General features: G+C 41.9%; 1 protein-coding gene across 1 annotated transcript; it reads left to right on the plus strand.

Moving 5' to 3' along the window:
* The first annotated feature begins 33,706 nt into the window (after nucleotides 1–33,706).
* LOC117605618 (uncharacterized) lies at nucleotides 33,707–60,369 on the plus strand. The gene is made up of 11 exons (XM_034327147.2): nucleotides 33,707–33,852; nucleotides 52,781–52,953; nucleotides 53,238–53,533; nucleotides 53,748–53,858; nucleotides 54,202–54,393; nucleotides 55,019–55,253; nucleotides 55,329–55,488; nucleotides 56,142–56,382; nucleotides 56,518–56,767; nucleotides 56,890–57,096; nucleotides 58,473–60,369. The coding sequence occupies exons 2-11, from the start codon at nucleotides 52,899–52,901 to the stop codon at nucleotides 58,583–58,585; spliced, it is 1,860 nt and encodes a 619-aa protein (XP_034183038.2). The 5' UTR covers nucleotides 33,707–33,852; nucleotides 52,781–52,898; the 3' UTR covers nucleotides 58,586–60,369.
* Nucleotides 60,370–72,089: the final 11,720 nt, after the last annotated feature.

Consider the following 72,089-nt stretch of genomic DNA (forward strand, 5'->3'; position numbering starts at 1 on the left):
CCCATCGCCTTTCTATCCCTTTGAATCGCCCTACCACGCCGCTTCCTACACACCGGCTACCGAACCTGCTGCCTGTAACGAAGATGTTCCGCTGTTACATAGACGGCTTGTATGTGCTACCCCTTGGGCGGTTCGCGACCGAGATATCATGTCCGTTTCGGAGCTCCCTATTCGAAAGAGGTAGAACGATATTGTACCATAATATATGGGCTTCAATAGATTTCGTGAAATCATTAAATCGCGGGGTCATTGGAAAAGGGTCAGGTCATTGTCTTGCATTCCCACCCTCCGACACAATATATTATTGATGGTGATAAATAACGATTCGTTTCTATAGGCGCCGAGATTCTGAAATCTTAAGTGTAACAAAGGTGTCCTCCACGGGCCAAAGAGAGGAAGAACTCAAAAGTTGTAGCTTTGGTACCGAGTCGTCGCTCGCACCACGCTCCTTTATAGATTCCACGGATCAATCCGAAGAGTCGGCGACGCAAGGGACTTATTGTTAGTACCATGGCTTTCTGTTATGTATCTTATATATTTGAAGCGTCGACGATACATAGCCTCCAGTACTGCTTCTTTGCCGGCAGTTCTTTGTGTTTATATACTGTCTGCGGCAATCCACGTAGAACTTTTTGGAAAAATACGTGTCTCAGAAATTCAGTTAACCTTCTGTGTCGCTGATGTCATTAGCTCGTGTCGTTCTTATAAATCTAACGTTCCTGTGTGTTATTAAGCTTTGCTTTGAAAATTCAACGTTTTGTGTTATTTATGGATTGATGTAGATAAAGTATCTTTGTCGAAGCAGCTGTTTGTTCAGCCTAGTTTGAAACGTGCTCCCTTCGTCGAGCCCGAAGAAACCTGCACAGTTGACATTCTCGCTCGAGTCGAACCCGTAAGAGATTGCAGGATATTTAATTATCATTAGGAAATTCCATTAGTCGGCAAATATCACAGTTTTCGCTAATTATAACTAGTTAAAGCCTTTAACGATTTGAGTTAGAAATTATCGGGCGTAATTTCAATGCCGCTTTCACGGCCGTTCTCTATTCATAGCAGAGAAGAGAGGAACTACTGTCACGGCTGCCGGCTAAGGACTTCTCTCTCCTAAAGACTGAAACGTGTCTCGCATAGTTGAAACATCTGAATGGCTTCACGAATATTTCAGCAGCCGGCTAACGTCGATGTTTTGCACGGTAATGTATTCAAAATCGTACGTGTCGCACGGTAATCTCTTCGCCTGTCTGCTGAACGCTTTAATAATCCTGCCGTAACGCTCCTGACTTTATTCGCGCTTCGGTGTAAACACCGGTTAACGAGTGAGCTTGCGTGTAACGCAGCAAGGAGATAATAATTTCGAACCGAAAATTGAAGTTCCATCGCAGCCGAGTCGATAGCTTCAGCCAATTCATTTTGTTTGGCGTCGAGCGTGAACGTTACAAAAGGATAAAAATTACAGTCTGATCGGATATTCAACGAATCCAACGTTACGATCAAAGCGTTGTACGGCGTGTTCGGTGCACGTAACGAGCACTGAAGTTGCAACTGAACTGCGAAAATTCACTTGACCCACATAACACCATGCGAGATTTTTTGCTGGGCCTTGTCAACGACAGAGTCTTTGTCACGTCGTTACCTCGAGATCTAGCGGTGCTGAAAGAACGGATCATTGAAGCCTTTGCCGTTGTTATAGGAGACATGCTGATTCGAGTGTAGGAAGAAATAGACTATCGATTAGATATATGTCGTGCCACGAAGGATGCACGTATCGAGTCTTCGCGAAGTATGCATAAAAACTTTGAAAGATTATTTTTCCACTCCTGACGAAGAGTTTGCAGTAATCTGGAAATCTTCTTGATGGAGATTAATGAAAGGCGAGTGTTTGTGCTAGAAAAGATTTCTGTAAAATTATTTTATACTCTTTCTTTGATGTACTTTGATACGCGAACCTTTTCATTCGCAACAAACTATTAATTAAAATATCAATGAACAGTGCACCCTGCTATTCAAACAAGATTCCACTGCCTCGCTACTCTGCATACCTTACACGTAGCCAGCTTTCCCCTCCCAAGGGATTACGGCCGTTCTTAATCCATTCAATTACACGGAAATGCCTGGCTGGTATCAGGGATACGTGCGTTTATATCCTTCCACGGCTGACGTGCAGACAGGTATCTAACTATCTCGAAAAGAAATTCAACCTGGTAGGCCGTGGAGACGTGATTAATGCAGGGTAGATAAGAAAGCCAGGTCTCCACTTCCGGGCAGGACAGACGGAGAGGAACCGAGATAGAGGGAAAGGAAGAGGCAGAGGGAGAAACACATTCGCGCAGACAACGCGAATGATTAAGTTACAGACGCGGACTAATGAAATCATCAAATTTACCTCGCTCTTCCTGTACCGAGCAAACAACGCCGTCGGCCTGATCTTGCGCGAGGATCTTCCTGCGGAATCATATTACGCGGAAGCACCGAATAAATGAAACCCCCTGGATGGAATGAGAATACCGCGTACTAGAAAGCTGCTGTTTATTATGCTTTTTACGGTGGCACGTGGGATTCGCGTTAGAGTTTGAAATCCTTTGTAATCAACATTTTATAACGGAGTATCATGTTTTTATTTTCTTGGAATACATTCGTACAATGGATTCTGTATTACTTAACGGTGATGATTCTAGTTGATACCTTTCGTAGGATTCATAACTAAGATTCTTTAATTCGACGCTTCTGTTCGCACATTCTTTCGTTAAAATTCGATAATAGATTTCTCACGAATGAATTTTATCGTATTGATCTGGTTGAATAAACAATACATTCCCCTCGATCATATTAATATTAATAATCGTTTGAATGTTCAATGAGACATAATTTGACTTTTAAAGTCACGTTATACGATATTTGCCTCGATTCTCATTAATGCCTCTCCTTTCATCTATTATTAAAGGCTGAAAAACGATTCGACGAATTGAAGCAGAAGTTAACCAAAGCATGGACTATCGTGTTTCAGATTATTATATGCACCTGTGTATTCCGTTGGAAGAGTATTTCAACATTAGTTATAACGAGTAGCTGATGCCAAGCGTAACACGCGTTCGCATACCACCGCTACAAAGCGGACACAGAAAGCTGCACGTTTGTTTCCGGTGTTCTATTGTGGTCGGATGGTATGCGAACACTTCCAGCCGACCTTTAAAACTCTGTATCAGTAAGGCATCAAAGGCTTTGTTACTGCAATTACCATTGACACCCGCATACCGTTGTTAGTAAATCTGTATACTACCATTGGCCGAACTTTGGGCTTAAATTAACGACGGGTATTAGGAAGATCCGAAAAGAATTGATCGTGTGACTTTTAAAGGGTTAACAACGATTTACGTGATAAACTGGAGCAGATAGTCTTTGACACGAGAGAAGGTTTTTCTTCCGAAAGCTTTGAATATATATATGTATTTTTTTTTCTTTATAACAGTTGCTCCAGTAAGAGCGACTGCAAAAAGGGAGGAGCACAGCTCCGTTTGAGTATAATTAATGACTGTCGAGGAAAATAGAAGCGTAATTAACGAGTGCCCTAGAAGGTAATTTTCTTGGTCATTTAGTGTGTCACTCTGCTAGCAAGAGTTATATCATCCTTCCATAATATGAAAATACTTTGTACCGTCGAAATGATATAAAAGGAATATGAATAAAATTGTTTAAAATTCAGAGCAAATGAAAAACAGAAGAGAATATGTAACGCTAACGTTTTTCAAGCGAAGAGTGCTATAGTTCGTATAAAAATCCTCTTCGGTCTAGAGGGTTTGCAAAAACGCAACTTGAATTTGTTTCATTTAATCCGCGAAAATTCGCCGGTGACGAATGGCAAGTGTTAAAACGTCAGCACGCAAGCTGAATTGCGGGCCTTCGAATGAAACACGCCTGCTTTACGCGCCCGTAAACGCGTCTGTGCAGCTGCAGCTGTGAAAACAAAATCGTTGGTTTCATCCTCTTAAAATCGCAAGAAATCCTGGCAGAAATTGTAAACTAAGCTATTCTCGTTTGCGTAAACAGAATGACGCGTTTTAATTTCAAAACGGAGCATCGATTCAAAGCACGAGGATGGTTGAAACGAACCGCGATGAAGAAGGTTCATTCGACAAGTTTGTCCGTTTCGTAGACCTGAAACGTCAGAAAAGTCAACGATAAGTTACCTTTCGAACGGACGACGATAACCAGCTCGCGTTCCTTAAAGCTATCTCAGGCGTGCGAGAAAAATAGGGTTTCGTTTGCCGGGTGAAACGGAGCAATAAAACGAAAGGGCGACTATCGTCAGAGATTAATAGCTTATACGAAAGTTATCGTTGACTGATTACGGTGTGAAGGCTGTCACTAGCAGCGGGTGTAAAACGAGCGACACTCTCACTTTGTCTCTTCACAACGACCCTCGTGTATCCAACGATAAAAATATCTCCGCGCGATTTTTTACAACGAACGGTAACTGGAGGAAGAGCAGAGACGAGACAAAGTCAAGGATAACGTTACGGGCACAAATTAACCCTGCTTCCAGCTGCATCCCCTGATTATAGTTTCACATTTTTCGTGTAATTAAATCTCTGTCGCATTCCGAAGCACTTTCGTACTCATCGAATGTCAAAACTTTGAGAAATTTAATAATCTTAATAAATATAATAAGTCGGTAATCTTAGAATTGTTGAAAGTCTCGAAACTTTGCTGATTCTTGAAAATAATGAATTTTTAATTGTATCGGAGATTCAGAAATGTAATAGAAATGCAACTTTAGCCCCGGCCATCGCGAAGATTATTTCCTCTATAAATTTAGCCTTACATCCTGTCCGTGGGCGCGTAAGTGGTTTTATCTGAAAACAAAAAAAAAGAAAAAACGTTTCACTATAAATCCATCGTCGGTCCTGTGGCGTGCGCGCGTCTGCGGCTGAAATGGAGCGCATGAGACGTTTACGTTCACGATCTGTGAAACTGCTGCCGTCCGTTGGAACGGATGCTGCCAAGCGAACACGTCACGGGGAACACGTGTTTATGCTTTCTCGAGTGGCGTTCCGCGCAAGAAATTAGGGATCAAGAGACAGCGGGGGCGGTTCCTGCTCGTCGGCCCTCGAGTTTGATCGATTCACCAGCCACGGCTGGGACGCGTCGCGTCGCGTCGCGTCGTGTTCTACTGACGCTTTTCTTGCGCCCGTTTCAACGGGGAATTAGCTTTCGTTTAAAATGGGAACACTTTTTTCTTTCTCTGCTCCCGCGCGAAAGCGAACGATTCCCTTTGTAGAGCCGTCAAAGCGCACAGATTTTTAGAGATCTCTCCAGCGTCGAATAACAACACCTGGAAATACGTATTTACGAGTATGAACCACCCTGTTATGCAGGAAATCAAATATAATGATTATTTTGTTGCATAGCCATTGCTAATGATGGTTTAATGAGTTAATAAAATATATTCTCTTTTCACCTTCAACGCCTCTAACGATATGAAAAAAATTGATTACTCCATTAGAAAAAAATGGATTTCTGGAAGGACCCGACGACCTTGCGAGTGCTAATGAAGCAAGTGGACGTAATTAAAAGAGTCACGGGTTTGTGCTCGAATCGGGATCAGAGACGGTCGCGAGAGCAGATCGGCTGACGATAAAGCGTTGAATAAAAGAACAATTATTACGCTATCTGATTCCATTGTATGCAAACAAGAATATAAATGCGGACTAATTTCACGTCTGACACCTACAGCGGCCGCGACGAGCGGAGACTTCGAAATAGTCCATCTCCCTGCTTCTATTCATGCAGTAAAAGCCCATTATCGCGCGGACCTGGAAGAAATAAGAACACCATGGACGCCTTCTTAACGGCGCTCTTACTTTCTTCCCTCTCGTCTCTCCTCCCTCGCACGATTCTCGCCTGGCCACCAATAACGTTCTTTAATGCAATTACACAGCATTCGACTGGGCCCCGCTGCAATTACTTATTCATTATCGGAAAATACATTATCCACGATTGTGCCGCCAGTGACGTGTGCTACTGTTCCCAATGAAATCTCGGGAACGCGAAGTCCGCTGAGAAAGGACGGCCAACGATAGAGTCCCGAGTTTCAAGGAAATTAAATTACCAGACGTCTTAATACGGGTATTACAGAATGGAATTATGGGAGGCTCGGCTACACCAGAGGATAATTAGTTGTATAATTGCACAGCGATTTGTCTGTTCCTGGATTACGGCTATTCCATCGACGAGGAAAAGAAAAAAAAAGATAAAGCAACGTCGTTAATGTAATGGACGAACAACTGTTCGAGCATAATCTACGATGACAAGAAAAAAGGAACTCGTTACAAGTTCTTCGAGAGGAAATTTGAGATAATAACGGCTACTAATATGCGGGTGTTCACCATCGTACAGTGGTACGAGGGAAAAAATTCGAAGGTTCACCGGTCACTGGATATTCAGCGTCAAACGAAGGAAAAATGAGAAAAACAGAAGGGTGGAAAAACAACAGCAACCCGTCGTGGTCCTTCGAAATTCCCTTTCACACTTGTCAATTCACGAAATGCACCATTTCTATGTGACCATCAATCTCGCCGCGGTCTCGGCCTCTTCGAACGACATAAATCCAATTTCCAGCCTTCGAAAGGTAGCCATTCTATTTACAAACTATTCGAGATTCGCGCACCTGACCGTGCGTCGGCCGACGCGACGCGGTGCAACGAATTTTCAGTCGATTCTTTTTCTTCGACGCGGGCGGACCGCTCGAACGAGCCGCAACACGCCAGCCGCAAATTCAATAAACTTTCCCGGACCGGTGCTTAAGCGGAATTGACCGAATCGGCGGCTGTTCCACGGCGGGGCATTTCCATGCGAACGAACCAGCGAGCAACGTCTGCAGGTGCGGCGAACGATCACCCGCGCCGCTTATTTAGAAGGCGTTTTGCATTAATTATTCAAATGGATTCTCGTCCGACCAGGGCTCTGATAAATTACGCGGCCCCGCTCTTTCCGATTCTTTTGTGCACCGGTTTGACCATAACTTAGCATACATTTCCAGAGGAGAGGGAACTGGTAGTGAGAGATTGTGGAGAACCCTTTTGTCAGACGATATTGGGGTGTCGCGTGTATAATGTCTGCTTGTAGCGTTTAAAGGAATTATAAATATTTCACTGTCTTTGCAAGAGGATTTTAGCGTAGCGTAGATTGGCGAGATTTTTCTGGTAATTTAAAATAAGTATACGTCATTCTGTCATCGCGATTTTAAATCTCGAACTTTCAGACCTCCGGCTATCTCGTCCGCGGAAAATAAGATTCGTAACTTTAATATCATTATCGAAAATCGATATCGGCAATTTAATTACAGGTTAATTGGATATTGATTATTCAGTCATCGATATCTATTTAATCGTCCTTTCTTTCTCGACTCGATGTGCTCGTCTCATTGAAACGTAATACACTTTTCAGATCGCGACTAAATTATTTCGTACAAGCTAAGATGTTCCAAGATATTCCAAGATTTGCTAACGGTGTCGCGTAAGACAAACCGAACCGGCGAAAGGTTAACAGACGACGCGACGGTGCTTTTATTCAATGCGAACAAAAGAAACTGTTACAAGAGAGCAGCGTTACCTTTTAAGCGATAACGTTCTTCTCGAGCAGCGAATTTCACGGAGAGGTATCTTTTTTAGAATGTACCAGTGGAAAGTCCGCTGGAAATATTCAATTTAGCTCGGTGCGCTTGCACCGACAACGAAAAGACGTTTCCAAGGAATGAAACGATCGCGTTGACTCGTTTCTTAGGAAAAAAAAAGAACCCTTGCTTCATTTTTCCACCTATCGAATTATCCTGCTCTGCTTATAACTCAAACTTCGTTAGGTTAACGTGTCATTTCGTTAACGAGACTTGTCTTCGCCGTGTGTCGTGCCATTAAAAATCTCGTGAAAATACCCGAGAGGTAAAATAACGAGAGAAAGAGGTGAGCAGAGTTAACGTGACGACGAAAAACCGAGGTCACTTTGAAGGATACGTCGATACGAATTTATAAGGGATGGGGAAAAAAGGAGAATACTAATATCGACATTATTCTGGTTTATTGAAATGCTCGTCGACACTGGAATGACACAAAATTTCCAGCATATTAACGCTCGTCGAGGAATTGACGTTCCTCGAACGAGACACTGCTGGGAACGCGTCGAGGAAATTTCATTCGAGACCGAGTTATAGGAAATAATACAACGTTACGTTGGACTATCGAATACGTTTAAACTCGACAGAAGTTTGTAGCCTAAGGGCGAGCATTGTCGTTAACTAACAACGCCGCTTAAACGCGCTGAATTTCGGTCCAAACGCGAGTGTCCAAAAACGCTTGGAGGCTCGCGGCTAATCGTAGACCCGTTTCGAAGCCAGCGATTAAAAATTGATCGCCGATTCAATGGTTATTCATCAAGAACGGTTTTCAGTGGCGCGTATCTGGCCACTGGTGCCGAGCCAGTGAAAGCTTTCTTTGGAACCGTTATCTTTCATCTGAACTTCTCGTTAAAATTTATCACCTTTGATCCCCTTCCATCGATTCCGCAGTCAATCGATCTGAAACCGATAACTTGATAGTTTCAACGCTTTATACGGAGACAGGGTGGAAGCTCGATTATTCGCGCTGCATCTGAATGCATCGATATTCTAAATGCATGCAGATGCAACGTTAGAATTAAATGATTTTCTCGAATGATTCAAACTCACTAATTCTAACAGAAAATATTCTTAATTTTCCATGTCCTTGTGAAATGTTTGGACGCCTTGCCGGTTGTGTCCACCCACGAATTCGGTGGATTTCGACCGAAACGGGACGGCGCGTTACGCGATAAAATACGACGAGTGTCGGACACTTAGCGCGTCAATGCGGCGATAGCAAGCGTGCATCGCCCTTCAAAGGGACCATTGGGCGACCCATAAACGACCAACCAGCCAACCGTGAACGAGCGTGCCGGTTCAAATTAAGACGTAATTTAGTACTCTGCTCGGCCCTCATTTACGTACTTTTATGGGAAAAAGATAAACACCGCGTTGAATCGGAGAGATGACTCTTTCCGTGTTATTACGTCGATCGTTAAAAGGCTTACTTTATGCTGATTGACTTTTGGAACGGCCAAGTTCGGGCCTGGGTATCCGGTATAAATACGCGACCTCTCCCTGCGGTGTATGAATATGTATGAATAACAATGAGACTATCGCGACACCGATAGTCCTGTCAACGTCCTCGTCATACCTTGAGGTGATCGATACCGTGATAAAAGCTTGCTGATACCAATCTATTGGAATTGTAATGTTCTAGGCTAATTTTTGAATCATTACTTCCACGAATTACCAACATTTCTCGGTACAATTCGGTCGCATTTGCATAAAATCGCGACGATATTTTACTCGAGGTGCACACGAAAAGAAAGAACCAGCCCGTTGGGTTTCAGTTTTGTCATTTAAAAGTTGGATTCCTTCTCGCCGACTTTACTCGTCCCAAAGGGATCACCACTGTCTCCGATTTTCCCTTTTTTTTTTCTCTCTTTTATTCCACAAATAAATCTGCTTCGCCAAGCGACACGGTAGCTCGAGCTCCCTGCGGCCTCCTGGAGGTATTACATCCAACCCCGAACGAAGAAGAGCGAAACCACCGTCCCGGGACGAGGGGAGGAACTTTGAGCGGTCTAATTTCTCGATAGTCGACGGTCGCACCTTCGCTTCGACGACGATTTCCGACCCTGCTCTATCTCGACATATCGGTGTGAGTAAAGTCAAACCGAAAGACTGTTGACTGTCTCCTAAAATTGGCTTCTGCGAGAAACCTCGAAGCCTTCTGAGGCAGCTAATGGGGCGACCAACAAACCCCTTCGTCTATGGTGCCATTTCACTGTTGATGAGCAACGGTGAGGCGAACAGCTTTTCTGAGAAAATCTTTCACCACTTTATTTTTACAACCTGATGAACTTATACTTTCATCACAGAGGCTGATATATTAATCTAACATGGGCAAATTTGTCTACTTATACGTTCTTATTAATACTAGAGTGCTCATTAATACTTAAATCGAAGAAAGATGAATAGATGATAAAAACGAACTGAAATAGCTTTTCTCGATTTCGGTATTTTTAATTTCCACTGAAATATCGGGCCACGTGGAATGATTTTATCGCGTTGGATGTGCGATTGAAATCGTCGTTAGATAGGAAAGGGCGTGAAAGGGCGGGAAAAAAGGGATGAAAAAGATGGAGAGGTAGGTTGTGGAAAGGCCAGATTGAGGACGGATCCAATTCGACAAATCTGGAATGGATGTCAGCGGGCGAAGACGACCCAATGGACTGGCCGTTAATAGAATAGTCGTCGCAAACTCGGTCCACGGCACACGCTCGCCACTCGCGAAAGAGATAATTCAAGCGTTTCCATGGTTCGTCCCAAGGGACCGATCGTACAAGAGACAATTGTCTCTTCTCTGACGCGGCTGTGCATTGCTACACGTGCACCTGCTATTCTTCGATTCGACACAGTTTGTTTAGTGAACGATCGCTGGAACACGACCAGTTAAAACGATTAGGTCAACGCCGCGAGAATCCTTTGTTTCTCGTGAACCGTTTGGAAATTTACATCGGTTAACTGCTGCCGGATAAAGCTGATCGGTACGTGATGGAATTGAAAAACATTCAACGGGAAATCGATCAGTTTGTTCGTTTACCAAACATCGTTCCTTTGTAACTGAAATGGTTCTGTTAGTTCCATACGAGATGTTGAAGTAAATTCAATTCTCAATCCATGCCAATCTACAACTCTTGCAATTCCATGTTTCCTGTCATTCCTTACAGGACATTATTTGTCGGATTACTAACTTTTCCAATTGAAACAATCGATGTAATCCTGAGTATATTTCTAATCAAAGTTGCTTCTACTCTGTTCCAATTCGATTTGCTTCTAATTGATTTATTTAGGATTTACACGTTAATGAACTTTAAATCGTCAATTAGCTAAAAAGAGGCTTTTATTCTATCGACAATTTCCGAGGTCAACAGCATCCTTTTATGAACTCAACAGTAGTTGTCTTCAAAAATCGATCAAGCGACTGCTATTTGCTTTTGGAATTAAAAAATATTGCGGAAATGTTATCAAAACTTCGAGCCAGCTTTCTAAATTGAACGTAGTCAATTTATCGATTGACCATGCATTTTTTTTTTTTCAATTTACGAGACTCGTTTTAGTACTGTATTGCGGGAGTCAAGTTATTTCATTAAATGGAACGCTTTTAAATCGAATCGAAATTCCTTTAGATGACGATTCATTTATCACGAAACCCACAAAATATGACGAAACACGAGGATTTCGACAAAACACGATTCCGAAACCGTAGCCAACTGAAAAGTTGAACATTTCCAATCGAACGTTCAAGACAGCTAAAGTTGGAAACTAGAGACACGTAGTTTTTAGAACACGTAGCAGACGGTCGTCAACTTCTGTCTTTGATCGCGTGAATTATACAAAATACACTGAGAATTGCAGCACATTTCTTGAGTAATGTTTCTAAGAATAACGTCTTGGACATAGAGCCTCTGTTAAATTATTCCAGTCCCCATAACTGTGTATAGCTGTCGTGTCTGTTATATTATCGAATCAAGAATTGTTTATTCGTTTACTTTGAATTTTCTTAAAATAGTCACAATTCATTTATAACATATATTTGAAAATTTTTTAAAAATCTATCATATAATTTAATTTATTTCTGTTTTCATATTATTTGATCTTCAAATGTTCTAATACAATATCGTTCTTTAAATTAAATTCGCAGCATGATTAATATCCGGGGTTTGCCCGGAATTGTCCCAGCCTGGATTAACAATGACCCACATTAAATTCAATTAAATTATCGCCGACCAGACGTTGGCGAGCTCACGAATTCGTGGTTAATTACGTGTGATCATTAAGTAACTCGAATCCAGGGTTGTCAGAAGAGGATAAAAAACGGGTACCGAGTAAATGGTGCCGTAAAACGGGCGGTCGGTTTTAACGAATAGCACATTAAGTGTCCGCAAGAATTGGCCGGTATATGTGGGACCGCTAAAGTTTTATGAGCAAGCCGAAAAATCGGCCAGAAATGAGCGGTCTGCGCGTATAAATAATCAACCGCGCTAATGCATTTTATCGCTGCAACGTGAATGTCCCTTAGCTGCTCGTCGAATGATTAGGCTTTCCCGCCAGCTTTTAACGCTATCATAAATTGAAGGCGTGTTTTCAGGATCCTCGTGGACCACGCACCTTTTGGACATTCCGAAATTATCGTTGACACATGTTCCTTTACATATTCTCGCTCGTTTTCGAAAGATATCACCCGTGCAATCGTGTCCACTTTACACCTGCCTTTAAAACTTCCACGAAGAGTTCTCTCTCTCAAATATTGATATTCAAAAAGGATTCATCGAAAATAGAAGACACAAATGGAATAATTTCAGAGTGTATTTCTCATCGAAAATCTATATCCTTCGGAAACTTCCGTCAGTTGTTGAACGTTCGAGCGTGGGTCCCTTGGTTGCCACGTCACTAGCTCGTATGGCAGCCGAGGCATTATAAAAGATAGGAGGATCGCGAGGATACGACTGGAGAAGGCCGACAGAGATCAGGACACCGGGATGAAGAAGGTGCTGTTGGGCGTCGGTGGTTTTGTTGGTGCCAGAAAGAAGATCCCCCGCTGAGAATGGCGCTCAAAGAAACCGACGTTGGCCTTGCTGCCCCCTTTAGCTCGCGTCCGCCCGGCTGACCATAAATCTCCAAGCTAGACAAAAGCAGGAAAAAATGGAGAGCATCAATTAAAGGCAGGAACCGGGGCCGGTTTGATGACGCTTAAAGATTCGCCGATGAGGGCGTGTGCACCCTCTGGCGCTTCGGGGCTACTCCGCGATCGTTAGAGAACCACGTGCACGTGTCTTCAAGATGTTCAACCGTCGGGATCACTGTATATCATTTTAATTACCATGTAGAATTCTTTGGAACGGGAGATGAATACTTTCGACACTTTCTCGCTGCTCTGTTTCGAGCTTTTCTTTTTACGGAGACATCGAGTTCAAAGGAGGCGCCGAAACTTTTACGCCATCCATTCTGGTATTCTAATTGCACATTTGGAAAGAAGGACGCGAGAAATATTTTCGAGATAGTTTAATCTCTCGCCTTAGGATTTTCTCAGCAATCCCGTCTGTCAAAGCTAATTACTCATTGTTGCACCGTTCAGGCAATTAGAGAGTGTTGAAATATTGTGCGTACCTTGCATTTAACGATCCTTGACCGTGCACATTTGTTGAAAAGAAAACTTTCGTGGTTTCACAGCAACATTTTGCAACACTCTGTACCGGAAGATAGGCAAGAATATTCTTAATTCTCTGATAACAACAGGAAATTACAATGAACGAGTTAATTGTTGTTCGAACGAAATAAAGTAGTAGAATAATGGGTCTTTGTGTTAAATTGAAATGCTTTCAAGACCACTGGTGCTCGATTGTAGCAGTATCTATATTTCCGTGTTATTGCACGAAAGTTACTCCACAATTGTGTCACTTATATAAAACCATTATCGGTGTTGTGGTGGCGCAACAAACGATGCAGCATTAAAAATGTTCCAAGGAACAATTCTGGTAGCTTCATTAGCCGGCAGAAGTAAGCTGTTCGTATCGACAGACAGGATGGTGGTTGAAAAGGAAAAAGAATCGAGCCTTCGTTCGAATGGCCGTCCATTTACTTTTGAAAAAGTACATCGACTCGTTTTTAACGGAACTTGAAAGAGTGCCATTGAAATACGATTCCATTGTGTTGTCACGATTTGCGCCGATGCTCGCCAATGCGCGTTGGACTAGCAGAGTCTCGTTTATCGCGAAAGAAAAGAGTTTTCTCTCTGCAATATCATTGTTATTAACAAATTCCTCGAAAATTCGTTGAGAAACTTCTCGATGAGTCTTTTTTTGGCAACGAACAACCCCCGTTGTCTGTGAACCCATCTGATCAGTTTGTAATAACACCTGCGAACCGAGAGTCAACCACCTGGACTTGCTCCACCGCATGTATGATTAATAATTCCTGTCCGGCGAAGATAGTAACGGAATCGCGTGCACCTAATTCATAGGCGAGAGTTTTTGAATTATTGGCCTTTGTGCTTTGTCCCCTAGAGTAGAGGCACTCGATCAAAACTGGTTACACAACGGCGATTCTTCCTTTCTTTCTCATCAATAGTCGTTTATAATACAGTTACAGTGTTAATGGTGCATGTGATCTGTGTACAATATCCTTTCGAAAGGATAAACTTAGAGCTGCGAGGTAGACATTATAATTTCGTTGCGAATTATCGATTGAAAGATCTGTGGAAATGGAAATTATCACGCGAAGTATGCGGTAGCATCGGCAGGAAAATCCAGCAGGTAAAGAAGGTGGTTGAATTGGGAAAGCATGTCAGCCCGTAAGCCCAATCTTATTTCACTCAGACCCCATGCTCTATCTCGTTCGAGTAGAGCACCTGTAAACATCTAGCAAAGACAAAGGAGGAAGTAAAACGTGCTGGAACGATTCCGTTTTAACGGTGAATTTATAGCTGCACGTGATTTTCGTCCAAGAAGATTTCCGCGAGGCGTTTCCCGAGCGTCGTTCGGTGTTCCGCAACCGTGAAAATACTTTTTCGCACCGATAACGCGGAAACGAGACCGAACGAGATTGCAATAGCTTCGGCGAGTGTGTGCATTATAAAGAAATAGCGCAATCTTCGCCTGGAGAGTATTTCTCTCGAGAGGGAGAAAAAGGAACTAGGCTGTACGGGGGACGCATAGGAAGGGGGTGAGAAGAAACAAGAAAGATGGGAGAATAAGCCGAGAGTAAGAGAAACGCGGGATGACAAAAGCGAAAAGGGAGAGAAGAAAATAGGATGAAAGAAGTCGACAAAAAAGAAAGAGAGAACGGGACGAGGTTACGGGACAATTCAGGTTACAGGAGTAGCAACATGCGTGGCCGGCGCGTGCATCTGCGTGGAACGAAAAGGTAGCGAAAAGGGTAGAAACGCGTGCGTCTGCGTACCAACACATCGAGGCATGCATTCGCGCCTGCACCTACACTATCGTCCATTAATTTACACTTCCGTTCATAAGTCATAGGACGCTTACTACTTTCAGCATTACATTTCATTTTACGTCTGCAGTTACTTATCGATTCTTTGCACCGAATACAGTTTTAACTCTTAATTTTATTGCAAAATAAAGACAAAATTATTCACTTTAACTGAGATTCCACATTCTTAAATAAATAATGTTTCTAAAACGATCGCAAATATGTAAGTGTCCTGATACTTTTAGGCGGTAATGTATGTGTACATACGTGTCCCTCTAAGAGCTACCCCTCACGTGAGATATGGATCTTCCAGCTCGTTGAACATACAGAACAGAACGTAACGTTACGTTACGCGCGGCGGGAAGGGGTTGCGCGAGTGAATGTAAACCGCAATGCCACCCCGCGGCGTCCACTCGACGTTACTATTGATACTAACCACCTATCTCCGACGTGTTTCTCTTTCTACTCGCCTTTCCGTCCGTGTCGTCGGATCTACCACGCGAAAATACTGTCTTTCTATTCTACATGGTTTTCGCGTCGCGAGATATTTGCCTGGTTGCGTGCAAGTAAACGACGATCATCCCTTTCAGAGTAATTCGTTGCCCTAAACCAGGATTTCTTTAATGAATAATCTTTACGCTGCTATTGTAACTACCCCTTCTGCAGATTTAGCTTGAAAAATGGTGTAAATCGTTTAATTCTTATTCTAAGGAACAAAAGTTTTATTAGACTGTATTTTCAAAGAACCGGAAACGTACCACTACAGTGGGTGATCAAATTATTAGAGCCATTCGCATAAATTGATGATTTTACATAAATATCATTAATTCTTAAATGTATTGATATTTTTTATGATGTATTGATACTTGTAAAATTATGATACACAGTTGGAAAAAGTAAAAGTTCTTGACTGGTCTAGAAATTCTTCGGACCTCAACCCCATCGAAAATTTGTAGAAAGTTTTATTATTAGTAATAAATATCAATTGATTGAAAGTTTGATAGAAGTATGGAGTAGAAATAAAGCAAACAAAATGAATTGCTTAAAATGCATCGAAGGTATGCCGAAAAGAAAATATAATCTTTCTTTACGTATGCCATAAATATAATTTTTCAAATGTATTTATTTATTTTTATAAGTATTTTTTTGTATATTAATAGTGGAGAATTATCGATTAAAAGTTACACAATGTAGAAACCTTAAAATTGTGGCTCTATTTCTACACAGACACGAAAAACCCATTTTTCACACCATGGTTCTAATAATTTGATCACCCGCTGTATTTTCTTCAACCCTTTGGATATTCATACGAACAGACACTGGCAAAATGTAACTAGCTAACGAAACTGATTAAGGTCGAAGGGCCGGTAACAGTAAACAGTAATTGTCCGTCAATAGCGAGCACTGTGCATGGTTAATATGCATACAGCGGTACCACTCTGTGCATCTATACATATAACAATAATAGGATGTTAGGTTACGTCACGCGTAATGGTTAGAGGGGGTTGCTGCGAGTGAATGTAAACCGCAACGCTACCCCCATGACGTTCATGCGACGTTACTATTAATACGACGTGGCTGGATACAACGTTCGTTGTCCCATTCGCTTTTCCATCGTGAAACCGAACTCCTCGCGAGTTTCCCATGCTCGAAAATCGAACGTTATCTTATAAACATCGTCAACCCTTTCGGCGTTATGAATCCGTGGTACCAGAAACTTGAGAACCTACTCGTCCACCGTGCGATGATATTAAATTTGTGGGTCATCGATAACCAATCGTCGCAAGAGCTATCGTTTAGAGGGTGTCACCGAAAATTCAATGAAATTAATAGCGAAGGTCTGCTCTTGAATTATCATATCGCGGTAGATGGTCGGGTGGTGCAATGAAGATGAATTAAAGTTCTCTCCATCCCCTTTAAGCGTCAGACAAAGGCTGAAGTTTAAGCGGGATTCGTTGGACTACTCTGGTGAATACGCGAGATAAATCAGCTTCATTATAGAAACTGCACCGGAAGGCACCTAAAAGAGAATCTCGTAATACATAATACGGAAGTCAAATATAGTAACCTTTGCGCTTCCTTCGCGGAGTTCAATTAATTCGCGATTATTCACGGGTTATGTACAATTCAAAGTTTCACCGAATACGGAAATAATGTGCTCTGAGTTATTGTAGCAATTGTTGAATCTTCAATTTAGCCACGTTAAAATAATGTGTAGTGATAATTGAATTTGGTAATTAAATCAGTTGTTTCTGATTACATTATATTTCGCTCGTGGATCAAATTATGTACGCCAGATTATTTCTTTGATAATTAAACAAATGAATGGAACTAAGGGTTTCCAAGAACAATAATCAAATTCATGCATGTTAACATGAAACTTGGCTCATTGTTCGGATATAATGGATACGCTGCTTTTGTTCTCGAATCTTTAGAATTAATATTTATTAAATGATTGTACATTTGATATTTATTATTGTACCGTTAACATATCGCAGTTCATTTGTTCCAATGAATATTCGATTAATTAATGTTGAATTCAATACGGTTCACTTTTAGAAGAGGAATTAGACAAGTTGTTACAATTTATTTAATATATTTAATATGTTTTCCAATATAACAACGTATTATTGCTAAAAATATTCCGACCATGGAGCAATAATTTAATCAAGCGATCAAGTATTTACAACTTCTCTGTTTATATGCAGCAAATTAAATTTGTTCATTAATTACCGGCAATTTAATGATATTATTTGATTCTTGGTGCTTTCATTTTACATTTGAAACTGGAATCAAAGCAGCAAACGATCAGAATAAAATTTGTCGGATTCGCAAACGTCCACACCATCACTCATGAATCGCATTTTCAATTTTGAACCCCAGGGACTTTCAGCAATCTACGTCGGATTTTGCAAATTTGATTGAATTTTCACGAAAACGCGCATCGAGTCGACAATAATTTTGTTCTACATCCCCTGAAATATAGTCGAAAAGTTAGAGCGAAGGACGAAAAGGATAGGGAGAATCTGGAGGTAGCTTCGCTCGAAGGAGGTCAGCGAATTTAAGTCGACAATTCGGTGTGTTGTAAATAAATGAAATGAAAATTGTTTGCTCGATCGGGAAAGCCGGTTTTCTTGTAATTTAACAGTCAGACGGTTAACCGCGGAACGGCGGAACTTTGGCGGAGCAATTAATCCGATAACGATAACGATGTTACCGATGATGAAGCGGAGTCGCGTAGTAGGGACCAATCGTTTTACAAACACCGTGACGTAATCTCGTTCTGGAAACTGATCCCACGGGGGTTGGTGGATCTATTCAGAGCTCGCGTTATGCAACCTGGTTCGCCTCATTCACCGTGGAACGGGCCGAAATGAACAATCGTTCCGATACGCGACGACACAGTAATTTCCGCGCAAACGTGACGCGATCGAAACGAGCGAAAATTGATTTTCTGCTTGACGTATGTGTGTACCTTTCGATTAACACACTCCGTTTTTTCGCCACGTTCGTTCGAACGAGACGAGCAGGGTACGCGGTCTCTCTTTAAATCGTTCCAAAGAACGGAGCAAATATTTTACCGTGGATATAAGTTTCCGGCTTTCGAGCAAAGCGTTTCTACGCTTGATAATGTTCGCCGTGTGTGTGCCGACGTATGTGTGCGCAACCGTACTCATTTCTGTGTTCCCGTTTTCGCGGTTCCCTCGGCGAAAGCCAAGAACTGAACGCAGAGAATTGCCGTCTGCTCGAAAATTTAAATTCCTTTCTCTCAACGAAGAACGTACCAATGTATATTACGTTGATACAAATTGTCGTTTCCTTTGTGATCGTCCTTTTTTTTTTATTCTTTTTGCTTCAACGTCGACGTATCGAATACGAGACATTTGCAGGAACGAACAAACAGTCGATTAGTCCGAATCTTTTCTATCGGTTGATCGTTGTCGACTGGCCGGGAACTGCGTTCTGTTGGCCTGCCGGCGAATCGATGAATACATCCTTTTGTCAATATGTCACTCGGGAGTATAATCTCATTTTTCTTCGTCAGAAGAGATCCACGTGACGCGACATAACTGCCACAGCAGCATATCAATCTGATAACGATAACGACATTTTCGATGATGGAGCCCGGTCGATCAACCAGTTCTCCAAGTAAAAATCGTGCACGATTTCGTTTAGTCCCGCGATCGTCCTTCTGTTTTATTCCTCTTTTGTTTTCAGTTTGCTAAAATTATTATTAATATTAATAAAGGAATTTCGAGGAATAACGTCGGGATTCAACCGCGAAATCGGTTCTTGAACGTTGAGCTGGTTAAGTCAACACAAAGCTCGATTACGAGGTGCAGTCAAAGCGATGTTACGTATGCCCATAATCGGATTGTCATGGGTGGACGATTCGAAAGAGGCCCGTACGACGCGACGCGACCCGACGATAGTTACCAGCACTGTTCGCATGCTGCCGCAAATCAGTCGTTATCGATAACGATAACGACATTCGTGACGGGTGATGCACATGCTGCCGGTTGGTCGACGCTGAATTGTTCCCCAAACGGCGCAATCTTGCCTCAGAACGCGGCACCGATTACTATGATCAGTCCGGAACGAGGCGTGCAACGGCGCATGAAATGCAGACGGAATGATTTCAATTATCCAAATGAACATCTATATGAAGCACGGTGGCTCCGTGGACGCCATCTTGCCGACGGTCGACGGACGCATTGAAACTCTATCAAAGATATTGCTCGACGAGCTCTGCCTTCTCGTCCCTCCGAGAAATCCTGAGCCGTTCCTCAATGAACACGCCGATGAGACTTTTCACTCGAGTTGCCAGGAGTTTAATTCTGAAGGTGGAAGTCCTGGGGAAAAGAGAGCCAAGAAAGAGAAAGATGCCTTGGCTGGGAGGTGAAATACTTGAAAATCTCTATTCTTTCCGCGAGAGAAGCCCTCCGTGTAATTCCTGTCCCTAACGGACACACACGTGTTTCTTCTGCAGACACGAGAACAGTGGATAACAGAGAAAAGGCATCTGCCAACAAAAAAGTTAATTACGGAATCATCCTGAGCAAAGAAACCGCACGATTCTCTTCTTGTACCTCCCTTTCCTCTCTGGGTTTGGTCCCGCTACCTCTTTCCTTTTCGTTCGGCTCTCCCGATGCCAATTCCATTCCGCCTGCCTAATAATGTGGCTTCTTGTCCCTTGCCACGTAAGAATGCAAATTATTACTTCAGCTGCTCATCGCGTTCGACGCACTTCGTGCACGAAATAACACCTGACATCTTCGAGATGCGAATTCACGATGCTGAACTCATTTCGACGTCTACGAAGGGAAAAGTACTGGTTCCGAGCTACAAATTCATTCCCTCTTTCATCGAACGGTAATTTCCTTGAGATAGATGCCAGATATCTGCGTTTAAGAAGTTTGAAAAGAGAGCACTCGTCGACCATCTGGATGGATTAACAATTAGATCAGTCGTCTGGCAAATCGGTTCGATCGAATACTTTTCTTCTAACACTTTTTAAACCGTGCTTCGTTTTCGGCGACGATAGTTTAAAATTTGCACGTGAATCGCGCTTTGCTCTTCAACCGAATTAATATCTCAACATCCATACAAAATTAATTTAACGTGGTAATCATTTCAGATATTTATCTCTCTGCATTAGAATATTGACGAGTTTACGAGACTAATTGATTTAAACGATTTGATGGAGAAATTCGAACGGATTCTATTTGGAAAGGAATAGGAGAGAAATAAATCGAATTTTACGGCAGTGGGAGAGCGTAGAATCGGGAGGAAAGGTGTCAGGCTTAGGGGCAAATAGGGGATGAGCTAGTATGCGAGGAACGCGTCTACCTGGGTGCATCGTCCTACGCGGGGCAGATCGCAGATAGGCACGCACGCGTTTTACCAGGAGATTGATTAGAACCGTTGTCTCTATTTGAATCGTGAATCCATCCTCAAAGACAAATGAGCGTCGCGTCATTTACGTGAACGAACCACCCGTGGTTGCACAGCTGGCCACCTTCCTCCATCACGAATATTAATACGCGAGTATACGTCATTTCGCTGTGTGGTTCAGCAATGTTTATCGTCCTTGCAGATCAATCATACGTCGCGGCAGTACACCAAATTGCTCTATGATCTCGCGGATCTTCCGAATCGAGCCTGGTGACAAACCACCTAGCCAGAGTTTTCATTTTTCAACGTTTCCTTTTCGCGTTTAATACAATCTATTTATTTTTAAAAGGGAATACACGATGGTATATGATGTACTATTTCTGAATGTTAATCGAGGCGATTGTACTTTAACCTTATCGACAATAAACCGAACGTTTGCGAGTGTCCTCCTTCATCAAAATGGTCGATTCGAGGAAGTGGATCGGTTAAATTCCATCGGTCTCGGTCGTAAGGCGCGTGCAGCGAAACATCTACATCATGTCGCGTTTCCAGCCGGGCCATGGATTAGACTCGGTGGTCCTGGCTCTCGACCACGGCAAGATATGTGTGTGACCCAGCTGTGATTCTCATTGAGCGCGTTCATCAATCATTTAAATGTAACACACGGTCTGATATCGAGCACCCCTTTCCTCCTGGCTGGAGGCTAACCGAGCACTCGGCTCACTTTGTCTTGACATCTGTCAAATCGTGGCCCGCCACGGCAGCCTTTGCTATTGTTCCTTTTTCCTTCGTCGGGCTAACCCTCTTTCTCCCTTCTCTCTCACCCTTTTCTGTCTCTGCTCGTGCATAATTTCGTATGCGCTCCTAAATAAGTCCGCTCGGACAGCCATTACCATTGATACCGGCCCGTTTCTCTCTGCTCCCTTCTCTGCCCCCTTTTTCTTTCCATTTGTTTCGTCCCGCAGCGAAGCCTACGTTCCCGTTCAACGGTGGAACGGCGAACGCAATGGGCGCGATCCCCGTCCCTTTGCCTGTACGTTCGAGTGTCGTGTATGTACATACTCGCACCGGGAACAGGTTCGTAAAATATGAAGACTTTAATCAAACGGATGGCAGAAGAAGAGTCGCGCGTACTGAACGAAACCATAACGCGATGCGTAGAATGAAAAAGTAACGATGCCTTCTCTCTCGGTGCGCACCAGCCCTTCAGTTGCGAGTAACAATTTGATCGTACGAGTGTTCCTTGCTCGAACGTGCGCCTCCCATTGGCGTAGTTGGAATTTTTGTCTAGCTGGCAAATTTCAGAGAGGGATTATAATACCAGTTTCTAAAAGACACGACTTCATGTGTTGAAAATTAATATTTAAAGGAATCTGTAAGTGTAGATTTCGAAAATTTGGACAGAAGAAAATAATGGACTTATCCCAGAATCTACTAGTTACGCCAATGGCACGCATCATGCTGGGAAATGGATCAGCGAATCGTTTTAATGGACTGTTTCGTGTGATACGAAACTGCGATATCAACGAGGGTGCATAGAGCTTTTTTAAACTCGATGATTCAGCTGAAATGAGACGCTTATATTTGCGGCGAAATTATGTATACACGCCGAATGGTCGAGCTAATTAAGAAGCGTAACACACGTAGAAAAGAGCCAGAAGTTAACCCGGTTAAGCCTTTGAATATTAAACTCCAATTTGCACCAAGATTCATTAGATCCAGCTGCGTATGTTCTACATTTCTTGCTGCAGCAATTGCAACATCCATGATTCAATTTTCATTTACACGCGTAGAGAAGGTCATTGTCTCAGGTGGAAAATATTCTTTTATTAATCTCTCTCGTCTTGGAGAGCGTAAACACACCGAGACAGGAATAATGGAACGACGTAACCGTCGGGCTGAATGAAAAATTAAAAGAACGAAAGCCCTGCCCGTCGGTTCTGCATTCAGAACACGATTTCCCGATCGATCAACCTGCACGGTATATTTTTCACTGATGCATCGTGCATTAAACATCCTGCAAATTGTATCACGCTGTCCAGACGATCGGTCCACGATTTATTCGAACGTGACGCGTCTGGATTCTGCCCTAAGCCGAATTCCATGCCATCTCAGGATACGTCGAACCACTGTGCAAATACGAAACAGACATGGTGCAGAGGTTGACACGATCACCTACATCTCGCATCCATGCTAGACAGGGGATCCGATTAAAGCCGTCTGATTCGATGCCAGGTCATGATCGAGAAGACCTTGTAAACGGGAACACCAATTTCCATGAAATATACACACAACCTTATTGCACCGTTCTGATTTATTGATTATAGGCTGGACGAGGAAAATTGATTGTAACGACGAGGTACGATGGTAGACTGTTTTGAATCTTACTTTGAAATAGAAACAGGAGTAATGGAAATGCAAATGAATGTAGGTAGTTGACCGTTGCTTGCAATCACTTTATTTCAGAAAACATGCCATTTTGTATTTCATTTATACAATTGGATTAGGTTTTTTAACCATCGTACGTATATAAATTTTTCCAAAAATACAAATTTTCTATAGAAACAACAAAAATTCTGTAATGCTCTTAATAAGGATTCAAACGTAAAAGTACCGGAAGTCAATTACCCCCCCAGCTATCCGCTCTGCCTTAGCCACGGAAATCCTAGCCGAGTGCAATTTTTCTCTTTCCACTTTCAGTGATTGCCAAAGAGATTTAGTACCGTGGTCGAAGTCGTGTTCGTTTGGAGTGAAAGTGTAGCTGGGGAACCAGTGCTCGAAATTCATTCTGCTGTCTATACTAAACACATTCGTGCGCGTGGCGTGTGTTTCTCTGTGTTCTTTCCTCTCTTTTCGCGAACGTTCGTTGAAAATTGGAACAAACATTGAAAAACTGTTTAAAAGCGACCGTTCTGTGAAATTTCAGCTATATATAATTGTTAAGATTTTATTTTTTTTAACACGTTCGCTGTCGACGTCACAGAGGTGCGATCGTAAGTTTTCATTTGATATGCTTTAACTTCGTTCGCCATAAATTTAATATAAAAAAAAAAAATTCTCCCTACACAAACTAGAATCATTCACAGGAGTTCAAAGTGGTCGAGCTGTACTTGATTCTCAATCGTGTAAACGAAATCCGTGGCCTCCATATTGGTCGTAAAAATCATTTCTGTTCGTTCCACTGCAGCATCCGAGGCTTGCAGAAATATCGAGCCGTGTATTTGATCGCGGTGTGCCTTAGGGAAATTACCGTGCCATGCTAAGGAAATCCTTTTCGCGATTGACGTCCAACAATTTCTGCCCCAGTCATGGGGTATTCTGAGCGTATCTGCGTCCATCAGACCGGGGCGGACTGGAGCGGACCGTGGCGGACCAGTCCATTCGGTTGTTTAACATTCTGTTTTTATACAGTAGATTCAAAAAACTATCTCTCTTACCATTAGCCTTTCTTTACAAAATTACCATTTCTTACATTTGTTAATATTTTAATAACAGCAGCTTTAATTAAGGTTGATCAAAGCTATCCTAGGATTTGATAGAGCTATTGTACACGAAGACACATCTCAGACCATATTTCAGCGGTTCCTGCAAAATGAAACGTCGATTTATTATTGGCATTCCAATTACTCCGGAATGGCATCTGGCTAAATTGACTTGGGTCACGTGGTCATTTAGGTAGTATTACATAAAATTGTTACAATTTTCGCAAACCTGCCTGGCGTTTCACATGAAAGGGTGTCGTTGTTAAAATCAGGATGAAAAGGATACGATCTCATTATTTATCATTATCGACCGTACGTTCCTTTAATCGGCCAAGGGTGGACACGTCGATTCGACGAACAGAAGAAAGGGACTTTTCTAACAAACTAAGCAACGAGGGGATGCTGCTACGTGACATTCGAGTCGGTTTACGGTCAGCATATAAATTGGAGTAAATACGATGGAATCGTTGATGTTTTGTTCCTACCAAGGGGTGCATCAGTTTAGGAAGAAGGTTTCAATAGGTACTGCTAAGCCGACTAACGACGATCGACCTTAAAATCGGTGAATTTTAACCGAGTTCATCCAGTTTCATTAGAATCGCCTCATTGCTTTAATTAACGCGGTCCATTTGCCTCATAAATTGGCAGAAATAAAATCACAACGAACCAACTAGCCGATTTCCGATCAATCCATCGCGCGTACGGGTATCGCGGTTTCATTTTCAGCTTTTCCGCCCGGCAATATGTAGTTTATATTTTAATGAACTCGAGAGGATCGCGATAGAATTACTTCCCTTTCTTCTCCACCCCCTCTGCACTATACTTTTCGCTTTTTATCGAGCTGCAAAAGCGAACGCTTTATGTATGAGCTTTATCGATCGGACACGGTTATCTTTGATCGTTGTTTAAAGCTATAATCACGTTACAGGAGGAAAAACGGCGCGTGCAACCAGGGGGTGTGAGGGCAGTCACAATAAAATTCTGTGCGGCGCGAAATTTTCAACGAACGCGTTATCGCCGGTAATGATCGCCGATGTTTTTTCGCGAGCATCGCGAAATTCGAGCAGAGAATAAAATATTCAAGAGTCATCGTGGCAGGGGTTAGGGGAGGTGGAAAAGAGGAGGAACAAAACCGAAAATAACGAGAACGATCGGCGAACCTGCGTTCCTCGCCGCTTTTACGCCATGATTTACATACAATTGGTCGGCTCGTGTATCACCGTTGAACGCTGAACAAATTCCGCTTTTAATCAACCGTTTGATCGAATCACCGCTGAATTTCGTGGCACTAATTCACTGTCGTACGCGTCTTTCGGGATTGTCGGTGGATGAAAAAAAAAAAAGTATAAGAGAGATCGGTTCGATCGTGGATCGGAACCGTTGAAAGGTTTTTGATCTAGCTCAGAGATTCGGAAAGTCGTATCGCAAGGAGAGACAGAGGAGGGTGTTCGATTAAGGAAGCAAAGCTACGGAGGATCGTAATGAAAGCAGGAAACCAGGCTGGGGAGCAATGTCAAGAATCGGAAGGGTGGTTAGTTTCGAGATTATACGAGCTCCCTCGGCGATGTAGTCTTCCACGAACCTTCCGAAACCAACCTATCCGACCAGCATTTTGTTCTCTATCCCCGTATTAACAATTCCCTATCCTGGGAGAATGTGTAACGTAAATTCAACCCGTGAATACCAGTTTTACTCGAGAGAATGGAAAAAGGAGTGGAAAATACCAAGTGTTTCTCTTAAGCAACCAGCGTAAGAGAAAGGTAAAAGAGCTTTCTTTGATCAATTTCTGGAACGTGTAATTTTAAAGGTGATCACAATTTTCTTGTTAAACAGAAACTTGCGAGGGTGTTTAAAAATTTCTGCGAGGGAAAATGTGCTAACAATATACTTGAAATGTGCCCTTTCGCTTTATGTATTTTAACGAAATAAGGATCAGATTTTTATTCAACTACAGTTTGAAATTTAAAATTTCATACGTAAGTAGACGATGGACAAACAAGATTTGGATCAAATTTCGAAGATATATTCAAACTATCTTATTGCCTATTAAGGATACTGTAACCTCTTCCCACATAGTTCTCTTTTTATGCCAATCTCTTACGAGCAAACTGTTGAATGCTCGCAACGTGAAGTAGCTCGTATAACGTGACCCATATCGACCCATATCAATCACAAATAAAAGAGCTCTTTCACTTGTTGGATATATTAAAAGGTCTGAACGATTTATCCTCAATTTATCTAATAACTGAAGATAAGTCGCTATAAAACTATAAAAAAGGCAATAAATGCTGCACTTGACAGTCTGCAATGTAACAATTTTCGAAAGCAAATATCCATTTACAGCAGGAATTCTTTATTTATATAGAAAGACCAATTAAACTTTGAACTATTATTCCCGTGCCCACATCAATAGCGCTTCAAAATTGACGAATAACTACAATGTAAGACGATCAATAACGTCTTTGATTTTATTTGATGTTCGAGGATCGAGGATCGAGGATCTTCCGAAAGCATGGCGAATCGCAATAAAATAGGCGTCGAGGTAAGAAGATTCCAGGAGAAAGTTTGGTTCACCGCGCCCGTCAAAGAATGCCCGGGCCCCGTCAAAGCGCAATTAAATCGCCCTCGGCTATGCGGATTATATAAAGCCGAGTTATTGGCTTTATTGGAAAATTCGGCGGGTCTTAAAGTCTCTTTCGAAGCAGTCGGTCGGTTTTCTTGTTGCCTCGGTGCCGTTGCTCGTGGCTGGAAAACGTTGGTCGTTTACAAACGATAGCCCGGCATGAAAGCACGTTGTACTTTCTCGCCACGAAATTGCCCGCGATTAAAGATAATTGCAACGTTATCGTGGCTGCACAGCTCGGTTCCACCGAGTTCGATGATGCACGACAAGCTCGCGAGCTACACGCTAAATGTTTTTTGATCAGTTACCTACACAGCTGATACTGTTTCCGTTGTTTTGTTTTTAGGGAGGCTGCCATTAGCCGGCCGTTTATCGCGACAATTATTCGACCATTATTCCTCGATCATTTTCGCGGATCATCCCCTTATACAATCTCGTTCAATGAACCTCGTTTCGTGTAACTTTAAGAGTTTGATAACTCGAAACAGATCAGTATTTTTGCGTTTTCTATTCAATGAGAGTTTACATCAATTCCATCGAGTGAAGAATTTCAATTCCTTTTGGCAATTTAAACAATCTGAAGGGTATTTTTTCAACGGGGAATCCTGCGAACGTTCACACGTTTGTGTTCGTGCAAGATCCGCAGAGGAAATAGATGATTCCCGTGGGGATTCGCCTAAAGCGACTAGCATCGTGACGATAAATCTGAAATCACCGAAATCGTTCTTGGGAGTAGCACGCGATCTAGAACTCTCGCTCGTATCTCGTTCGACTCTGCATTTAGTTATGACGAACTTTCAAAGAGTTCAAGCGATTATGAATCCTCTTCCTTTTTATTATCATTCCCGTTGGGGAGGATAATTTATGTTCGACGGTATTTCCGAATTCATTTGGTCGTTTACGAGACGACAAAGCTATGGAACGCTTTCTGAACGATGAACGAATAAAAAGAAAATTAATGGTCGCAGGACGGAAAGAACGAAATAATCGAACGGAATTTCTTTCGCCACCTTTTTTTCATTTTGTTTTCTCTGTTCACCGTCGGAGCAGACGTATCGATGATTTCCTCTCTCTCTGCTCTATTTTTCCTCCATCTTCGTTCGCGATCGCACCGTAATTCGAGGATTATTGAAGACATTAATGCGTTCATAGCCGCGCGTCACCGTTGTTCACCCTGTTCTTATTCGGCTCTCATAAACGACGCAATAGTGGCTCGTGAAATACTTTCCCCGACATGGTACAAGAGCTTAATATTCATTTATTAGAAAGCCCATTCTTATGGCTCGCATTCTAGGTCATATTGCATTTAAAACTCCCACCTTCACGGCCGGCATTAAAATCGTTTTACCTCTATCCTATCCCACCCCCGTAATTTCTCGGCTACGAGGACGCTACTGAAACTCCCATTGTTGTCTCATCCTTATCCGTTCGTTCCAACTTTTCGCGAAAGCATAAACTACTCGATACAACCAGACTCCGCGAAACGAACCCGAGAGATTCCTTCCCCTCATACTTCGCCGTCTGGACTTTATTAAATCAGCCAGTTTCCCTGGAATTTGTTTAATTTCGCGAGGATCCTATTTCTACGCAGAAATTATGGCGAGAACTTGCCGCGAAAAGTACAGAGGAGCGATTTATTGGGATCGCGTCGAAGGTGAGTTAGATTCTTTTAATTCTGGGAGAACTTAACGTATGCACATCGCGGCTTTTCTTCTTTGCGCAATTGTTTTGTTCGAGAGATCAGGAATTTAGGATGATCGTGGATGGCTTCCTGTGACAGCCATCGTATTCACATTCAAAAAACTGCACGCGCAATAATTGTCTTCCGCGTGTACCGTCACTCGATGAAATATTGACACGATTACGTGGACACCCACGCACACGCGCGTATACCTTCCGTTGACTGATATCACAGTATACAGATTTAGCGACGGCACGTTGGCCGTGACAGTTTAGCCTATTTCGTAAATGACAAAGTGGTTATCTATATTCTTGTCCGGTCGTGTCGAGTGGCCATTTGTCTTCGATCGAAACGGGCTGAAATAAAGTTCAGTGTACTATGTGTAATGAAGAGTGACGTTTCGATGCTGATAAGATTGAAAACCAGTCGAACTCTATGATGTCTACAATCACTACCAGAAACGCGCACAAAACACTTGTGTCCGGTTAATGATATCATAGAAATAGGAAAATTACTGAAATTTGGCATAAACGTTCTCTTGGTGGTTGATATTTTCAACATTCCACGTAATACACGTTTATGCAACTCTGGCAAATATTTATTTATTTATTTACCTTTAAAATATGAATTTTTCCCACGATTTCGTACAAACGTTTTATTTCAACCTCGGACCATAACACAACGTCTCTGTTTTTCCCTTTACGCTGCTCCGGTAGCTTTGACCCATCTGAAAAGATAATCAGTCCCTTACGACAAACGGAATTTATTAAGAAAAAAATCCAGATTCCCTTTGTCGAAGGACTATTGGAACAGTCGTTTCAATCCTCGAGGGAGATTTTCAGTCGACTCCTGGCCCGAAGCTCGCCCACGCTGGTAAAAGGATCCGTCGAGTATCCGCTGCTACCTATCAATCCTTTTTCCGCAAGTCCCATTGATTATAACGTTGACCGACGAAATCGTGCGGCGATCGTACACAATCTACGAAAGGCAGACGTGCTCGTGGTGGAGGCGCATATGTACATACCGCTCGAGGGCAAAGGACGCCAGAGGGATGTCAGAGAGGAGCTAGGCGGACAGCCAGTTCAGCGGACAGCGTCTAATTATTATCGGGAGGGCCGAATGAAGGAGAACCGGCTGCGTGGCACGATGTCGATCCTTCACGTGTGTCCTCGTGATTGCACGTCCTGCTATTGCCTTGTAATCTCGCCACTCCACTCGACGCACCCTTCTCGTCTACAGCCCACGCGATTCTAACCTTCCTCCCGTAGTCACTCTCGCTTCCGTCATCGATTACCGATCCCATTCGATTCTGATACGTCCTCACCTGTCTTCCTTTCGGTTCCTTCCGCACCTGTTGTCATCGATTCGATGCCAAGTCTCTTTTTTCTTTTTTTTTTTTTTTTTCAAATTTCTCTGCAATCTTCTGCTTTCAGGCATCGACTGGATTACAGCGTATGGTAAAATCTTCGATTTTGCACCCAGTGCGAAATTTTGACTTTCGATGGAATCTGTCATTCCAGAAATTTAGAAATAGTTATTGTCAAAGTTATTACGCGTCAATATTGAACTTCGAATCTTAAGATTGGGCGTTTCCATTTAAATCTTGACATGAGATATTCATAATCCAGCATCGTTTCATCTCCGTGACAAGCTCGTTTGATCGAGATCCCCCGGTGTCCTCGATTGCTTCTAAATTATTACCTCGAAGACGGATTATTAAAAGCGAACGCTGGAAATCCTTGTGGCTAGCACGAGCACGCGGTGGATCGATCGAATCCTTCGGTGTTCCGCAGGTGTGCCGGTAATTAAAAGGCCGAAGGATAATTAAGGACTTCGTCAGTGTCAATTTTCCGGTAATGAGGGGGCGAGAATGCAAATTAAAAATTAAAACGTCGATGTCCCGATGGCTCGTACCCTCTTGCGTGTGTATAATGCGCAAACGTGGCTGTTAATTATTTATTTGAGACTCATTAGCGGGCCCGTGTTCAACGGTACGAATTTCTTCGGCTGCGTTTACATTGTACCATCGAAACCGTTATTCCACCAGCTCGGTTACTAATTTCCACGGCGTTTTATTTCGCGAACGCAACGTATGTTATCTGTTTGTTTGATGCTCGCGAATCGAGTATTTGATCATCGCTACTCCGTCGATTTGTTTGAACGGTTGTGAAAACGATACGTTGCTAAAAGTTTGCAGAAAAAACATAGTTTGCAACGTACTAACTGTTTGCATAAAACCATAGTAGAGACTACATATTTATATAAAGGCATAGTTAAAAGCAACAAGAGGATAGGAAAACAATGTCGAACTTTTCTGAAACGATCCGGATCTCCAAACGCGTTTACATCGTTGATAAGAAAATCCTAGTCCTGTTTTTAATATTTAACTGCACCCTAATTGAAAGACCCGACCCGCGGCTTCGTTCTTCTCATTAAAAAAGTTTCTCATCCACCATCTGCTCTTCCTTCTTCGTCCTCATATTTTATTCTTTATAACAGCGTGAGTTATAACCACTTTATATTCGTCGAAGCGTATCTTGCTCCTTGTTCATCGACGTGTTTGTCAACGATGGACATGATAGACGCGTTTTAAAGCATTTAATTCGATTCGAGCGACACGACTGATCAGCTAAGAGAGACGGAGAAGAATGTGGCGGTGTTTCCAGGTTCGTTAAAAGCGTACGAAATTGCAATATTCTGAAAAATATTCACGAGGATTTCATACTTGACCCAAATTTAATCGGGTCAGCTACGTTCGCCTGTGTATTTAAATTCATCGTGACTCGCTTAACGAACACTTTCGATTATGTTATATGACGCACGTTATTAGGAATTGTATTCGCAAACGACCGCACTGCGACAATTCGTGATCCGAAAAATTCTGAGCCTTTGAAACGTAGCCGTTGTTAATTGCGCGTGTTTATGGCAGCTGGTGATCGCGAGCCAGAAACTTCTAAGCAAATGCGACGTTGGCATAATGCATATATGCATTTGCATGAGCGCCAACTTTTTACTGTACACACGTATTGAGAGCTTACGTCGGGAAAGTATGTCGCTTGAAAAGGGAGCTTTTGAAGTTAATCCTCCAACACTGGAATTAGGTCAGAGTGACAACCGGAGGCACTGTTAAGTTTCAAGGAACCGTGCGTCGCCGACCTTCCGGACGAATCCTTATTGGTATCCATAGGGTAGCATAGTACAAGGAAGACCGAGGAAAAAGATTCCAAGTCCAAGTTCTATCAATCTAATGATACTTTTTATTAACTTTATACATGATTTTATCAGCTCACAATGAAAATATATCGTACAAGGATAATTATAATGGTTCGACAAATAAAACGACCGTAATGTCTGCAAGAAGGTCCGAACAATGTGCCGATGGAAGGTTGTACGGTAACAATTAGACGTTCTGCTCAAAACATCATTATTGTCGAATCGGCAACCGTCGACGGAGATTAATGAAATGATAGGTAAATGTACGTGTGCCCTTGTACAACGGCTACACAGAATCGCCGTCGATCACCCGCTGACTTTCTCCTCGATTATGGCCAGTCACTGTTCGACAATGAGCGTGTTCAAAGCGATAAGTCCTCTTCGTCAGGCAATGGAACGGTAACAGGGCCGAAAGGAACTTTGATTACCTGCCCTTTATTAATGCAGACCCGGTTTAAAGGCGCACTGACAGACAAATTGTGCTTTATCTGTGTATTAATCGAGCCTCGAATCGGGCGACCACACAAAAGGAATGTGAACACCATTACGAACGACACCGTGATAAACAGTACACGCAGGTTATCCACATAGAAACAGGTAGATCGATATCTCGTTACGTTTCCGTACCTTGTCTCTTGCATCTTAATGTGCGCCCTGTTGACGTTATCGTATCAACTTCTTTCTTCTTTGACGTTAACGCCTACCAATGCTGTTTCGTCCTTCTTCTTTGATATAGTAAAACGACAAAGATATCGTATTCGATTACACTCAACGTGGACGATTTTCGACGATACAACCGTAGGAAACTTTAACACTTTAACTGTCATCGAAATCGACCGAAAGTTGTACCTTTCCTCTTGGTAAAATCGTTCATAATTAGGATGAAGATCTCGTACACGAAGGTATTGAGTTTCATAGTACTGATGTAGTCCAGGAGGTAACAGGTTAACCGGATAACCCATAACATTATAGAACATCGACCATCTGGTTAGACGGGTTTGCTCAGCATATCAAAATAGAAGCATATTCTATTCTAATTAGGGTTGTGACCTCGCCCTACATAATCACTCCTCGAATGCATGAAAATTATTACGCGGTTTCTGGTTGTCGTCGATAATCTCCATCAAACGAAAGAGTCGTGTTTCAATAAAAAGGAAATAGTTGAAAACGATATAGTATCTTCAACGTTTACATGAATTTTGCTGCACATGACCGAGAGCCCGAATAAGCTCTGCTTACCTGTGCACCAACGCAACGTTCTCGAAATCTGCTAATCCGATGGTAAACGAATAATTGAACATCGAGTCAATGGTGAACGAAGCATTATCAAGCCTCTCTCTCCTCTTGTATTATTATAGCTCGCTATAGTTTGCATGACCATCGCCGCCGCCGCGTCTGATGGTGATTAGGCTGTATCAATTAACACAAGCCTGCAATTGCTCGCATTAATCTCTCCCCTCTAACGGGTGTCTCTAACAAGCGGCAGTAAATTCACCTGTATTTCTGCCGGCTCGCATACAGAGGGCCGTATGTACGCGCGTGATCAAATATTCTATTAATCGCACGCCCAGTCAAATCGTTATCATTGTGCTTCTCGTTAGTCGAAGGGGAGGGGATTACTGCTAATGAGAAACGACGGCTCCCACCGCTGCCCTCTCGATTCTCCATTATTAATCGTCTGGCCACGGTGTTTAATACGTTTTCACGTGTTTCTACAGGGTGTGTCCGAGAATATTGGACCCGCTTCTGGCATCGAGATGCAATCGCCGAAACAATAATTTAAGGGAGATAAGGAGCTGAAATTTGTACCTTGGTTACACAAAGGAATATTTGACAGGTTCGCTGAGAAACGAGGACCATGGATATTCACAGGGTAAGTGAAATAAATAAAAATGATATTGATATTAATAATATTAATCGAATCGATGCGAATCCCCAACGAAGCCAAGCATTTTTATTAAACAGAATTGAAAAAGTAATATCAATTTCGTTCGCTAGAAGAATTATTACAACACAAAGTTCCCTGAATTTCGCAAACAAGGTTAAACGGAATATAGGATTTTATGAACTTTGTTCATTGTTTTCAAGTGCTGAAAATTCCGGTGCACCCTGTGTATCCGCTTTATTTCCCCTGGATATCGGGCATCCCTCTAGCGAGTACTTGAAATGAAATCGGATACAAGCCCGGCTGTATTAATCTGTTTTAATCGTAATACGTAATACTTGATTTCGCGTTTCTGTTGTTTTGTTGCTTGCTGCATTTTTAAAAGTAATCGCCTGACAGAAGCAATTTGACTGTATGAAAGGTTGAAATATTCTGGAGCGTTGAGTGCTCGTTGAATAATTCCTGAGACTATATAGCGATAATGTTGTACAATCGAGAAACGCCCGATTAATCTTCATTGAAACAATTAAGAGGAATATTATTCTTTTCCTTTCAATTACTGTCTAACACCGCAGTAATTGCTTGATTATTAACGATGGTGATAACGAAACTCTTCTTCGGTGATAGAGTTAATCTTCATCTAATGATTTATTGAACAATGTAGTCTGTCTCGGGGAGAAGGGTAATTTGTTAACAAGTTGATTGCCACAGTGAACGGAAACATAGCACGGTATGTTAAATTTGTATACAATAACGATCGCTAGTGATTAAGTGTCCTTCGAGATGAATTCCCAAAGATGATCAATCGTGACTCTTGTGTCACATTTATCAAAAATTGATGCGATATCTCGTTATCAACAAGTGTGAACCTGTTATTCTGAAGTGGTCAGTTCATAATAGCAACAAATTAAATGGTCAGTATTTAAATCCATTTTCGGTCAGTATATAAATCAACTTCCGGTCAATATTTTATTATCAAAATGATCAATATAAAAATACTAAACTAGTACATAAATAGCGAATGGTCAGTATAAATAAAAAACGGTCAGTATGGAAGGATACTGACAAAAGGATTTAAATACTGTAAAATACAAGCCGTTCATAATCCCTTTTCTTTGATTTTATTGAAAAATCTCAAAACATTTTTAATGCCCGAGGGCACTATATCCGTGTAGTATTGTGCGTTATTATTTTTATCGTAGTTATAAGGAGCAGTTACATCGAATTTGTTTGGATTTTGTTTGAAATCGTCGATACGCAAATAACAGTCAGTTTGAGCAGTGAAAAACAAATTAATATTCTCCGGATATATACACGTTCGAACGGTTGGTTTGTTTGACGAGGTTGAAACGAAAAATTGACGAGCCGTCGATTTCCCGGCTTATCGAATCAATATTAATTTAGCCTGGTATTGTTCCGATTACGTTCTACTTGGTTAATTACAAAATACTGCACACTGTTATGCGATAGAAGAGGGGAAAAAAATATGCGGCTGCATTACTGTACAGATTTTTTAATATTACATGGATTTTCAAAGTTCATCAGCTACCACGTAACTGGACCTATTAAAAATTCTATATAAACCCTATCAAAGTTGTACCCCGTTTAGCAATTATTATTATTATTAAACCAGACTACGAACGGCGCGAGTTACTAATTTCCCTCTGGCGAACGAAAAAGCAATAGAGAACCGAGAGATTTCGACATCCCACATGCTTTATATTTTCCCGTTATTCAAATTTCCCGTACCCATTCGTTTGCAGTTTCATCGAACTTTTTCATCTGGTTATTGCGAACAGCCCACGGTAGATGTAATTTATGCAACTTCGTTGCGCTCGAGATTTTCCCTTAAACGTAGAAAATATAACTCGTGTATATTAAAATGCAACTTCTCCTTAGACACATTAACCGCTCTGCTGGTCATCAGTAATTGGCACCTCGAATACATTTAAACCAAATAAATTACAAAGCAAAAGGAGAAAAAGGGTGTCGAGTGTTATTAATATTTCAGCAACAACGTATCGTACGTAACGTGATAAATAAAGTTATAATTTGTTGATTGTCCTATCACCGGGAAACAAACGAAGTTCGAGTAATTAAAACCGCGTTAGCTTTTACAAATCGGGGAATAAAATGCAAGATAAAACTTGTACAAACATAGAAACGTGGAAAAGTAAGAATTTACCGTTCCCTGGCAATCTCGTCGGGTCGTAAAAGCAGTTAAACATTTCGTGTCCAGGCTGGTAGCTACTTTCGAAAGAGTTGTAAAGTACTTCCTACTTTTATTTCCCCCTTTATGCCCTCGGTTCGCCTATGTAATTACTTCTCGACTGGTAATAAGTAATAATTAGAGCAGTTTCACCGGCTTTGCTTCGCTTCTTTCGTTGCTTCGCTTTTATACATTCGCGTTCACGCGGTGCGTGTTAGACGCTATCGAAAAGGCGAGCCGATATTCGCCGCGTTCCAAATAGAAACGGTCTTTTAATTTTCTCGATTACAGCTTCCTTTTTACGAGGTAAAGTTTCTCGGTAAAAATACGAGAACCCCGAAAGGAAACGTTAAACGCGCTTCCCGATACAATCGGTGCCTCGTTAAAACGCTGTGATTTCTTTGAAAGCTGTTCAAATGGAATCGACCAAGTTTCTTGAACGATCGTTGCTCGTTCAATGTAAAACGAAACTCACGTTGGTATTGCTAAAGAGGTTCGTGCTAAGTAAACGCGAAATTGAAGCACGAGCTGTCGTAAATGCATGTAAATGCTGAATGCTTTGTTTCCGTTAATAAATGATTAAAATTTGAAAAATTATTAGGAAATCTTTATTGGCCGTGAGAATGGATCAGTGTTGACCCAATCTAGATTTGTAATAAGCGCACCCGATCGTGATAGCATAACAAAAACAATCATATTTAAGTGTCAGATAAGGATGAAAATAATAGGGTGCTTCGCGATGCTCGTAAACTGGTTCATCCTATGAAAACGTAAAAAATCGCGCTTTACTGAAGTAAAAGTATGTCAACGAGACAATCCGGAAGGTATTCGAATAGTTGAATGAAAGTTGAATATCAATCAAAAGTTCTGAAAAATGTCCCAGTCGAAATGTCGGGAACATTATGTATTCATAAACGGTTAACGAAGCAGTTCGTGAAATTTCGAACCGCTTTGAAGATCGTTTCCGGGTTGAACGGATTGAAATATTTAGAAGCCCGAAAAGTTTCATGCGCACGAAACGTTTGGAGAGTTTTGAAGCGAGTTTGCGCGCGTTTTAGGAATTTCTTAGGTTCGTTGGATCTTTCGAACTGGCTGGATGTAAAGAGGAAGATCGCTTTGAGATATGGTTGAAAGGTATTCGATAATTGAATTTTGAAAATGCATTCGTATCGATTCGATCGTTGTACAATTGCACGAATATTTTTATCCATCATTCCAATTATCCTCTTCTCTCTTTCTTTATTAATAACCCCTCGCGAAAATTTCATTTCTCGTCGATACACTTCCGGCCAATTTAATAACTCGACATTCGTTCCTTGAAGCGAACCAGATATCGAAATGTAACGTGCTGCATACAGTGTGTCTCAAAATATTTTTATAATCCAAAAGAATTGCAAATAACCCATACAAAAAGAAAATTGAAAAAGTTCTTGATTATTTTGCAAACTGTAACTTTATTTTCGATAGAAAGGTGAAAATTAGATGTGCAACTTTTGAGACGCTCTAGTTGAGCCATAGATGTCTCAGACACCCTTTATATAATATCGAAACCTTTTAGTCTAATTACCATGTTCGTGTAGATGGAAGCTCCCTATTCGCACAGAGACGAAGGCAAGCAGTATGAACGAACACAATTACGCCGTCATTCTCGTAGGCTTCGTTCAGAAAAATATTTGAAATAGAAATTTCGTTTATAACCTGGCAGACAGTCGCGTATCATTTTAGGAAATTAAAAAAATTTTGCATCACTCGCTAAGATCTTATCGTAGTCTTATGAATCGGAATCACATTCATAGTTAATTATGTCTCCCTGTTTTATTATTAAACTATTAGAGTTTCTGAGCATTTCGAGGGAAATCAGACGATCACGCGATCGAATCTATTATGAGGAACAATTAAAAGCTTTTTGCAGCTCACCGTCTTAATTATGGGCGAAGCCGATCGTTCGGGATGACGAAGGTAGGGTTCGACAAGCCGACTAAAGACGGTTAACCGTTGATGACTATGGGATATATTTCTATTCGAAGGCAGCGGACTCGAAATGGTCAGAGACCTCCCGTCGAGGGACGTTCTACCACCCGTGGATCTTTGTCCTTGTTTAGATCAGTCATCGCCGGGGCCGTGTTCACGAAAGAGTCATTAAACGAGGACCACTTTGACCGCTCATTAACTCCACTGAATGCATTCGAGCGTCGTTCCCACCCTCGTGACACCTTGATACACAGGTACGTGAATATACTAATTCGTATAGCGGTGTGTTCAAACAATTGAAATAGAGACACCTTTCACAAAAGGGCGAGGAAAAATTGCCGTCGTTCACATTTCAAATTAGCTTGAAGCAAATTTAACAAGGTACGTTTAGATTTTGACATCTCTGAAACCCTCCGTGGGCAATCAAAACACGTGATATTGTGGAAAATATTAACTGTACGTAAAATGCAGAAAAAAAAATCTGAAAAATTGGCTGAAGTTCAATCAATTTAACGGTCCGATTGTTTTTTTTTTTTTCTTTTTTTTTCATTGTTTGTTAACCAAACTGGTAATTATGTTACGAGTTTAATCCATTGTGAAACAGCCTCCCGACAAAAAAGGGAAACGTGTAAAACGATCTGTACGTTGTACATTTATTTTCTGTGTAAATAAAAGTGTTATGCGGGGTGTGTTATTTACTACACAACGCGTTCAATTGAAACACAACGGTGTCTACAGTGGTCCGATCCGGGGCAAGGTTCCCTGCTTGTCGCGTTGGATGGTTTACAACTTTAATCTTGCAAAACTATACCACGCAGGGGGAGGGAAGTAAAAATTTTATACGTGCACCAGGGTTTGTCGGTGGAACGTCAAAACGCAAACAGGTCGCGATATAAAAGGCAAACGCCAACAGGGAATACGTGTCAGTCTTTGTTAGACTTAATGCACCACTGGTTCAACGTACACCATCAATTTCCTACCAAACTAGCATCTCTCCACGGTTTTTTATTTTCATCTTTTCATGCACCAGCATACAGGTGAAATTCTAACAACTTTTACATCTGTATCCTCTTTTCGCACGATGTTTTAGCCGTTTGATCGTTTGAAAAAAAAAAAAAAGGAACGCGAACAAACACGCATCGTTACAGGCAACTCGTTACAATTTAAAGCGCGATTATGTCGACGAGGAAAGAGGCCGGTGCAGAGGTCATTAAAAATTTCATTCGTCCCGAGTGTCGCGGTTAAACGCGGCAGTCCGTGTGACACGAATGCAAAAGACACGCGAATACAGAATTCATTTCTGAATGGCCGACGACACAGCCAACTACTCTCTCTTTCTCTCTCGATCTCGAAACTTTGAAAAGACGTTGGTCTGAAGATGAAGGCGCCCGCGGACGTTTGAATTACATCCCTTGAATTCAGATGGATGCAAGTTTGACCCCTATCCGCGGGCCGGGATAAATATATTCCTCGTTCTGGGACAAAGCCCGTTTGTTCGCTTTTAGCCCGCGTAACGGACAAGTGTTAACCCGGAATAACACACCCGCGGCCTCTGACGCGGTTGCATAATTTACGAGCTTCGCGTTATTTTCGGTATCCTTCTACCTCGTCGGTGAAATTGAATTTTCTTCCTGGTAAACAGCGCCAAGTTTACGCTCAAAGATACGCTCCAACACCTTCGAAAACCCTTTAATTCCTTTTACAATTATAATTCATTTTGGTACAATGTAACAGCTAGCTTTTGTCCGACCTGTGATTGTATGTACGTGTAGAAATTCAGAAATAACTCCAAGCGAGATATTCTCGTTCTCCGACGAGTTGATGCAAGTTTAGTTAGGGCAGAATTTATAGCCGAATAGGAAGGGAAATTTTATATTTTAGATACAAGGATTATTAGCAATCGCGCAACTTTTCAATTAATTGCAATGGCATTAGAAGCTCTAGGAAGATGTACATCTATCTGATGCAATATAAAGTAGTATCAGAGCTCGCGATTGATCCCTTCATCCCTTACATCTCTGCATCCCTTGTGCAACCATTGCATCTCTTGCACGCCAGGTAGTGTACACGGATGCCAGGGATGCAGAAATGCAAGCAATGCATTGGAACATTGTCGAAAACGCTCTTTGCTCTTCACAGCATTGCTGCAAATCGAGAAATCGCGATTCGTGGTCCGCAGCAATGTTGCAAAACGAGAAATTTCGGGATCGTAATGCACAACCCTTTGAAAACAAAGGCATGTAAAGGCTTGCTGGATCTGTAGCCAGTGACAGGAGGAAGCACTCTACTTCGTAGAGGCAAAGACGAAAGAGGAAGTGGCGCGAGGCGCGTGAACGCCGCTCGTTTCTCCGCCGGGAAATTCTGTATCGTCTAAGGCTAGGCGAGTGACGCGGGTCCGACGTCTCGTGTAATTCGCACGGCCATATTTCACCAGGCTGGATCCTCGGTATACGCTGCTCGCTCGCCTCTTAGACCCTCGACGATTTCAATAAATTATCAAAACAACGTCCGGCCGAGCCGCGTATTAGTGTGAGAAAGTAAAGAGCCGAGCTAGCGAGCGAACGAGTTTAAAGCGGCAATTTGCTCGGTCCTCTTCGTACCATCTGTCAAAAGGGCAAACCGTATTATCGGCATCCCTCCACCAATTATGCCCACGGCCAGCCGATCAAGCTGAGATCTACTCGATTTTCATCCACCTTTCTCCCTGCTTTCAAAAATTATACCAGCCGAGTCCAGTCGACGTTTCTTATGAATTCGATTGTTCGAACCCTGTTTTCTAGCTTTTGTTTCATCTTGTACCGTAATCGCGAAACGGGACCGTCGTCCAACAGCTGTTACGGAATTCGACGCGTCGTCGTGAAATAAATAATATTAATGTTAAACGAAAATGATGGGGTACGATTTAAGCAATTCTCCCTGCGATATTCTAACATGGTAATTTCAAATGTTTCTGATTTTTGGATGAAATATAGAGACACGTAATAAACGGTGGTCTATTTTTCGAATAGAATCGAGCTCGTTTATATTGTTCACGAACATGCACCGTGTTCGAATGAAATACTAAACGAGCAGGCGAAAGACGAACAACGCTAGGATAGCAGCATATGCTCGCGAAGCGTTTTGAATAATGCGACTAATATTTGCACCCTGCTGATCGCTCGATTACGATGGCAGTCCTATTCGACGATAGCTCGACGTTCGACGCAAATGAAAGGATGTGTTGCTCGTAAAAAATGACAGGCACACATTAGTAACAGTGCCTTCTGCATCTGATACCGTTGTCGCTATTGAAACATTCAGCCAACGAAATGGCGTTTTCCTAATGAAACCAGGCAAGGTAATTAATTCGGTGATTCGAAACCGCGTTTCATCATGCTGAAACATGGTACAATGATTTGGCCCTCCAAAAATTTCAGATAGTTAGCGATGATCCATTGTTTCCTCAGGGTACGATAATGAAAGCTTTGTTCGACAACGACAATCCTTTTGTCTGCTGTTGGATTTCGAGTACGCTAAACAGCCACAATAAATGTTCTTTGCGATGAAAGGAACAGAATTCGTGGTAACGAAAAGACAAAACCATGGTAATTAGAGCGATCCATGGATCGCATTTGGAGAGTGAAATCGCGAAAAGGATAGATCGCGATTAGACCCGTTTCGGTGTGGTCGTTAACGAATAACACAAAAATTCTGATATACGAGCCATTTCTCATTGGAGTAGCTTAGATACTTTTGCCACGTCCTGTGTATTCGTTTCTTCCACTGTTATCGATGCGAAATTTGAACACGATCGGAAACGACACTGCGTTCTCCGTCCTATATCGTATTCTCCCTTGAAAAAACAAAAGCTGTCGCGAAAATGTTGCCTCGCCACGGAACGGCGCCCGTTTCCATCTAGCGTGTCGGTTCATCGACGCGTGTCGAGCGCGAAACGAGCAGAGTACACTGGTAAATGAATTGCCGCGTCGAAGCTGATGCACAACGACGAAATATGCGCGCGAGAACGAGCGAGCGGAAGGGAGTCGGCCAGATTAATGTAACGAACGGTGACACGGAACGCGGACCGCCGAAAATCGAGATTCGGGGCAGATTTGCGATAAAAATGTTTTATGACACTTTGCGCACCGTTTCGAGGGCTCGAGAACAGGCTTCACTAGCTTTCACGGTTAAATGAAGAACGAAAGAAAGTAGATTCGTCTCGTTACTCGCGCCATTTGCTTGCTTTGGGGTACCTAGACATTTTCTATGCTAGTGTACAGTAGTATAGACTGAGTTTTGTCGAACTTGTCGCGGCGTGTGACTCTAAGAACCCTCGCACACTGCAGATTTTTTATCGGCCGATAGTTAGGTCGGGTTGGCCTGTTAACGCGCATACTGGGCCAACTAAATACTCGGGTTGGTGAAAGAAGAAAAAGGGTGGAAAGAGATGGATAGTTTAATTTGAATGCAATCGTGTAGCTCATCAAACTTATTTATCGGCCGATACCGAATCGTTGTAATATGCGCACTTGCATACATCTTCATACTGATTAAGAACCCGACCAAACTATCGGACGGTAGAAAGTCTGCAATCTGCGGGGGCTCTAACACATATTCACGCCGGAAAGCCGATGGGCGAGAGGCACGCGAAGGAGTGACTGCAGTGAATTGACTGCCGGCGTGAATATGTGTTAGTGTCACACGCCGCGACAAAAATTCCATTGCATAAGTAATAAAAAAAAAAAATATTTATACAGGCGTTTATACAGACGCCCTTAACTCGGGTCGGCGACCGCCAGGTGGCAGCGGAATTTGGGTCTGTTCTCGCTAGCGGTCCCCCGGCATGCGATTCGGAATGAGTTCCGAAAAGCGGGGTTAAAGGCATCTGGGGCAGCGGTCGTCTGTCGTCAGCCCCACTGTCGAGTCTGGCAGACGATCCCGAAACGAAACGCCTTTTTCTGTTTCTACTTCTAAGATTAATATTCAAAGGAACAATCTGAAACTTAGAAAATAGGGGCTGAAATTGTAACCATCCATCTGTCCTAATCGATTCAGCCGGTTATGCTAAGTTCCATCACCTTCGAATTCAATATTCTGAAACAATCAGTGCTTGCCTGGCACAAACATGAATTTTTATTGCACGTGAAAGATATCGAGGATCCTCGGATTACAAAGAAATAGGGCAATGTTCCGTACACGGTATACAATCGATTAGGCTTAGACGGAAGCGATCGTTCGAAAATCGAGGAACTTGTTCCAGATTCGAATGCTGAGATAATAAACCGTGCTGATATTACCTTTTCCTCTTTTTGTATTCGAAACTTCCGCGTGCTGTTTCATCGACGAAACAACCATTCAAGCAACGCTTTAACAATTCCTATAGGAACGGTATCTCGACCGGGTTGATCGGGTAGGACGATGGTGAATTTTTTATGCGACTCGCTTTTTTTGGCCACGCGAGGACTTTGAAATATTAACGCGATCTTTTCAGCGGGAAACATTCTTTGCATGATTCACGAGCCGGCGACCAGAGAATCGACAGTCCGGTAATTTCTGTCGAAAACTGTAACGGTACCTTAATTACCGGTTTCGCTAATTCGATCCGATTGATTCTCACCTTGGCCGACCGCTAACAGAGGTACCAATCGAAGGCGAGAGGATATTCTCTGGCAAAACGTGGACGCCAGCAGGCAAGTAGAATCGCTTTACTTCTCTCGCAGCTGGAGGGCTGTAATTAAGGCCCGTCAAACGACGCGAACTTCGTAACAATTAAAATAATGACTAGAGTCTCCGCGGTTCCGAAACGTTCCATCTAACATTCGGAATAGAGGCGCGTGATTTAAAGCGATACGATAGGTATTCCTTTTTTTTTTCATCCCAATACAATCTGACCTATTCTTTCCTAATCGTTATCGATCGCGTTGCCGGCAACACACGCGGTATACCGATAAATTACACCTACGAGTCGATTCTAACTTAGTTTTAGGATATTGGAATCGTTTTACGATAAAATTCGTGTTAATTAAACGTTGCTGTTACACGAAATAGGGCATTGGATATATAAGTTGATTGTAGCTTGTAATGCGGTGTATTAGGATCGATTGATGACGAGGGAGATAAATATTAAAGTGGTATTTCCACTTGAAGGAGTTGTCTTTGGGCGATTTTTAAACGAACATAACGACACGTAATAATTTAATTAATGATGAAACGTGAACGAACGTATACAAAAGATTTCAAGTCTCCTATTCCATTACTTCCTACATCTAAAAATCGTCTAAGAATGAGAATATTCCCTTAAGGGATAGAGTTGTAAGGAGAGATCATTTTACGAGCGGCTCGTATAAAAATGTCGATAGGTTGTATAAAAGTAGTTGGTTCCATAAAAATTGTTCGAGGGAATGAAATACACCGGAGAGGGTGATAAAAATCGAGCTTTCGGGGCCGAGTGAATCAGTTCCGCGATTCTTTTAAGCGGAATACAACGGTTGTAAAAATGAAACAATCGAAAAAGTTCGCTTTCCTTTATCCTTATAAAATTCGCGCCGCTCGTTTCCAGTTGCGATTGGAATAGGCGAATGAAATTTGCAATGAAAGTTTTCGAACGATCGAAAAGTTGATAAGTGTAAAATATCGATCTACCCTCTCGTCGAATTTCGTCGACGAGCGGCCGTTTTTGCCAATTAGGCGGCCGATTAGAGGCATCCAAACGAGTCGTCAGAACTCGAACGAAGAAAATTTCGTTCGGGAGCGAAATTAGCCGGGCTTTCAGAGACTGGCGAAGAGCAACAGTTGTCTTCCAAGCTATTTCAATTCTCCGATACTTCCGAACAGAGGAGAACGCGCTACTTTGCGGCGGCACAATTCTCCATTGTCCTCTCGACGGTGCAACGCAATGTCAGCAAACGCCTTGAAAGGTTCTCGAGGGGAAGAGCCCGTTCAAAAGGCTATTGTTCCTTTCTCGTGAAACAAGTGTACGAGTCATTCTTTTAAATTTGATTTAGCCAAGCGCCGAGGTCCCGTCATCGCGGATCTTCTTCCCTAACCGTGGCCAGAAGGAACCGCGACAGCAACTCCTCGCCCAATGGAAATTGATACAAGTTTTCTATCGTCAGGATCAATTCGATCAGTCGCTCCTCGTCCTCATCGAGGAAGTTCGCGATCGTAACTAGAGGTTGTTTGTAAATTAACAACTACACAGGGTATCCCAGGTTTCTTTGTCGCGATGAACGTGTTGAGATACGTTCGCGTGTTTCAACGAATCTGCGATGACAAGGGAAAGAAAGTTTATTTCGCGTCAGAAAGTTTCCGCGGTCGAGTCGAATATTCACAATAACGCACGGAACCATGCTCCTTTTCCATCTTATTTCCAGGAGTTCTAGCGGCAGAATTTCCGCCCAAGGATAGACGTACTTGTCATGTAAATGCTTCTGCGAGTATTCTGTCTATTCTTCGCTAAAGTATCCGCAATGAAACGGTTCAAAGGCTGGCTGAAGACAGTGTTTTTTGTAATATAAATGTTCTATGGAAGAGAAGAACACGTGAACAGAAGCTCGTTGTGTCTTGAAATTCTTATACATCTTTTTATACCATGAAAATCGTTTTTCTACATTTCGTTTCGTACAGGAGAAAGGCATTATTATTTATTAATTATAATGTTTTAAAAAAACAATCTATTTTTATAAATTGACTTAATGTTTTTTCTATCTCTGACATCTGGTAGAGAAACAAAATTCTCTCTCTGGAAATAGCAATTTTTTGCTTTCCTTTATACACTGCAGAGCAAGCATTTTCTGCTTTTCAGAGTCATCGATAGAATGATCGAACGCAATGATCATAGGGGAAAGAAAATCAATGACACGGAAACGTTGGAATGCAATATCCCTGGGTGTTTTTTCTGACCCGTTCATTTTGATTTATAAACGACATGCACACGATTCATATTTATTTACCGTATTATTATTTAGTTAGCTTACCCTCTGCCAGTAAAACTGGCTGCATCCGAACAATAACAATTTCGTTATTTCCCTTTGTTCATTTGCACTGGTTGCAAGAACCAAAAAAAAAGACAATTAAAAACGCCATACCTTTGAACTATCCCCAAGGACGTTGCACACAATCCTCATTAAACCAATTTCCTTTGTCGTTCTTTAAAAAGAAATAAAAAAAAAAAAAGGAGAAAAATAATAAAGGAAGGATAATAGAACGCGTCGATTGCCTCTCTTGTACGAACAACGAGACAGAAAATCAAACATCGCACCGCTCGTTTTCTGCATGCGAAACAATAACACGAATTCGCCGAGCGAACCAACTGAAATGACCAACGTTTCGATTGTTCCCGAGGCTGCGGTGACATCGTCCCAGAAGCTTCAAAGGATCGCAACAGACGGCCGTCGCGTGTTCGACGGGCAACAGGGATTGCAAATTAGGAGCAAATGAAAAAGCAGTTTCCGTCGAAAGGCGCGTTAAACCAACGGTTAGATCGCGTCCACGTGCTGGCCGACGATGTTCCCTATCGGTGCGACAAAAAGAGGACAGGAAATTGTATCAAATTGGAGAGCGGTGGGATTAAGGATCCCCCGAAGCGGGAGCAAGCGGTGGGTTCGCACATGCCGCACTGATCCGGCCATTGTTGTGCAAATCCAACAAAAACCAGCCCTCTAATCTCGCGAGTCCACTTGAGATCGCAACACGCACCCCGCAATCGTACAATTAATTTATATAGGTATCTAAAGTACTCGCGACGCCGTCCCCGTTTTCACTATTATCCTGCTGTCCGTTGCATCCTCGATAATCTTAAATAATCTCCCAACGATGCTGCACTTGAAAAACGCCACTCGACCCGGATACGTGTTCCCTTTTTATCGCTCTACACCACTGTTCGATAACTGTTTTCCTCGTTACACATATGCATCCTTATGGAAGTTTGAATACAGTTTCTCGTACGATTGTGTTAGCGTTTTTTTCGTTGTCGGTTTTATTATCAATTTAATCAAAAATGTCCGTTTACTCGTTATTCGTTACACTGGCTATGCCTATAGTGATTTGATCTGCTTTGATAGACTTTTAGTAGATAATGCGAAAATAAGAAGATTCATCGTTCAAAACTCGTTTCGCGGTGAAATATTCGAATAGATGAGCTAAGTTGTAACTTTCTTATTCGATGACAGGGATTTCCTTTATCAATGATACTCCAATTAATCACAACGAGTTGCTGAGTGAAATTAATCATCATTTTCGTGGTTCTTGCCTCGAATGCAAGTTCGAGTGCAAGAAATTCTTGTAATTTCTTTGCTATACCCTACTTCAAATGCTTCCCATAAATAAGTCTGTCATAAATCTTTCTCGTGGTAAATTGTTTAACCGAATGTCACTCAACAAATTTGTAACAATGAATCGAGGAAATTCATTTACGATGATGTATTTGCGAATAATAATATGCGATGGTTGATCATCGAAATGAATGTACGATTGTAATTCGTTTCTGAGCTCTGTTACGTTTTGTAACGAACGCCAAACATAATTGAACGATGGGCAACAGCATCGATTTCAAACGCTGTCGATACAGGCGATGATTTATAATTTCCCATCGATCATAATTTAGAACGATTTTCCGTAATAACGTTGGAAAACAGGTGTAACTTAATTAAAAATAATATCGATTTATTTCAGCACTTCACGTGATTAACGTATCGCTTCAGTCCCGTTATAAATGATTTAATTAAGCCTCACGTTGTTGTTACCGTCGCGTTAATTTGATAACGCATTTAATTAACGCAGGATGTCTCGTTGATGGAACAAGTTGCTAAAGCGACCATTATGTAAAGGTATTACAAAGAAAGAAATGGAATCAAGTCTGTATATTGCGGGAAAAATAATGGAAAATCTTAAGATATTTCAAATGTAAGTAATAATTATAAAGAAATATTAATTTAGCTGATAGTTTCAAACCAATTTACTGAAAAATTTACTTTTCTGTGTCACTACGATATTTCACGTGCACCAAGATCTAGATCGATGTTATTGGTTGAATATCGTGATGTATACGAAGACAGGAATACTAAATACAAGTAATCGCTGTGAATATCGAGAGTCGATGATAAAATCTGGCCGAATTCGTGAGCTTGCGTTCCTATCAAAAGCTGCGTTAATCGCGACAGTACCTTACGTAACGTTTAAACAACTATCGTACGGTGGCTGGTGTTCGTTGCACGATAAACATAGCCCAGCCGAATTACACACGGTCGATAACACGAGCTTGCAGCGGTGTTTGCAGCAACGTAGCTTTAAATCGCGATCGACCAGCCGTTGTTGGCCTACCTATACGGGATACGCATTCGTTTTCAAACGACACTCTCCATCTTTTCCACTATCTCCTCGATTCTTCTATTTCTCTTGTCTCTCGCTTATTCGCCACTAAACCATTTGCATTTTTCTTCCTTTTCAATTTCAGTTCTCTCAAATTGTTCACTTTCTGTAAATAGCCATAAAAATTTTTAATATTAACATGCTAATTATCATAGAGCTCTTCAGTCTTTCATTCTACATTCACGGTTGTTCCATTTCCTACTTTTTCTTCCCCTTTCTTCGTCGCTTTATCCCTTCGTTCCCTTTACCCATTTCCATTCTAAGTTCGTCCCTTAACATTTTCATTTAACCGCTTTCTCTAATTCTACCTTACCCTAACCTGTACCCAGTTCAACCCCGTGCTGCTAATTGGTTCTGCCTCGATCCTTTGCTCTCAGCCCGCTCCCTTTCCGCTTTAGCCCTTGCGAACCCTGCCTCTCTTCCCCACAAACACGTCCGCGCAAAGTGTTTATACACGGTGTTGCGAGGGCGTGTTTATCGAACGTACGGTGGTCGTGTATCGCCAGCACGAAGGCGACACGCTACTGGCCACTATCTTCCTGACGCTGGAATTACACCATTATTGTGCAAATTAGCGAGGACCCGTGCATGATAGGGCGACCGGACGTTTAGCGGGATTAGAATTAACGCGGCTACCTTGAGCACTCATCCACAGACACCTTCTTGATTGCTTTGTGCTCGTACGCTTTGTGCAATAAAAATATTTTAAAAACACATGGTTTCGAATGGGAACTTTGAATGAACCTGGGTGAAATTATAATACTTGGAAACGTTGTAAATAGCAACGCGTTTCAATTTTATTTCAAATAATGTATTTAAAGCAATGCGTCATTTATAATTTTTCATTGATAACAGCGCTGATAACCGGTTAACCACCACGATTGCGAATTCACGATGTTTTTCATTCGGTGAACGCAAATAGAATGTTAGATCTGGATCCCTCTAATTCACGAACGAGTCCGAAATACGGGATACTTTCCTATTAACCCGTATCACGAGCCGCGTCCGACTCCCATTTCCTGAATCGCGTTATCAGCGCACAATTGCGCTTAAAATTCTGACGGCACGACTGCCGTTGTTCTATCGGTTCAATTACACATCCCCTTGTTTTAACAGCAGAATAAAATCTTTCTGACAATAAACAACAACAATCGCGGAGAAAAGAGCGAGTTTAGCGAAAACTTCCTGCGAGATAAAGCACTATATTACATTTTTGCTCTTTCTATAATAGTTAAAAAAATAATATTTACATAACATTTGCTATCTGTAATGTATAGTAACACGTAATGAAAGTAAGAAATCCCCCCTCAGTCCACATGTAATGTCCTCAGGAAGATTTATCACTATAGTCAGTCGACGCCAAGTTACCGCCTGAACTGCTTTTGTTAACTTAACCTTTGTGATTTAATAGCCATCAATTAAGTTTTTCTCCTTTCAAGTTTTTTGTAATAAACGATAGGCAATGCCGAGATTCTGAGGCAAACAGGTGTCTTCTTAAATAGTGCATTAACCTAACCAGATTTTTGATTTAGATACCGTCGATATACTTTCCAAATTATTAATTTTCAAACTTAAAAAACGTGGTTGGGGACAAAAGTAACACGTTGTCTCGGGGACGAAAGTAACACGTTTTAATGCATGAAATGTAAGGGTTGGTCTCGAAGACTGTACTTCGACTAAATGGTATTTCATAAGTTGTTTGTAGACTTTATAATCATGTTTTATTTATGTAAGCTGTTAAAAGTTAAAACTTGTCTTTGGGATAAGTTTTGATAACAAATTAACAAAGTTCCTATAATATTATATAACATATTATATAATAAAACTTTGTATAACATGTGTTGCATTGGTATCTAATTCCTTATGTCCTGTTCAGGACGAAAGTAACACTTGTCATATCTACGGACAACGTTTATGGCTGCCTAATATATTGCTTACATGAAACTTGAACCAGTGTGCATTTATAGAGGAATATATGGGCTACATGTAGGTATAACTTTTTTCAAATTCACTCTTAATACTCACTGGTAATAATGCCAAAAATGAAAAATGTTACTTTTGTTCCCGGTCTCCCCTACGATAGTGAATAATTCGATATACAACAGGATGTACGGTGCATCTAGGTAGCGGATGCGTAAAAGATAACATAATGTTGCACGATGATAGTGGAAAATTTTATCAATAATTGCAACGTTTTAAAATCTTTTCATGCAACTGCGAAGTATTCAAGTGATAATTACGAGATGTAGCTTTGTGTTATCGTTAATATTGCGAGGAAAAGACAGAATTCGATCGAATGGAATCGTCGATGCCCAAACGTGTCCTTTCATCGTTGCGACCACAACTGCCACTCTCACCCCTCCCTCCCCAACAAAAGTGCATTGTCCTATTGTAAATATAAACTGTGTGTATTCCGCAAACCGTTTTCCTTGCTATTTGTCGCGTTTCAGGACATATTGCACGCTACGGTCATTTAACTGTGCGCCTATTTATTGTATGGAGACGGCATATGGCGCGAAAGTAACGTCTCTATTATATCCCCTGATAAATGGCTGGTCGTATTTAATACAGCTAATAGGGATTCATAGGTAAGGAGCGCGTACGATAAAGTGCACGCGGATACACATTTAAGTAGGCGGATGTTATGTTGAGATTTAACACTTGAACAAACGATGATGGACGCATATCTGTCTTTAAATTTAAATTGAAAGTAAAGTCGAAAAATTAATGAAATAGGGATGGAGAATATAAAAAGAGACGCAAGATCAAACTTATTTATATTTCTAATAGACAGATACGCGGAGAAGATATGAAAGGCAAATTTATTTTTTAAGGGAATAATACATCTTTTTTCTTCGCGTAGATCGAATCATACTTTCAGCGTGACAGGCAAAATTATGGTTCGAAAAGACACAAAGAGAATGGTATAATTAATGATACCGACTTATCATTGCTAATCGCAGGAAACTCTTCTCTGCACCCTTTGAACCGTTGCATTTCGCTTGAAACTCATTAGAAACGCTTGTGCATAATGCGTTCGAGCAGCTTCCTTGTAAATTGCAAGTTATATAAATGGCGCATAATATTATTTACGTTCGCAGCGAGAAGAAATTTCCCGATAAATCAACCCTCAGTGTTTCTAAAACGGACCCTTCCCTCGCGAGCAACATGTGCGTGGAATCACCGAAAAACTACCGAGTCCAACGTTCTTCGGATAACGATTACGACCATTTCCAAGGGAAATATGTTACCGATCTTACTCTACGCGTTTAATTCATCTTCACAGAGTAAGTACGCGTTTTCTGTACTGTTGTTCGTGACTCTTACCAAATCGTATTAAAAATCGAAACGTCTTGACCTTTCAAATAGTCGATTTATCTCTGTTTTATTGTAAACGCGAGACAGGCATTTTCGGGCCAGACAATGATCATGTAGGTTCGCTAGAAAATTGTAACGCTTAATTATGTAAAATCTTCATTTTGAATACCATGTATCAATACACCTTCTGCGTTTCAGAAGCGACGACGAATCAACTAATAGTGTATATAACATTTTTTACTTGGAATAACGTTCTGAATATACCGACGAAGATTGTCGATTTCGTCGCTGAACAGACTGTACACTTTGAAATCTAATAACATTGGTCAGGAAGGATGAGTACACAATCCGCGGTTTCTTTCGTATCGCGAAATCGAATTGATATCCCCCAATGTATACAAGCGTGGTGTATGGAATCGGCATGGCCAGTGACTGGCCTCTCTCCCCGCAACAAGATTATGGTAATTGACTATCCGACTTGGAAACCCCCATCAGGCATATCAATTACGTACGTATGCATCCCAACCGGGAATTTGCCTTTGATCCGCTCAAACTCGGAGGTAACACAATTCACGCCTGCGTCTAATCTCAAATGGGATTGCCTGATGGCACAAGGGACATCGAAATGGGCTTTTCCGACTTCACAAGAACGCGAGACCGTTTCGATACCGTGCCCGTCCCGGATACACCTCTTACGCTGACGATAATCCGGTTACTTCTTCCCTCTGTGCACGACCGCACGTATTGAGAGGGGAAATGATTTCCAGGATTTCCTTGCTACCCACCTACGCGTCCGTCACGCTTCCACGATACGTTTCTATGCCGGATTTTCACGAATCCGATCGTATTTTTCAGCGAACGAATAATCGATCGTCGTTAACGCACCAATGATTTCCACCTGCGGGACTCGCGTTTCTATTCTTCCGTGAAGAACGCTGTCATTCGATATCGGTCGATTAGAAAAATCAAATTTTCGTCGACGAATATTTTTTAACTGAAATTCTAATTTTAATTGCAGATTTGATTCTTAGTAAAATGTTTGAAATTCGCTGATATTAGACATTTTTTCAGATTATCTTACACTAACAGATTACACTTTGTGGACAAATAACGCGATAATTCTTATCGCGGTATAAAAAGGCTGTTCGCTCGATGGTTGTTTCAGAAAGTTCACAGGTACAGGCACAATATGACATGGTTCACCATTTTCGCGACTCTTCTGATCGTACAATCCGGCATTTCGGGTAAGATTTATAGTTCTTCCTGGGTCCCACCCTTTCTCTGTTAGACCGTACATGTCCTCCCTTCATCCCTCTACGACTCGAAACGTCCCTTCGCTGCCTTCTCCTTTCGCTCAACCTAAAATTGATTGTGTTCATCTTTCGAAACGTAAAGCAACGAAATCCAGCTACAAATCGTGTATTCGGTTCGAGAACGAGTATTCATGCTTAAACTGAACGAAGTTGCACGGGAAATCGGTTACAAGATTATCGAAGGCACTGTTTCAAATCGAATTTCGTAATTTCAGATGTTGTGATATACGGAGAACTACGTAGGTCAGTGAAACTTTCTGCGAGTACTGAAGTCCTCGGAGAAATTAAAAAATGTGTAATGGAAACGAACATTGGTGACAAATATAAGTTTAGCCCTGGTGCCGGTTCAATAGGTGATAGAAATGTTACTATCATCGCAAATTATCTCGATTGTAGCGTCCTTCTGTATTTACCGAGTGCGGAATTCGCCGGTGAATGGAAAATAACATCGTATTTTCAAGAGGATAACCATCCACCTGTTACGAATAAATTCAAGATAATTGTAAAAAAGGTACCGTCTTACGCACTTGAAAAAGTGATAAAAATTTATGAAGTAGCATCAAGAAAATTCTTTGATCTCTCAAATAACGTCTGATGAATCTGGCGTACGTCTAATAAGTGTAAAACAGATATTCTAAATATAAGATGATCCGTTAATAGTGATAATCTTTTAATCGTAAACAGATACGTGAAATAGTGATGTTTATACGAATTCTGTTTTATAGGAAACCAGAGTGATACCTGACTATATATGGATAAACACCGATTATTTTGTTCATGCCGAGCTTGATTTGAATGGAAAAAATGTCACAAATTGCACACTGCTTACTCCGACCGTATGTGATTTTTATTTATTTTTTTCCAATTCTATTCTAGTATTAAAAATGATTTCTCTCACCTTTCGTAACTTGTTGAAAATCAGTTGATCGTTTAAGAAATAATTTCTGCTACAAAATTTGAATGTCTTTGCTATGAACCGATATTTGGTAATCTAAATGTACTTTTGGAAACAAATGGAATATACAAAATAACAGAAAAGTAGATTGCCAAACTTTGTAACATATTTTACTTCTAAATATATCTTTCCCGAGATGGAAACATTTACTATTCATAGTGGTGTCTCGTTGAAATGCTTAAACATACCTAAGGAAATTGCTTTAAGTAATTTAACAATCATAGTCTCAGGAGATCGATCTACTGAACGATGGCACAAAGAATTTGCAAAGATTCGGACGGTGCGGATTTCGAGCTTTGGTGAATGATAAGAGTCAAAATATATGGAAACTCAAAGCATTCGTCGAAGAAGATAAGATTTTTTACACTGGCGGCGTCGATGTAAATGTCTTCAACAAAGAAAAAAAGACAGAAGAAGTAAGTCCCTTTGCTAAATCGAGTATTCAAAACAAAATTACTTAATTTCAGAACCTTTTGCTAATTAATCTAGTCGGTATATTTATCGCCATTTGCAAGGCGATAAGATTAGTCGTATCTTAGTGGTATCAATATACGTACGCGATGAACTTGAATACAACATTTTGGTTCGTTCCCTATATTGTCCTTTAGTAATTAACACACTCCTATTCGTACTAGAAATGATCGGTTTCATAGGTAATTGCGATCAGAATTCGAGGGGCTTAATAAGTTTACGACACGAAGGTAGCTGCCTAAAGTAAATTACTAATCGCATAATTATCATTAGACGTAGCAGCAATGTTCTCGATTTCGATACCTGCTGCTTCGCTGTATTTGGTTTCGGTAAACACTACATAGAATTAATCGAAGATTATAGATACTCAGGAAGTATCGATTATCTATACGAGACCTCGAATTCTGTACGTGGAGAAACCGTCGATTTATTGTCGTCTACTTTTAATTCAACTCCAGCCTATTTTTCGATGACTCTATATTCCGGTATTACAAATGATTGAATCAAAGTTGCGATGCATTTTATTTGTTAATACTTGATCATCTTTACTCTCTATTGACATTGATTTAGGAAATAACTATCACGCTAAATCTTGGCACAAGCGGCACCGTGAGCTTACCTGTGTACAGAACGATTATCTTTTGTCAACTGGAAGATCCAATGGGTTTAAAAACACCTTTTCTTGACTCCTGTGACTACCACATACCCGTAGTTACACCTCGTCACCAAGGTGTCTGGATCGCGCGTTACGGCGGAATGGAACATCCAGTTCCTACTGTTCAACGCTTCAGGGTTGTTACACGTGGTAAGCTTGTTGCGACGAAAATACAGATTTTGTAACTTCATCACCTAAGTTCGATGATGTCAAATACATTTGCAGATCCGGTAAATTCTGATAGCAACGTTATTGTGACAGAAAATAACGAAATTCAGCTGTCCTGTCACATTTATGACCAAGTTCCAATGTCGTTTAGGTTCTGTCACTTCGTTAGACCAGATGAATATGTATTGAACTTGAGGAACGGCATCGGAACAGAGGGGTAGGTGAAGAAAAAACAATCGACTAGCGCCGATAAAGGAAGTGATTCATTTAAAATATAAAGAGCTCGTTATCCCGAGACCGCGTTATCCTTACCGCGTTAATTATAACGACTCTGATTCCATTACGAATCTTCCATTATGAGTTAATTATCTTTTTTTTTTTTGTCATTCGTACATATTTACTGTTTCCTATTCCACGTGTGAATTTCCCTTTTTTACTTCTTTTATTCGCTTGGTGTCACGTAGTCCCTGCGTAGTATCGTACAATAGTACAGCCGTTATATTACGTACCACCGTGAACAACCAGCCCCCTCCCCTCGGGTTTATTTATTGCCACATTCACTATTATTTACCGGAACAAACGGTTTTACACGAGAGTTCCTGGCTTTTAAAAATTCGAATGGTTATGCACTCCGTTGTAGTCATAAAGGCTAAGTGCTTTACAATACGGCGATAATTACGGATCGATCATCGATGTACCGACGCGAAACGCAACGTTAATCTGATCTACAAATGAAAAATAACTAGCTCCACCTGTCGAACGGACGATCCGTCCAATTTTTCCACGTGTTTCACGAGCGTTTTTGTTAACGAGTTGACTACCATTATGAAAATGATAATTAATCCTCATTTTTTTTTCTTTTTTCAATAGTTACAGTAGCTTTAATACTTTCGAGGCAAATAATATATACTGTGGTTTGATTATCCATGAACCAAAACAACATGATTACGGAGCTTGGAAGTGTAATGTAAAATTACAAGATCGTAAATACCGCGGTTCGATAATTTACGTTGATCCACGTATAATGAGTACAAACGAAACACAAAATGCCACCAGAGAATTTCATATTGTTACAGAAAATGTGTACGTGAAGCGCAACGATTTCTTTGAGGTGATTTTAATTTTAATTTTTATTCTAACACTTTGACGGCCGGTGTCACATTTTCCGTAGTTAACCTTTCACTCTATTATTCTTTACCTTATTTCTATCTATTTTATCAAATGCCAATTAATCAAATGATCTCAGATTAAATGCACCGTGGATGCGGTTTTGGATTACTGTTGGTTCCGAAGCCCTAATGGAACATTTTACACTGTTATTCCAAATCGAAGGCAATCCCCTACGAACCTCTTGTATACAGGATCGGGATTTAATTTTGGCGAGTGTGTCGCTGGAATTGACAGTGCTTCTTACACGGATCATGGTGAATGGACTTGTAACGTAGGCATTGTTGACGGCCCGGAGGAGAGTAAAACGGTCCTCGTAAACGTCACAGGTAAAATTTGACAAAACTGTTTAATTTTACTTCCTAGTGTAAAATCTGCATTCCCTCCGAGGCAATATTATTGTTAAATTTATTTATTCCATTCTTTCTTATTTACGTTCTTTAACTTATAGAAAGCTACGTTATCCCAGAACGTACAGAGTTAGTGGCTAACTACGAAGAGGATACAATCTTGTCCTGTAATATACTTCCAAATATAACTGATAAAAATATTCGTTATTGTCGTTGGGTCCGTCCGGATGGACACGGAATACACCACAGCTTAGGTCCCCGATACACGACCAACCGTAGTAACACCGGATGCAAATTAATGATTGCAGGTAAGTGATTTGTGCTGTGTGCTAACGTGTCCGCTAATGCGCCAAAGTCGACGTAATTGGGATGCAAAACAGGTTACACTAGTCAGATTAACTGCGAACAGCGATCAATTAGAGAGCACATCGATTCTGTTCGATTGAAAGATGTCTTGCAAGAATTATCATATAATGAAACGAATCCTGTTCAGTTCCCATTCTCTGTTCGCTATCGGGTACATTTGACAAATTAATCAATCACAAAGAGGAGCATAAGTAACGAAATAATAAAATCTTTCATTCCATAAACGTTACTCAAACAAAGAGGAAAAAAAAAGAGGTGATAAAGTTCGTTTGAAATAATTGAATTAGTAGCTGCAATGTTTCATATCGTGATCCTGGCGAAATAACTGTGATAAATGTTAACAGCGTTCCTCATTTTATACTACATAAATAAAAGTGCTCGCAAATCCGGTTGGTTCGACGTTTCTCGCACATTTGCATATTCAACGACGCTCTCTCACACTGTGCGCGTTTTCAATTAAGTTCATGTAACTTCACGGGTACAGATCATCCCGGTCTCGTCGTTGCATTTCGTCGAAAATTACCTGATAAATTAAACCCTAGTCCCCGTTACAAGATATTAATACGCGTTCGAGTGCTTTTACTGTATTAATCTGCAACTCTGTGCAACCAAAATTTCATCGCGTTCGACGCTATATCGGAATCGGCTGTTTTTATACGAACATTCCCGTCGACGTTAATTATCCGTAATTGTAATCGTTTTGACGAAAACAGGGAGAGAAAGCAGCGTTTCCCTTTGGCTGAGAATCGCGAAAGCCATTGTTTCTTTGGCTCGGTTAAGAGATGACGATTAAAACGATCGTTCCCCTGTGATAATTACACCTGCTTTCAATCTGCTTATGTCTCTATCGCCAAATATCATTTGACTTTTTCCGCTTTGTCTGTTCGCGGATAATCCGAAGGGCGTGTACGTTTGTTCGGAAATCAGAGGGTAAGAAGAGAGGCAAAAGTATATCCCACGCAGAACGAATACCAAAGTGGCTTCAATTTGTAGATTCTTACCAAACGAAACGCAACATCGCTTACAAAGAATCACCAATTTCGTTTCGCCCCGTGGAAACTTCTTCCTTTCGACGTGGCGGAATACCAACTACCGTTTGATATACGCGAACACGTTGGAAGAGAATCGATTTCCCGGAAGCATAAAGTACGAACTGCAGGTCACTTAACTCCCGGTCTGTCCTTCTTGGACCGGTTGGAAATTCGAATTTCCACGTGGCGAAACTTTTCATTGACCGTTTCATACTCCCTGCTCGAGAGACCGGGAAAGAAAAGAAAGAATCTCGAAAGTTTCTCATACCGGTTGATCTTCCTTTCAGACTGCGACACCGAAAAGGATATAGGTCGTTGGACCTGCGTGTTCGGACTTTACGGATTCGAAGACGAGGAAGCATCGGCCACCATATCGGTGTTACTGCCAACTCACCGCTAACCGCTGTTCTTTACGCGTTTAGTTTCATTCATATACGTAAGAAACGATTGGCACTGTTGAAAGAACCAACGCTTTATGTCTCCAAGGATGACCCGGCAAGGAATTTCGTCAAATTTTAAACGGATCTCAACGAATCAATGTCCACCCTCTAATTAGAAACAGCCACGAGTTATTCAACCGGAAGATTCGCGACTGAAATCATCGTACGAACAGAATTTACTGGAAGCTATCTCACACCTAGTCTCTACCCTTCGATATTTTCAGCCGAGAAAAAAACGCTTCCACAACCACCATCTCTTTTTTACCCTCTATGCTTCACCCTATCGGTTTCATCCTTAAAGTAATGTATAAGCTAGGAGGAACTTGCAAAAAAATGTAAATAAAATTAATTCGATCCGTACGAAATGACGAACAGCATCCATTTTAGGGTGCCCGGTTTGATCTTTAACCTGTTACCCGAAGAGTTTATTTATCTCTCACTAGTAGTAGAAAATGCTATATTTCATAACAGCTCATTAATAGATCATTAAGTAAGCCTAGTGGGGTTGAAAATCCGTTCTGCCGATCCTAAGTTTTCGCTTATACCGTTCATGGCCGCAATTGCGCTAAAAATAAAATCCACTCCCCAGCAGCCACCACCCTTCAAGTGGCGCCAGGTATGGATAAATCGTCCACTCGTGTGGCTTGCCAATCATTGTGTTTGGATCCGAAAGACCCAACACTTGATTCTTCGTCGGCGTAAGCTATGTTGATATTGGGACGAAAAAGCTAATTAATTCGTGCAAAATCGCAAAGATGAAAATCACTTGTGGACCGCGGTACTTTCCAATGACGAGCTAACTCGTAATCTCCGGTTAACAGGTTAATGGCGAAGAACAGACGAAGAAACAGGTTCATCCGTGGGCTAAAGGGGAGAAAACAATTAAGGCCAACGCGGAAATGAAATTATAACTGTATACACGCGGACCGTGACGGTTTTCTACGCGAGCCGCCACAGGTTTCTCTGTTAACGAACTCCACTCGCGGACGAAAATAACTTCCACGCAGACTGTCGTTGACAGTTTTTGTTCGTTAAGAACGGGATTTGTAAGCATTCGTTTCCAGTGTACTCGATTTTCTTTGCGCAACCCCGACCTGGCGGGTTGGTAGGGGTTGCGGAAAAAAAGGAAAGGATACAGAAGAGTAGGAGAGGGATGGAAAGAGAGCAACCGATGGGAAGCTCGCGAGGATTTCAGAGCGACGGAATTACTTCCATTTACAGCGGCCCGATAACGAGTTATTGGATTTCGAAAGATTGAAATTGTTATCTGACGTTCCTAAAGAGCCACATTACAATATTTCTTAAAATGCCTGACGCCCCGAGCTGTTATTTCTTCTACGGTACCCCGTTCGTAGAATAATCTGCATTCTTAATGCTAAATAACTTAATGAAGCACATCTACTGATTTTCTTTTATAACGTGATATTGGTACAATCGCTGATAATGTTATTTATAATGCAATCTTTGGTACAATTTAAGCTTTTCTCGTAACGTTAAAATAACGCTTCAATTTTTCTAAAATCCACTCTAACGGAGATAAATGAATGAAACCAATTAGGACGCGAAGGAAAAAGTATATTTCATGAATCCAACAGTCATTGGACTGCGGATGTTTGTGTAAATATATATTTTTATGCAATATTTTCTCTTTTATGTAACGTAAAGTTTATCTCTTTTCATATGCCACAAATATCCACAGTCTATCAGTCACATTTCAACGTGATTCTGATTTACGATTATGCATTTTTCTTGAACATATTTCCGTGATAAATCTAATTTACTATTTTTGGAATAATTCTTCAGAAAATTTGGTGGCTCGTTAATAAAATATCGATAATAGAACATCCAATTTAACGAACACGTTTAAAGAATTTCAAGGCAGCCAGTCGGTAAAAAAAAGATTAACTTCGGAGCAGTAAGAGTACCTCGGATCGTTGATCTAAATTACGAGGAAAGGAAGAAAGGAGCAAAGACGTGTCCTGTTATCGATGCTTCCATTTGCCCGCCCTGTCTCTTTACCCTTATCCGCCCCTTGCCAGTTCCACCGACTACGAGAGGTGACACTGACACGAACGTTCCATGTATTTTCTAAATACTTGTGCAGATTTAGTTATAGTGCAGACTAACTTATAAAATAACGTTAATAAGATTTTCTTACTACTTAACCATCTGCATCTATAATTTTAGGGGGAAATTGGTTACATACGCTACGCATTACACGGTACTTTTATAAGTGGATCTTTAACGTGTCAATAAACTCGAATCGCTCGATTCGACTTTTCCGTTTGACGATCTAGCAAAACGCCACAAGAGGAGTTTCGTAGGTCGCGATCGAACGAGATACCACGCATGCACCCCGGAAAGTACAAAGACGGAAATATAGTCCGTCCAGGGAAAGCTGGTGAAGTCGTAACGACGCGACGAGGCGAGCTACAGTAAATCCCGGACTGATATCTTGAGCCCCGGGTTAATCCACCGCCTAGATTACTCTCCGTTGCTTAGTACGCCAGTAGCGTGTACGTACACGCAGTGTGTGTAGGTGGACGGTGGAGTCAGAGATTGCCAGTAACAAAAAGGAGCCGCCACGAGAGCGAAAGATTGCTGCCACGCTGGTAATTTCGCGGGATTAATATTTAATATCCTGAACAGCGGCTGGAGAAACGGAAAGAGAATCGAGGGAAAGAACATCCCTCCGTCTTACTCTCCGGTATCTCTCTACGTTCCCTTTATGATCTCCGCGATCATCGTTTCTGTCCTTGTTCGAAAGCAAACGATAGAAGCCAACAGCAGCACGCTTCTGTTTGCTTTGCTTTCGCTAGCTATGTCTAACCCTTGACCCAGTGTCGCACTGGGTCTCCGGGAAACAATGAGACAATCTTCCGGCGGAATTGCTGCCTTCTCAAATGAGAACCGATCGTACCGTGTATTTCGTGCTAGCGTGTAATCACACGCGGTTCCTCTTTGTTCTTCATCGTGGTCTCTTCAGCATCTTGTAATCGTCGAGGCCTCCTCGTACGGGTTGCAATATCCTTCTACATCTTGCCGGGTGTGAAACTACGACGTCGACCACCTTGATTTAATTCTTTTGTTGTCTTTGACTTTGATAAATCTGGTCTCTCGTTTATGTCATCAAAATGCTGTCCTAGTTGATCTCTCTTCTCCGTTTATTTCCACTAAAGAATAATATCTTAAAAGAAAAAACCAATGAGGTTCTGTACACTGATGATATTATGTATTCGACAAGCGAATGGAGAAGAAATTGTAAAAGAAGATGGTGAATATATTTTCTCTCCAATATTCAAAGATATATGCAACGTTTTCAGCTCTCTATCGATATGAAAAACGATACGAATTTTTAGGATGACCTAATACGTATCATCATTTTTTTTTTGTCTCGCTTTTGGTTGGCGAAAAGAGATAGGAAAATTTAAAAGGATCGATTTATGCGACTGAATAGAATTCGACCGACCAAAGGAATTCACTATGACAGGGAAATACTATGTCGCGGAAACAATTCGACAGGATGGAATTGCTGACCGATGAAACGGAAGTCGATCGAACTTTTCTCCATTCGAAGCTCCATGCAATCGTACACGTTCCTCCTCTCTCCTTCTCTCTCTCCCCTACGTCGTTTCTTTCTCTCCTCTCTTTCATCCCGTTCGACGTTCTCCAGCTCCAATCACCGAATCCAACCGACCGGGTCTCGGGTGTGCAGGTCACAAGTACCTACTTCTGCAAAAATCTTGGCATGTCGTTAGGTAGAGCCCGGGAGCTGGGGAATTCGAAGAAAAGCGCGAACGGAATGCGCGCCGCGTTATTTCAAGCGCAAATTATCAGCGATCTCTCGCGATTTAATCGAGGATCGCGTATCTGGGCCACGTCGTTTCATTTGCCGGTGAGACGTTCTAATGGAATTCTATCACTTTTTCTTCTTCTTATCCTTCCGTTGGCCGGTTTGACAAACGAAGGAACGGTTCGATCGCAATAAAGAAGCAATCATGAACCCAGTGGGCATGCCTTTGTTCTCGAGGGGTCATGATTTTGAGGGTCCCAGACCACCCCCTTGGTCATTTCATCCCCTTTATAAACTTATATAGTAGGCTAAGAAATAAATGAAGGAAATTAATTAAACTGAAGAAATAAGTTAAAGTTATGTACGACAGGTAGATTCGCACCCCTCGACGCTCGCGGTGTTGACCTCCCCTCAGGCCACGTGTAAGGGTGCCCGGAGCCTCCGCTCCCGACGGCCCCAGCGGTTTTGGTGGCGAGGCCGCTATATCTAGTATTGAGGGGAGGGCTGGATCCTCACTGATTCTCTTCGCTGTGTCCGCGTTTGGGTGTGGCGGTCCCGAAGCCAAATAAAAATATGAAGAAAGGGAAACGAAACGAGAAGGAAAGAAACGATATTTCTCCTGCGTGCAAGAGCAAAGAATCTTTCCTTGGATCGAGATAAATATCGTTGCGCGATATCGTTTCTCTCGTGGATATACAAAGGAAGTTCTCCGATCGAACAGTGAAATCGTTCCTGGTCGTGGTATCCCGGATTGAATCCGCTCGTCGGTCCGATCGGAGAGCAAAGATCGAACAATGGCCCGTTGAACGGCGGTTCGCGGTTGCCTCGAATACGTGGACAAGGGAAGAGGAACAATCGAATCTCATAGGAAAAGCAATCGGCCGACTACTGTCCCCATCTCCTGTCGTTTCGAGCAACGGCAGCACGAGGGTGAACTTAAAGCCGCTTTTGTAAAATTCCAGCGGCCTCGGCTGGCCGCGAGAACACGTGTGGAAAACACGTTAGCGGCCTCGTCCCTTCCCCCGTTTCAATTATCTAATTGAAAGTGACGGCAGCCTTTACCCCTACGCTTCACCCCTGACCTATTCCATCCGCTCGTTTCCCTCTTGTTTCTTTCGTCTCCCTAGTTTCTCGTGTACGCGCGATAGGGACAGCCGCAACAGGACCGACCAGCCTCAAATGTAACCTCCGATAAATTGCTCCACCTAGTCCAGGCCCTTCTTCGACGAGCAGCGACGTAGAAACGGCCAGCACTGGCCAATAACTGTTAAGCATTCCCATCTGCTTTGTTCCCAGCACGAACGGTGACCAATGAAGGCAATAAGCACCGTTGGATACGCGTGTACGCTTTGCTGACGCGGCTGTCCGCGTTTCCGAACCTGCAATTACACCCCACGCTGCATTACACGCGTGTATAACCTCCCTCGTTTCTACGCCTCTCTGTTTCCTTCTATTCTACGCCACCCGTTTCGCAATTCCTTTGCTTTCCACCCTCGTTTTCTTCTTCTTCTTCGAACCTGCTTACGGTCTCGATGTGCGCATCCATCTCCAAGAAGGATCATACGTGAGTTTCGTCCTCGCGTAACACGCACGCCCTCGAACACCTCGTTTTCAGCCAGGGAAACTTTTCCGCTAGACTACGCACGAATCCCGCTTCTTTGGGATGCTTATACCTCGACGATCTGTTCCGAGGCGCGACCAACCCCCCGTCGTTTACGGTTTTGTTGATTAAAAGCGAGGGTGCTCGTTCCCTTGGTGTTTCGAGGCGAACGCGCTGACACAGAAGCCAGCCAGACGTCTGTGGAGAAATTTCACGTCGAATTTGCGCGATTCCTGGGTCCTCGCGTCGATTCACGCGGTTACGAATCGTGCAAGGGTGCTCGGAAGTTTTAATCTCCCGGTGAAGGAATACCGATCTAATGAAAATAGGAGCCTCAACCATAGCACAGTGGTATTTTCGAAATTTTCGAGGCAACGCTGGATATGAAACAATCAAATTGAAATAAACACCGAGCCCGAGTCTCAACGATAATCCCCTGTTTATTTGAAGGTTAATAACAAATCATATTTTAGACATCTCAGAGAAACGTCCGATCGTAAACCAGCAGACTCCGCGTTGCGTCCAGGATACCGCGCTACGGTGGAGCGTAAGTAACGAGGAACGAACCGAGGGAAACTTTTCTGCTAAGCTACGCGCGAATCCCCCGCTACTTTCGCGCATACCTCGGCCCCCGATCTTACTTCTAGGAATTTCTTTCCAAGAAAAGATGCGGTTACTTTGTACCAAGGATTGCTTTCCTGCACGCGTCTGCAGAAGTGTATTCCGCTAAGCTTCCACGAATAATAATGCGCATCTTAGAGAAATGGAATTTAAAATTTCACTGCAGGAGAATGGATTCAAAAAGGTATCACGGGATAGTGTTTACAGCATATCAATTTAAATCCTACAGTTCAATTAAACTGATTGTATAAAGATTTCACTAGTTTATTATAATGTAGGAGAGAAAAAAGCATTTCGTCTCGGGATCGTCTGTCATACTCGCCAGTGGGGCTGACAACAGACGATCCCTGCCCCAGACACCTATCGTACCGATATTCGGAACTTATATACAGGGTGTCCCATTTTAATCAATAAATACGATTATCTCAAGAACTATTCGTTATTTGAAGAAATGTTTCATGAGAAATTTGTTCTGTTTCGAGGGTGACGTAATCCAGCGCCGCCATTTTGTTTGTAAGTTACGCATGAAGGACACATGAAAGTCATATTTATTTTTTAAAATAGAATCATATAATTTATTGCCGATCTCGCCCATCGGCTCACCGATGCGGCGTGAATGTGTTAGTGAATGTGTACCCAACTTTACTGCGACAACTTCAATCCAACTCATACGGAGAACTACCCAAGTATTACAATCACTTATTAATGAAACTTTGCCAGCTTGTAGAGCTCGTCGAGCTGAACACGCCTATACCCCGTTTTGTGGGCAGACAACTAATTGTTTAAAGGATATTAATAATTAAAGTTAGTTACTACTAACATTGGGAAGTATGACAGACTCACACATACAAATGATTAACTCTATGATAAAACGCTTGACTCGGAATCTAATGGTCCACGGTTCAAATCCATGGATCCCAAGTTTTTTTTTTAGTGATAATTTGTCTCTTTTTGAATAACTATTACAGCTGTGCTATAATCATTGCATTTATTAATAATTAATTACATACACTGCAATTTTTGTAGAATTTAAGTTATTCAAAATAGAATATAGAATTTTAGTTATTCAAAAAGAGACAAATTATCATTAAAAAAAAAAAAAAAAAAATTGTTGGGAACCAAGGATTTGAACCGGTGAACTTTAGATTGCGAGTCATGTGTATAACCACGGAACGGATTCATAACTCGCAATCTGACGGTCCTCGGTTCAAATCCTTGGTTCCCAACAATTTTTTTTTTTTTTTAATAATAATTTTTATGCAATAATTATTCAAAGAATAATTGAAAGAGAAAGCAATCGGGGCTGAATCAAAATTTGCAGGGTGGTAAATGCGCGAGAGCATCAAATTCGTAGGTTGAACGAGTAACGAGCAAGCAGGGTAACAAAGAGTACGTATAAAAATTCACGTCAGGTTGCGGGAACGTTAACAAGAAAGTGTATGTAATCAAGAATTTCCTAGCCGGTCTCAAGCATCGTCACGGGCTCGCATTAGGTGCTTTTCCTTTATTTGCAGCGAACAGACTTTCTCGTTCTCACGAAACCGAGACAATCCACGCCCAACAACGTTGAAATACTGAACAGTAACAGGGCCAAAGAGTATCGTGAAGTTTACGGTAATTTCCGTGGAAACTTCGAAACAGTTTAAATAACCCGCATATTCATGATTTCGTCGATTAAGATTCGCGGCTTTGGGTGTGTAAAATTAGTTCGATCGACGTACCATTCGTAGGAAATGAATTTTCAAATACCTACGTATCATATAATTCTAAATCTTCCAATATTTCCATATTTTCAATTTGTTTTTCATTAGAGCGTTAATTAATTCGCCCACACTTTTTTCCCCGGATACGAAACTTTTCCAAGATAAAAGAAGTTTCTTTCGCCAACGAAATTTTCCTCGACACTCTGCACCAACTCCCGCAAGACAATTTAGAATTCATAGGGAAGATCATGGAGATTTCACATTGTTTCACTTGGAAGTTCACAGCTGCACTCGAAATTGCATTAAAGAGTTTTCGCCAAGCAGAAATGATCGTTAACCGAATTGATTCGTACATGAAATATCGAGGTCATTCCATGATATTACAATGTACTATTAATATTACAGTTGTCGGAAAAGAAAATTTGCTTCGAGCAAGAAAGAAAATCTTTCGCAATTCTCCAACGAAATACGTTGAATTTTTCATATCGTCTGCTGGAAAATGAATTAAATCGAGGCAAACGAACTGAAAACAGAAAAATAACAAGGGTATCGAAGCAAAAAGAGAATAAACCAAAACGAAAAAAAAAAAAGAGAGGAAAGGCAGAGTTGTCTCATCGTGTAAAGGGGGAGGGTTAATAACGATGTTCATCGACGATGTAGCTGGAGCGCGAGCTTCCTCCTATAAACATCGAGCGTAGTTTCCAATAACAGAGCGCCGCTGCGCTGCCCTTTTTCCGAGTGTTTCCGGGGCCGAACCGGTGCAGGAACAGGGTGCAAAACAGTCAGGAAATGTCACGTGCAATTCGACGCGCCGCTGAAAAAGCTCGGTACCCGGCTATATTTGCGAAGCGCGTTTCCGTGTGCTTTTACGGTGATCAGTCCTGGCTTTTGCCCCGCAGCCAGAACACCCCTTTCCCTCTGTCGATCGGTGCTATATGCTGGATGGGGTAGAGGAAGGGTAGCATTAAACGCAGATGGCGTCAGTTTTACGCGGCGAACGGTACAATTCATCGAGCCGCGTGGGAGAGAACACCGCGAGAGGATATTCTCGAAGGGTAGCAGGGTTGTCGGAAGAAGAAAAGTTTGCCCTACGCCCTTCGTTCGATGTTCCGCGACTGTGGATTCTCTCCGTAGCCTTTTCGATTCGACGAAAGTCTCAAATGATCGTTCGAGCGAGAGATTTTTGTCTGGCCCGGAAGAGAGACCCTAGCTTTGTCTCCCTTTTTGGGGCCAACGAGAGAGGGTAAAGTTTGGTAGGACGGCAGACACGTATGGAGGTGTAATAAAAATTCACGTTGCGTTTCGCTACAACCCCGCTGTATTAACCCTCGTTGCCTGGGGTCGTTTTTCGCGGCTAGGATGAGCTTCGTGGCTGGTGAATAAAAGCGTATCCCTCCGAGCGACGATACTCTGGCTTCATTTTGTTAGCCGATCGTTCGTCTTGCATTCTGTTTCTTTCTGCTCTAATATTAACAGGCTCGTGCGTTAAGTATATTATATCGTGTTAATTAATTACGATACTTTGAAGCTTGAAGTTATTTTCGTTAACACGTTAAGTGCTGTGCGAAATACGTTTCACCGCTCGCGCTATTCACTCTTCTTCATCGTGTGCGAAGATAGCAGGTTCCAGGTTAGGCTCTTCTCAGGTTCTCTAGAATCTCCTTAGAACCTTGCAAGATCGAAAGCAAGCTGTGGAAGGTTTCTCTCTCTACACCCTACACTTACTCTTAATTAAGAGAAGCCTATGTTACACCCAATTTCAAGGTGTTCCCTTATGAGTTCAGACAGCGTACAGGTTTCGTGATTGTTCGATTACATTCTTTCTCGTTCTGACTTCGAATGAGATAGTCTTTCTATCAGAAAATAAGAAGAGAATGCTAACAATTCTATGGATCTTTAAATTTCTTTCTTAAAATGCCCTTTTCACGGTGACGTTGAACGTGTCGAGTAACATGTTTACCATTTTGTTTCTCACAAGAGCTGTCTTCGATTCCGATGTTGAACATTGAATCGTGAATATTTATCGAGAACTCGAGTCGACGTTCCGTTCAAATTGAAACACGATTTCTCCATTCGCAGCCGACCACCGTTGCTCATCGATCTATGGGTTCGTTCCTTTCCCCCTGAATGCCATGGTATTTGCCAGGCTAATCGCAAAAAAAGGCTTAACGAACAGCTGTTGTCCATAACTTTGCAAGGTCGTTGTCCTGGATTTATGTACCGTCGGGGGGAGCGCATCGCGAGCGAAAAGTTTCCACATCGACGTGAACGTTATCGCGACAGCCGATTATAATCAAACGCGATTCACCCCCCCCCCCCCCCCCCCCCCCCCCCCCCTCGAAGCTGGATCGTTCGAATTTTGTAACGCGTTAAAAGCGCCGATAATGTACCTACCTAATTACTTGATGCAATATACATAATACCATCATTTTAATAGGCCCGGTATCAGATGCAACCCGTTCCGCGTGGCGCGAAATCGCGCGGATCGTTAACAACCGTGAATCTGTATATACTTTGCGAGCTTGACGCGTTAACTCGCCGTAAAAACGAGCTTCAAACTTCGATAAATTTTTATACCCCTTCGTTATATTTTGTTTTCCTATGAATTATATAATGAGATTCGCTATCACTTCGATGCAACATGATAGACTGACTGTTTATTCTCGTGTTTCAGAACTTGACGAGCACATGCTGGTGTATTTGGTGCTTGACGCAAGCAGGTGCACTCGACACGCTGATATTTCGTGTGTTAACCCTGCGTAAGCAATCTGGGTCGTTAACAACCCCGAAGAAATCTATTCTCTTCTACCCTTGTACAATAAGTTGACTGTCTCTGAATTGATGTTGTTTCTTTATTTAGATCACTCAGTCCTGTGTTAAGCCAGATCCATCTAACCGATATATCTCTTCATCTAACATTTCTTTCTTTCGTTTCCTGTTGCATCTCAATCCAGATCCTCCCTGTAGAATCTGGCGCGTGCACCCTGTTCCCTCGATGTGCACGAGTAGGGAAGTTGAAGCATCCCAGAATACATGGAAAGAGCAAGAGAGAAAGCTAAGAGCATCCTAATCGCATCTTAATCTAGTCGAGGATGCAGAGGACTCTGTTTGATCCATAGGACCTTTGGCTCGAAGGGACAGCAGTTAGGATCAACCTAGAGCCACGCCTCCTCCATCTGCAAGGGCTAAACCAGGGTTTCATCCCTTGCACGTAAAAGTAAGTCTCGAAATAATTCAATAACCACGATAGTAAGCAACGCCCCTGGTTCTATACGTCTCTCTCACTCTTTTTCATTTATCTTATTTCACTTGCCCTGACTGATTCGTATTCGGCGCGAGCTGAATTACTGGCTTCACTCCCTCGAACAGTTCCACGTCCCTCGAGATGGATTCGATGCTAATACCGACCGACTAATTGCACGCTACTAAGAATCGAACAGGAACGATGTTCGACAGCGCGCAACGAGCCAATGACGGATCGTGTCAACCGATTCATCCTTCAAAGGGGATCGTTGGTCGCTTATGAGACGCGACACCGATCGCGTTCAATCGTTTTCTTTCCCTGAAGCATTAGAACTACCGGGAAGTTCTGTTCGTTTTATGATCTTTGATATTTTTCAGTCTTGTGCTTCATGATGAACAACGACCACTGCGTTGTGTTTGCTGAGATACTTGGATCACAGATGGCTGTCCAGTGAGGAGTTCAACAAACTCTGGTAACATAATCGCGAAAATTCTTATCGTTTGATATTTGAAATTCCAAGCTTCATAGAATCTGTTTTCCGAAGAATTAATGAGCTTCCTTTGAACGACGATACAGAGCATCTCTGAACAACCATTCATCCGAATGAAAATGTTATTTCTTCGACGAGCACTGCGAGTATCCATGCATCAGACGGAACAGATGTGCACAGGGATATATGCAATCCCTGGAAGCGGAGCAATTGCATATCGCCGCAATCCACCGACGACACGTGAGTAAACTGTCAGCTCTCGAGGAGTACAATAAATCTAAGAAATATCGATTACCTGAATTTTTGCGATAATACGCCTCCAGCCTTCGATAGGAGATACGCGAATTGATACATTTTATCGTACCAGAAGATTCGCTCGTGTGTCATTTGTATAAAAATTCGTTAAATTATTAGATCGTTGCATATCAAACGAACGATTTCGGATACAAGATGCACCTGTTGTTCGATGCTCGAACGACGCATCGTCTCGTCGTTCCTTTAACGTCAAATTTAGCGATGCTAATTGAAGAGAGTAGCGAGTTGCTTTGCCGTAGATCGCGAGGGGAATCGTCTGTGGGCATTAATCTTTCTCAATGGTATGCCTCTGGCGGAAAGCGAACGCGTTCGGTGCTAACAAGAAATCGCGCAATCGCGTCGTACATCTTTTGATCCACGTCGGTTTTTTGTCTCGTAAATAGCTCCGCTAGACAGGCAACACGCAGGCGAACACATGGCCAGAGATGGGACCACCGGAAAGACTCGTCCTGGGCGGCGTACACTTGGCAGCATCTGGTTTTGCGGTGACGATAGCCTCGTTAGTCGCGCCACTCTTGTTCTCTTGTAATCTTATTACAGGCCCGTGTAACTGGCCCCCTTAAGAGACGCCGGTACTCCTAATTTTTATTCGAACCGTCCAAAACAGGCTCACCCTCTGATTGCTGCCAACCCAGGACACGGTGCTCTTAGCAGTGGCACTTGAAGAAAGATGCGTCTTCATTCTTCTACTTGTCTCTGAAGTACGATGCTTGGTAACGTGTTCTCTGTCGAGAATCTTCGTATGCCATTTGTAAAATTTATTGTTTAATTCGATCCATTACAAGTCCAAGTAATAATACCACTTCGAGTGAAACTAATGAAAAAGTCATCGAACGGGTCGCATGTTGGTTGGATCATAGGTATCTCGATCAGAGCCGACTTTCCCGGCAACGTTCCATCACTGTCGGTGGGACAAAGTATTTTAACGGGCAGTCGTTAGCATGCTAATAAACGGTGGCCTCGCATAATCTACGCAAAGAACAGGGCAAACGAATGGGAAGAAATATGACAAGACGGCCGAGTCGATGTCTGCCGCCTGGAGCGATCCGCGGCGATTAATTATCCCGGCCAGACTTGTCACGGCCGATGAGAAATCATTAATTTCTTCTGGAAATTTTAGTGCTCGCACCGTAAGCACGTAGCCCACCATGGCCGATGCGTACGCGACGGGGAAGCGCGAGATTCCACGGTGGATATTAGGTTCAGGTAATTACAGCCATTAGTTCGCGCATACATCAATTATCGATGACACGATGACATGAGTCTGCCGCTCGGAGGCATCCCTCACCATGAGAATGCTTGTGCTCTCTCTGGGTATACATCATCTCCATAGAACCGCTTTTCACTGCGTGCCTACGCTCTCTTCTAACAATTCGACAACTTGATGAAACTAAACGACGACTCAACTTGCGCGAATATCAAGTAACTTCCGTCAAGAACGACATTTGCGTTTCTTTTTGATACGTAATCGGAAATTTCAATCTAAGTAAGTATAAGAATTTTAAATCGTTACACTAATTTTAAGCATATCTTAATGAAAATTTATGTAATCCTAGCAATGACTATGGTTTTTAAGAGTATTCGATAGTTCATCGGTCCACGTTGATTGAAGTTAGGTCTCGAAGTCGTTTTATTTTAACGTCGCATCGTACGATCGTTCACGAGTAGCAAAAGAGAAAGAAATAAGCTAGCTCCATC

This window comes from Osmia lignaria, chromosome 14 (genome assembly GCF_051020975.1).
Source record: "Osmia lignaria lignaria isolate PbOS001 chromosome 14, iyOsmLign1, whole genome shotgun sequence".
NCBI classification, from domain to species: Eukaryota; Metazoa; Arthropoda; class Insecta; order Hymenoptera; family Megachilidae; genus Osmia; species Osmia lignaria.

Bases quoted from the DNA above. Each gene is read 5' to 3' on its own strand.
- LOC117605618 (XM_034327147.2), top strand. From the start codon at position 52,899: ATGACATGGTTCACCATTTTCGCGACTCTTCTGATCGTACAATCCGGC. The intron at 52,954-53,237 runs GTAAGATTTATA...TCGTAATTTCAG, and splicing joins CGTACAATCCGGCATTTCGG to ATGTTGTGATATACGGAGAA. The intron at 53,534-53,747 runs GTACCGTCTTAC...TCTGTTTTATAG, and splicing joins TCAAGATAATTGTAAAAAAG to GAAACCAGAGTGATACCTGA.